The sequence below is a fragment of the Telmatherina bonti genome, assembly GCF_933228915.1.
Source record: "Telmatherina bonti genome assembly, chromosome: 7".
NCBI classification, from domain to species: Eukaryota; Metazoa; Chordata; class Actinopteri; order Atheriniformes; family Telmatherinidae; genus Telmatherina; species Telmatherina bonti.
Genome location: NC_136625.1, coordinates 24,864,282 through 24,936,370, shown reverse-complemented (window position 1 = coordinate 24,936,370; position 72,089 = coordinate 24,864,282). Strand labels below are relative to the sequence as shown.

At 37.9% G+C, this 72,089-nt stretch overlaps 2 protein-coding genes across 2 annotated transcripts; one reads left to right on the top strand and one right to left on the bottom strand.

Moving 5' to 3' along the window:
- Nucleotides 1–31,666: 31,666 nt before the first annotated feature.
- On the top strand, nucleotides 31,667–60,234 carry LOC306758496 (neurocan core protein-like; the record flags this gene model as incomplete). Its single annotated transcript, XM_079243823.1, has 19 exons — nucleotides 31,667–31,745; nucleotides 36,133–36,330; nucleotides 38,021–38,203; nucleotides 38,738–38,912; nucleotides 39,773–39,900; nucleotides 40,333–40,617; nucleotides 41,154–41,297; nucleotides 41,396–41,479; nucleotides 42,543–42,700; nucleotides 42,783–42,945; nucleotides 46,045–47,187; nucleotides 51,022–51,138; nucleotides 53,884–53,997; nucleotides 55,597–55,648; nucleotides 55,852–55,958; nucleotides 56,392–56,474; nucleotides 58,142–58,286; nucleotides 59,274–59,456; nucleotides 60,116–60,234. The coding sequence occupies 19 exons, from the start codon at nucleotides 31,667–31,669 to the stop codon at nucleotides 60,232–60,234; spliced, it is 3,660 nt and encodes a 1,219-aa protein (XP_079099949.1).
- Nucleotides 60,235–65,477: 5,243 nt separating this feature from the next.
- On the bottom strand, nucleotides 65,478–69,254 carry LOC306758278 (transmembrane 6 superfamily member 2-like; the record flags this gene model as incomplete). Its single annotated transcript, XM_079243559.1, has 10 exons — nucleotides 65,478–65,687; nucleotides 65,789–65,908; nucleotides 66,023–66,115; nucleotides 66,227–66,328; nucleotides 66,851–66,975; nucleotides 67,057–67,139; nucleotides 67,225–67,328; nucleotides 67,430–67,527; nucleotides 67,594–67,700; nucleotides 69,163–69,254. The coding sequence occupies 10 exons, from the start codon at nucleotides 69,252–69,254 to the stop codon at nucleotides 65,478–65,480; spliced, it is 1,134 nt and encodes a 377-aa protein (XP_079099685.1).
- Between the last annotated feature and the right edge of the window lie 2,835 nt (nucleotides 69,255–72,089).

Genomic DNA, 72,089 nt, shown 5'->3' with positions numbered 1-72,089 from the left:
GTGTGTGTGTGTGTTGGCTGATTCCCAAAAATGTTTAAGTACCTTGATGTTGCCCACTCTGGCTCAAAATGAATCTTCCTTACCATTAACCCTCAAAATGGATTACTAAAAGGAAAATATATTTTATTCCTGGATGTGTGACTTTGTTCAAAGTTTTTTCAGCAGCTCACTTCAGTTCTTGGTAGTCTATATGTTTTCTGTACGTAGCAGGCGTCAAAGCAGAACCATGTTGTACTTGACAGTGGTGATATTAGATCAATGATTTTGATCTACAGTTTTAAAATCTTGGTCAATTTTTTATTCACCATATTGTAGCTGACTGTAGGTTTTCTTTATTTTTAACACAAAATGTATTTGACCAATTTTTCTTAGGTGAAAAATCTATGAATGAAGATCAAGCACGTAACAATGATTAAACTTTATGTGCAGAAACAGTAAAAATGGTTTATTCAATATAGTTTGAGCTGCTAACTAAACTTTATTTCTCTTCTTATGTGATGAATGTCATACTTTACAGATGTGGAGTAAAACACTTTTATGAGAGTAATTTGTGTCTTCAGTGTGAACTGATCGCTGAGGATAATTCCCAACAATTCCCACATGTATAGCATGTATGTGTGACGTGTCTAGTCAGAGTATAATTGGCTGGCTCAGACCCAGACAACCCTGTCCCACCTTCCCATATTTCTGAATTTGGGCTCCCATATAACAGTGTGTGCTTCGCTGATCCCACGACCCTTGAGGGAATAAATCTTTTAGTCATGATTTCAATTCTCCACCTCTGTCTGTGATGGTGAAGAGAAGACTTTTACATATCAATAAGTCATCCCCTCTCAACCATGTGTCATGTAGTAATATTTTCACACTAGTCCTCCTCTTTCCTTCAAAGACTATAATCCTCTGTTATAATGGTACTAGTAGTGGGAATAGTTGCATAGTGTGTCAGTCTAGTCATAGTTTGTCATGACAGACCTTTACAACAGAATTAGGAAAAAGATTCAGTCATACAACCAGGGTGCAGCATTGCTGTTGTATCCTGTTTACAGGCCTGTATACCTTTCACTGCCCTCCTTTTTACAGATATCTTAAGTTGGTTTTTAAAGGTTGGACAACCTTGTAAAGGCATTTTATGTTGAGCTCTCTGAGGTCCCACTAAAAGAAACATATTGATCAGGGTGGAGGGAAACATCTTATTATGTAATGACAACAAAGAGGGCTGGTCAGGTCATAGGGGAGATGAACCCTTGACCCGCTCCGAGCTGTGGAGTGTGCCGGTGACCACGGGGTTCTTGATGAACTCATAAACCAGTGGACACTGCATTTAGTGACCTTTGATGTCATTTGCTGGACAGCAGAAGGATGTGTCTTTAACTGGGTCAGCACTGATCAGCTGACCTGTGGAGACAGGAACCAGTGAGGGGAGATGATGGTATCTCAAAGGATCATCCCAAGTGAGAGACCCAAACATGCTCTTGAGCACAGAAACCAGAAGATGCCTATTTTTCACTCATGTCAAAAGGTGAAACACATCACAGGAAAAACATGTGTTTCATGGAGGAGAGAAAAACACACTTATACCCAGTTGCATTAATTTGCAGCTACTTCATATTTATTTTTTAAATATATTTCTAATTAAGTAGCTTATTTCTGTACTTTTTTAAATGATTGTACACACTTATTTAAAAGGGTGATTTCAGTAGGTCTTATTTGTGTTATCAGGGTTTGGTTGCTTGAATGTTTAACGAGACAAAATCTGATGTCCAGTAAACTGAAGAAACCCAGTCAGAGTGGTGACAAGCTGTCAGACACAGAACTGGCTCTATAAACAAAGAAATGCATGAACATTATTGTAGAGTTTATACATATTGTTATATCTTATAATCTTCTTCAAACCTTTTACTTTGTTTCACTTTGGCATCTAACATAGTTTGAAGTATTTTATCTTTAGAAAGCTGATCCTCAGTTAAATCCTCTTGCCAGTGTTTGATGGTCGGCATTAAACAGGAATAGGAAAGCTCTGGTGGGCAGACATTTCCAATCCCCAGCCCATCTCATGCACCACACACACACACGCTGCAGGGCAGTCATTTTTCACTCAGCCCTATGGGCCTCTGACAGGTCTGGGAGAGGGTCTGCCTCCACGTAAGGCAGACTGGCAGGACTGACACCTCCGTATAGCAACGTTAATTGTGGGCATCTGTTTGGATGTCCCAGTCTAGGGGCCTTCCAGGGTCCTTGGCTGTTGCCATAGGGACAGTGGAGGACCGTTGGTGGTTTGCGGGCCAGACAGAGACCCTGTTATTCTCCTGAGAGGTGGCCAGCCATGACCCCCCACGATTCACCCTCTTTTGATTTGGGTGGGAAACAGCGAGTAGCCAGCCAGGAGAGAGACAGATGATTTCAGGTTCATGTTGCAATTGTTGGTGCAGATCCTGTAAGACTAAAACAAAAAAAAAAAAGGAAAAAGAGCAAAATAAAAACGTTTGAGAAGGAGTGTGACGGTAGGAGAGAATGGCAACTGATTATTAAATTAGTGTTAGAAATATAAGTGTACGTGTATCATAAATAAAAAATCTAATATACGTTGTGCTTAATTTAGCTAAATTTGGTTCGTAAGCAGTAATTTGCCTGCAAAAAGGTCAATAAGAAATGAGAAATATTACATTTACACATGCAGACAGACACATGCAGACTGCATGAACACCCTTTAGTCCCACTTTGCATATATTAACCAGTGTCTGTGCTCTGAGATGCATTGCTGTGTTTTCCCACTCCTCCCTGCTTGATGTCTCTTTTGTCACTGTGAGTAAAAGCAGACTGATGAATGGGAGGTCGGCTGCAGATCCATGAGGGGGAGGGATCTGCAATGAGGCAGCTACAAAAAACAGCAGGTGACTCCTGCTGGACAAGATGTGAACAACAGTAAAAACAAAATACTCTCGATTATAATTGAATCACTTTTGACCTTATGCTACACACTGCTACTTTCCTGCAGTGGCCGATGTAGAAAGTTTTACATGAGGGAGCAAAAGAGTGGCAAAGGTTTAGTCAAGTCAGCACTGGATGAGCTCAGGACAGTATTTGAAAATCTGCTATATGTAAACAGAAATAAACAGAGATCCACAATACCATAAAAAATAGGTCTTTGACTATCCATTCTGAGAAAGCAACAATTTTTAGGCCTAAATTTAAAATAAGTTTGGAAAAACTTCAGCCAAAGACCAGGATCAGATATCAGCAATCTCTTTTAGAAGAACTAACGAGCAGGAAAACATTTTATAAACATCCAAATCTAATTTTTGGCAGCAATTTCTCATAAGTGAGGATGTAATGGCTCAGATGGTCTAGGTTTGCTTTTAATATTTCCTGCGAGTGAGTAGCAAAGCTCTAAAGCAAAAAGCTCTAATGTAGATCTGCCCCGTCTTTACAGATAAACTGCATGAGTTTTGTGCCAATTATGACAGTTGGGGCAAAAACTGTTTAAGCCATATATTCAGTCAAAAATTATTTAATATTTTTAAGTGCTCAGGTTCAGAGATGATCTTGTTTTTATTCACGATGACCATTTCGCTACATCATAAAGTTTTCTAAACCAATGATTGAAAGACCATGAAGCATTCAAACACCAGACTGAATAGGTGGAGCCAGAGGTTGAAACCAAAATACTTTATTCTAAAATGAAAAAAAAAGGGTAGGAAAGAATCCAAAGACATACAATTATTCACAGTTTTTGAAATGCAGTCAGATGAAAGCCAAGGCAAGATAAAATATGCAGAGAAGGACCTTACACTGTAAAACAAAGTCAGGGAGTGTTTGTAAAGAGGAAGCTTACAGATTATGTTTGCAAATGAGAATTGGTTCCCAAACATTTTACCTGGAAAAACAAAAGAGAAAAAATATGACAAGACAAAAAGAAACAATAAAGAGTCACAGAATAAAACAAGAACAACAAACAAGGAACCCAAACACGTAAAATAATAACAAGTATTCAAAACAATGTTTCTAAATTGTTAATTGTTATGCTCCCACATTTTCTCTTAACCCTTTAAAATCAATTCAGTAGAAACTCCCTACCATCCAGTTTTTTGTCTCCACTTTTCTTTTTAATATCACACTTGTAATAACAGTCATAGTGAATTACCACTTTTAATTAAAGATGAGATTAAGATTACTTGGAAAACATTGCATTTGGTTTTGACTTAGGTATGCTGCCAACTTCTTCTTTAAAAACTTTTTTAGAAACAAGATTGTAAACATGCAGTGTTTAGTATAGCAGTTTTAGTATAGCTTGATATATATTTTTTCAATTAATGTCTGTAATTTAAATAATTTAAAAAGTCCAAATTGGTTTTGCAACATAAAAAAAAAAGCTAAGCAAAAGGCAACTTATTAAACAAAAAAAAAATTGTGATTCTTATATGTGGTCAACCCATTTACATGATGTTTTGGTTCTCTAGTTACCTTAAAAAGTTACATAATGAAGTCCACCATGTAGCATAAGCTGAGAGTTCAACTCAGCTGCTATGGACTTACTTGTATCTGTGCATTGTTCCACTATTAGCTGTATGTTCTGCAGAGCTAGACTTAACAGGACAAAAGGGGCTGACAAAAGCTGCAGTTTATAAGTAAGTCTTTCACAAGAATAAGAAAGGTTTGGGCCATGAGAGCTGCAGAACTGCAAGTATGTTTTCCGGTTTCAATACACCTGACTTAAATAAATGAATCACTGAGGAGAACTCGATCATGTATCGGATCCATATGATTTGAATTGAGAAGAGCTGAGATACCTGCAAAACCTAGAAGACGGTGCCTCTAGAATACCAAACTTCCCTACGTCCCTACCAAAAAGCATGTGAAACATTACCTATATAAACGGAACAAGATTTTTTATTTTTTTTTTATTTTTTTATGTGAGACTAAAACCTAACCCAGAGGCAAACCCAGACATTTCATCACCCCAAGAAGGTTTACGTGAGAATCTGATTTCAGTACAGCAGCATCCAACTGTAAAGATATTAATCGGCACTCACCTTTCTGCCTAGTTAATGTGTTTATCATGTGATATTTCCTATTTATACTATATGTTTTTGTTATACTTGATGTGCTTAGAGAACAAATATGTGCAGGCATAACTAATTTAAATGTGAATACTGAAACATAGATGCAGACATTTTCTAATCGTACCAGCATGAAATTTTCAGTTAATAAACAAGCTGCCACTGAAAAATATCGTAGTAAACAAATGCAAAATTCCTAAGAAATACATGGATTACTATTTTAACGTATGCATACATGTGATTTGTTCGTAATTCCACAGAGGCAGTGCATAATAAACATTTTGTACTGAATGTAGATAAAGACTAATTTTAATCAATAATCTTTTCGCAGCTTTGGTTAGAGTCTTAGGAAATAAAAATGTACACAGATGTAAGACAGAAACTTTCACAGAAATAGATGACAGAACAAAATAAGCCAAAAAAAAAAAACAAACCCTTCAGATAACCTTCAGTTGATTTTCTTTTCTTTTTAGTTTCTATTTTGACCGCATTTCATCTTGTCCTGCTTCCTCTAAAAAGCTACTTATGTTTAGCTTTTGATGCTGCACATTCAACTTCTGTTTTAGGAGCTTTGTAGACAAGGTGTGACGCCACGTACACCCATTAGATGGGGCTAAAGCATCACTGTGTATGCACACTGCACCATCTTGATACCAAGCTCTCTTTTCCCCTTGCTGAACCACTGATTCTGAGGTGAATAATAAAACTATTTAATACAAATTGTTATAGCAACACTCTTTAGACTTGTTAGACATTGTTTTACATATCTGATTCAGAGGAAGGGCCCTAAGGAGAAATTTTGCAAGATTTTACAAAAGTTAACTCATCCTTCTATAGAATTAAACTGAGTCTGAGGTGTAATTTACTGGAACTCCAGGAACAACCAGCAATTTAGTTTGCTTCAAGATAGTTCCTTTCAAATATTTATAAGCAGAAAAGTGACAGGAGGGGGGTAAGAGTGAGAAACAATGATTGCATTGCAGTGATGAGACCATTAGTGTCACTGTGTTGAGAAAGGAAGGAGAAGCAAGGCGAATAGAGGTGACCTGTTAACATTTCAGCTCTTCTAAGGCTGCTAAAATTTCAATTAGACTGTTCTTTTTACTCCAGAGGTTAAAGACCAGCCCTCTGCACTGATCAGTGGGATTGTTAGGTAGTTCTGAAGATGTGTGTGTGTGCATGTGCGCATGCAAGTGTCCAAGCTCTAGACCACAAAAAAACAAAAAAAGCAAAGGGAACAACATACATGTATGTGGTTTAAAATGGTGTATTTTGTCAAGGATGATTCACTGCTTCTGTGATTTGCATGGATCTCTCTGCCACTCAGAGATTTACAGGCCTGGCTGCATAATCCTTACACAGTGTGCCTCTCTCATCCTCAACAAATGCTCAACAACACAACCTACTCAAAGAAGAGTGATGTTCAGAATCTGGTTGACATATAAAGAAAGATGACTAGGTACATTTAATATTTCACACATTAAAAAACTGGTTGATGCTGTTGATTGCACATCAACAATCAATCAATCAATAAACTTTATTGCCATTGCACAAGTTCAACGAAAGTGATGCAGACAGCTCTCATGTTAAAATGATTGAATAAATAATCAAAAACACAGAAATAAATAAGACACATCACAATCCTCACATGAGATTTTACGAAGAACAAAATCCACCTGAGTTTCTAAAGCTCACCGAGCTGACGCAGAGGAATATTTTATTATCATGTGTTTTGTCAGCAAGATCACATAAAAACATTCTGGTTGAATTTGCTGGAAATTTGTGGAAAGGTAGGCATCAGAAAAATTTACTCTGAATGTGGATCACTCTCATAGTTTGTGTGGATATAGAACGCAAAGTTCTGACAGCATCTTCAGCCTGAAAAGCTCAGCGTACATCTTGCAACATGTTCACAGATGTTTCTGAAAAAGAAAGCAGAGAAAATGCAGCTCCAGAGACCAAACACCTGCAGCAGCAATACAAGTTTTTTTAAAATTTTTTTTTAAATGTCTTATAAAGAAACATGACTTTCTGGTGTGACTTTATTTCTTTTAATGCTTTAATTGAGATTTCTTTTAAACGGCACCGCAAAAACTAGCTATTATCATCACATTTAATAACAAGTCTAGTGGTTTGGTAAACTCTCAACATGATGTGTTTTGGCTACGGCATGCATCTGTTCCCAGGATCAGAGCTTATGATGGCTGATTGCATGCCAGCTGCTCAGCACCAAACTGCAGACAGACATTATACTGTAAGTAACTGGTTGGAAAACATTGAGGAGCACACAGCATCCATACAGCCAAATATTTCTTTCACAAAATGGAAAAAAAAAAATGGACCTACTTTTTTATTGCATTAACATTCATAGAGCAATCAGAAACATGCTTCCAAATGACAGCTAGCTTTTTAAAAATATATTTGCTTGACACTATTTGCCTCACAAAATGTACCCATCAGCTGTCAGTAGGAGAGTATATCTCAGTCTTTGTTTTTTTTTAATAACTTACACTATTTCTTCTGCCAAGTTTTGAAAGTAGCCCAAATTAATGTAGAAGCACTCATGGCACTCCTTCAATAAACATTTACCTTCAGAAGTCTTAAAGTCTCCAGTTGAGTTATGTTTTGAGAAAATATGTCAGATTCATGCTGTGTTAATGTTCTGACATGCCAAATGTGTCGTAATTTGGAGAAACCAACAGATGGGCATTTTCATTAGACGTGTTAGCCGTGGGTGTGTGTGAAAGAGAGTGAGAGATTTTCTGTCATCTGAAAAAGTAAGAAAATATTTAATACTCTGAAAACAATGTGTGCAAATTGAGGTAGATTTCTCTGAGCATTTATGGGTAAATGAGTGTTTGCAGTTTTTTTTTTTTTTTAAACATGCATCTTCTTTTACTTTTTTTTTTTTAGCTGTTCTCTTCAGGTGTCTGCAAAGCTTAACATCTATCTGCATCTAATGTGATCCGCTGCATCCTTATGTTTTATGTCCTACATCCATAAATCTCCTCTTAGGTTTTCCTTAACTTGCTTAGTTCCAATCTCAGCATCCTTTTACTGATATATTCAGAAACCCTCCTCTATACATACCCGATCACTCGTAGTCAGGTCTGACTTTGTCTCTAGAATGTAACATGCACTGTCTTCATGATATTCATCATTTTTTATTCTATCCATCCTCATCACTCCCGAAGAGAAGCTCAACATTTTAGTCTCTACTCTCCCGTTTGCCTCTTGTCTTTCTCTCACTAACCCTGTTTCCAAACTCATGGTAAGTCAAACTCAGTTCATGATGTTGGTGTGATATGATCTCCACTTACTTTTGCGAAGGTGCCAAAAGGCATGGTATTAATCTATGATTGTGACTCCTGTTCTGCAAAATTGGGATTTCTTTCTTGACTTTGTTTACTCACCCCTGAATGGTAGAATAATGAGTTATATTTAAATTGTTATGATGACAACCTACTGTACATGGTTAGGAATAGATACAAAATACATGGTAAAAGTGAGAAAAGTATAGTGTTTTTGTCTTATACATTTGAATAATCATGGACTGTAGTTCTCAGAGGCAAACGCTGCCATACGCAAAGTAACAGAATGACTTTTTTTTTTTTTTTTCCAATTCAGACATTTTAACCTTGAATTGTGACACTAATTGTGACAAAGATGCATGCCACACGTTTTCTTTAGAGACTAGCAACTATAAAATTTTCACCACCATGCTTTGCAGCTACTTTCAAGCTCATTTCCTGAAAAATGTGTTTCGCAGCAGAAGTGTTTGTCCACAACACATAATTCCAAAAGTACTTTTTTTTGCCTTCATGGTTAAAGTTTCATTTTCATTCTGACATACAGTATGTCACATGGTTACATTGTCAGTAGATGGTAATACTAGATGTTAGACCATGTAAAGAAACATTGAGAGTTCTTGATGACTTCTTTTTGTGTGAAGCCTCTGCGTTGTCAGTCAAATCATCGCTGCTTGTGAATGATTTTCTTTAGAATGGAAAGTTTTGTTAAATAAAAGTAAGAAAAAACTGTCATGATTGACTAACAGGCACACACATAGTTTTTCTGGATACTTAAAGCTGTGGATGCTTATTTCAACTCCATTTCCTAATTTTTAAAAACAATTTATTGTTTTTCAGGACTTTCATTCATTTATTGTCCAAACAGCTTAGTTTAAACACCTTAGATTAAGGGTCGCAGGGTCGCTGCAGCCTATTGCAGCCGACATTGGGCGAAAGGCAGGGTACATCCTGGACAGGTTGCCAGTCCATCGCAGGGCTGACACAGAGAGACACACGACCACTCACGCTCCTATGGGCAATTTAGAGTAAACAATTAACCTAACATGCATGTCTTTGGACGATGGAAGGAAGCCCGGAGAGAACCCACGCATACATGGAGAGAACATACAAACTCCACAAAGAAAGGCCACTGTTCGAGTCCCCCTCCCCAGCCAAGGATCAAACCAGCAACCTTCTTGCTGTGATGCCACAGTGCTAACTATACTACTGTGCAGACCTCTTCAGGACTTGATATGAAAATATGATAAACCTCATTAACATCTATAGATTAAGATATAGGTGACAGAAATAAGACCTTTAAACAACAGAGTTAAAACTTGGCAAATTTTATCAGTGAGGTGACTCTTAACAGCTAATTTGGCACTAATTTTGCATCTTGCATGTACTCTGAGCGCTTTCGAGCTAGTAGAAGTCGGTCCATTGCTGACTCTTTTTCTACCTTCTGCTTAGTCCCTCTGCCTCCTCTATTGCTCTTGTGTTTTTTTTTTTTTTTAATGTATGTAGTTTTTATAAGTGTGTTCTTATCCTGTTGCTTGCAGGTAAAATGTATACACACACACACACACACACACACACACACACACATCTATATATATATATATATAGATATATATATATACATATATATATATCTATATATCTATATATATGTGTATATATCTATATATATGTGTATATATAGAAATATATATTTACATATGTGACGCTCATGTCACATATATATACACATATATATATATATATATATATATATATATATATATATATATATATATATATATGTATATATATATATATATATATATATATATATATATATATATATATATATATATATATATATATATATATATATATATATATATATATATGTACATTAACGCTGTGAGGGTCATATTTAATGCAAGTTAAAGTTTGTAAGACTGATTGCATCACTATTGTAAAAACACATTATAAGTGCTAGTTAAAGACTTCAGATAAAAATTTAAAAAGAACGGTCTGGCCATTAAAGTCAGACATTAAAGTGTTAATATCCTGTTGACCTGTTTGAATATTCAGAGACATTATGTACTCAGCTTTTCACATTTTCTGGCTCAGTTGTCAAAAATGCAACATGAACCATACAACATGAAACTTTTTGCAAATGACTTCCATTTATCTAAAAACATTTTCTAGAATAGAAGCTACTCAGCCTACCCCCAGAATGTTTACTATGGCAATTTATATAATACCATGATCTCATCTGACCCCTTACATAGAGAACGAATAACGTAAAAAAGTTTCATGTTTGCGGTGAAGTAAGGTCCTTGTTTTCTGTTTCAACAGCCTGCTGAGAGGGAGCTGGTAGAGGCAGACACATGATGAAAGGGTTCCTGTGAGGTGTTTATTCTCTCATGTCCTTGAACATAGTGAAACATGTTCAGATAAAGTGTTGTGAAAATGGAGCTTTCTTTCTTTCTTTTTAAGCAAAAGAGAATGAGAATGAAATAGGAAAAACAGATTTAAGTGAAGAAACATGATTTTAGTGGAGTAATGTGAGATGAATTTACTTGATCATATAAAAGTCAGCGCCAAAGTGAGGCAATACAAATGAAACACACTTAGACCAAGTGGGGCAAGTCTTACCTGCAGTGATGAATAAAACCAAGGCCTGCTTGCTTCATTATTACATTATTCTAAAATTTATTCCAGTATTTGAAGTTACCACTGAATATGGACAAAAGCAGGAGGGAGGAATAATGATGTGTGTAGGCAAGAGAAAGCCAACGTCAGGAGAACAGCAGACTGTACAGCAGAGAAGACCAAAACGAAGTTAAATAGAGTTAGTGGGCAACTCTGCTGATTAAGATCACTTATCTCAATGAGTGAAACCCAGTCTGCATACGGAGACACGTGTTAGTTCCAGAGAGAGCTCAAGTTTTTGGGAAATGATGTCAGAGTGATGCCATGAGAGAAATCTTGGACTGGGACTAACACCGTGAATTTTTAACACACAGCTTGGATTACATGTGGAATTTAAAACACATCCACAGAGACGGTCTAATGACAGACACCCTACAGTTAAATGCATAACTGGTTTTTAGGCCATTATTATTGTCTGTGTGGTATCCAACATAGCTTTTAAGATCTGAAAACGCAGTGATATTTTTACTAAATATTTACCACATAAAAGGAATTACGTGTGGTCTCTTCATCTGGAAGGTTGAAGCAAACTAAAACCCGACTGTACTGTAGGTATTCCATATGTGCAACTATGAGAGAACGAAGGGGGATGAAGGAATTTGTTGAGTGTGATTGGCAGCATTAAGCCCTGTGAGTGGTCTATCAGACAAATAAAATGCAGTCGAACACTTTCTGCTTTCTAACAACCATAGTTTATCCCTGTCATATCAAGCTATGGACTTCACTATCTTCAGTTACAGGCTGTTTTCTGGTATATTCATAAGTAAGGTTGGTGTATCTGCAATTGTGCCATTCCAGTAGACATCCAGAGAGTCACCCAACACACTGTCATTCACTGAAGAATAAACAAATATCGTATAAAATTTTGTAAATACATGTACATGTAATTACCAGTTTTACCTCATCAACAGGACAAGAAATGATATTGATGAATTTATATAGAATATTTCTATATATCGATATGACAATATATATTTTAAAAGTATTGCGATGAAATGTAAAATGAAGTGAAAAAAAGTCAAATCATATTAAAGACAAAGAAAAATGTCTGTACATGTCTGTAGAGGCAAAATATTGCAAGTAAAAAAAATGTGGCATTGTATTGAATAATTCATGCACCAGAGGGTTAAATTTACATACCTCAATACTTGTTTTCTTAAACAATTTAGAGTATTTGGATTATCTGATGATTTGCACTTGTTTTAGGACATATCTTTTTGGTCTTTAAGTTACACCCTTGAATCTTACGGGTAAACATGATTAAAGCTATAAGAATAATTGCCCAAGTGATAGTAATACATAACTTTTCTGAAAAGAAGTATGAAGAATGAAAGCTAATGGCAGAGTTATATGAAAGTGCTGCAGAGAAGAAAGGAGGACAGAAAAGGTAATTGCGTTTGAAACTAAGTCATAGCACAGAAAAGTGACACAGAGCAGAACAGAGCAGAGCTGAACAAGTTGGAGTTGTTACAATAAATTGGAGAAGAGTGGAGCTGCTGAGAGGATTAAAGTTTCATATCGGACTGATCATGTTAGTAATCTATTTGGGGAAATGGAAATATATGAGAAACTATTGGTGTGTGTTTTATCTGTAAGTCTGTTTCCTTTTCCATACATGTGTGATATGCAGAAGCCTTGACAGCTGAGCTTCCGCTTAAAAGTTGTGTTTTTATCTGCTGCTGTGAAGACAGTGACTGCCACAGAAAAGGATGAAAGCAGCGGGAGGAGGATGAAGACTGAGTGTGACACGGACCACAGATGTTGCACAGGAGATCTCATTAGAGAGACACACACACACACACACACATTTCTATCACATCCACACACCCCATTCATGCATGAGAATATGTCACACGCAGGCACACATTCATGAACATCGACACACTTGCACATCCACAGCTGCTCCTCCACAGATGACCCGAATTTTAAGTGCCGAGGTAGATCAGAGTTTAATTTAGCATGTAAAAGCTTTTCCATTCTGCTTTTTTTTTTTTTTTTTTTTTTAAATACATATGTTTCTGTGTGGTTAACTGTGTTGTTGGAGATTAGGGATGTTGGAGGCTTCATCCAGTCAGATTTTTAAAAATCCACAAACTTCCTCCAGACTGTAAAAAAAAGCACAGATTTATGCACCAATGCCTGCACAAGCAATCCAAGTCTAAATCTGAAAAATGAGTTTCAAGGACCAAAAAATACAAAGTAAAGCAGAACCAAAAATAGTATCAGTCATCTCAGAAGCATGAAGCTTAAACATTTGTGTGACTGCTTTTGGTTTGGGAATTTGTGTCTTTTCTTTGCTCCTCAAGCTCTCTGCTGCCTTCTGTGCTTCCAGTCAGTCTGGATGATCTTTTATAATTAAGGAGCTGAAACGTACTTTTTCTTCCACTTCTATCAGTTCCTCTCAACCTTGATGTCTTGAAAAACTTAAAATTTATTTACAATGATATGCTCTAAATAAAAGCATTTATTTAATTAATACTATTTTGTACTGTAGGCTTTGTTTTGAGTTATACAGCTTCCTACTGCTGTCAAAAAAAAAAAAAATCAAGAACCTCTATATTTCTTTTTTGTTTTTTTCTCTGATGAAAATCTCATGTTTTGGATAAACATGATTTTAATCAGTGGTTATATTTGTGAAAAACCTTTGAATAATATGAAATAAAACACCATAATCCGCCACTGGATGTGAATATCTGTCTGCTAACTTAGAACGGTGCTAACATCATGATAACTGAAGCATTTCATCCCCACCTGGACAAACTCCTGTAAACTTAAACTCATGAATATATGATAAGCAAAACTTGACCTGGCATCAAGAATTTAATGGGGAAAGTTAAAAAGATTAGAGAAATATTTTAGTAACCTGACAAGACTGTGACATACATGAGCCTCAGCAATATAAACAACCCCTCGATTGTCACAGAGTGAAGATATGTCTGTCTGACTGTGATGTGGACCAGCACTGCTTTGACCTCATCAGAACCTCTGAAAGTGGACATCAAAGATGTGAAAGTGACTCACATTTAACAGAAAATAAAATAACACCTGACTGATAAACTTAAGGAAACAGAATTAAATTTTAACACCAACATGGACTGAAAAGCTCTGACTGGGTCAAATGAAAGTTAACTGAGCAGAAAACAGGAACAAAATTCTGTAGCTATGCCAGATGCTCTTACAGGCTGCTTTTACCATGGCAATAATTCCACGATGTTGGTGTTGAGCAGTTAAAGTGTTTTCCATGTTTGCCTAATTAAAAAGATAGCAGGCAAGCAGCAGTAAACACAAGCGCCTGCCAAGACTGATGTCAATATCTGTGCTGGAAAACTAGCTGAAAATTTAACATAAACTTCAACAAGTTGCATTAAAGGGGACATGAATGTGTTGCAAATTCCCTTTAAGTGCAAACATTAGAAAGACAGCTCAACATTAATCCCAAATGTCAACCTTTTTATTGCGCTATGGGGTCACAAAGGTTTTTATTATACACAGTTAGAGACAGAAATATTGTAACATGTGTTGAAGAACAGATTAAAAGTTATTATAAAAACATCTGCTTAATTGTTCCAATTACTGTTACTGTTGGCCGTAACCACGGCAGCGGTTGACCAGCAACAGCAAAAACATTCACCCTTGGCTCTCCCTACAGTCTGATGTCAACACCCGCATAAAGATACTTACCAAAACATCTCTTCCTTCTTGCTCTACACATCCCCATCAACTTTTATATTTAACCGTACATGTCTTAACCCATAAGAACCCGGTGTGACATATATAACACATGCAGTTTTTTGAGACACTTGGCATTACTTAATGGTGCAAACTGCTCATAATCCTGTGAAACATGATCAAAATTTTGTCTTCTGCTCCTTAATGGACACCAGAAAGCAGAAGAGCACATCATAAAAATGTTGACATTTTACAGTGTAGTAAATGGTAAATATTCCTAACAATTTTGTTATTTCTTTGTTTTACATGTTGTCAAAGGGACAAATAAAGATTTGGATAATTTTTTATGGATTAACCACACACACATTCAGCATCATAGTTGGTCAGAACTCATAGAACATTTGAACAGATTATAATTTACAAATTTGCTTAGTTTTAAAACAATGCACTGACCACTTGTTGAGATATTCTAAACTAGAGCGAAGTGGTGGCCTGACAGACAGGATAACAGTGACATGATGATACCAGGCAATGGAGTTATGATGATGAAGGAGAAAAAAAGTCATCCTTATTTAACCTTGATTGTCCCTTAAAATGACTTTTGAAGTGAATTTTAAAGTAAAGCAAAGAAAAAGTAACTCTTTGTGTTATATCGTTCCATTCTCTCATCATAGGTCCTGCTTCGACGCTACAGTAAGATAAAAGCAAAATTATTGATTTTTGTATCCGTTCACTTATTTCTCATGACAAATTTTTTCCAGAAACACATCATAAGCTTGAAACCCCATAATGCATAAAGAAAGACGCTGAAGAGATTCCATTAAGTTTAGACACGAGACAGAGAAAATTAGGCCAAAGAAAGTCTAAACTAGGGAGCTGTTTCTGGACATGTGGTTGTATTAGGGCCAGCCACGTCTCTCATACTTCCTCCATTGGCTGCCCTGCTGCCACCCAGATGGGGTTGCTTGGCTGGGAAATGTTTAAACACAGCATGGTGGTTAAACCAAGTCGGCCCCATCAGCAGACTCATAGCAGGAGTTTGTAAAATTGTGTTTATTAGACTTCTCTCCACCAGGAAATATCCTACTTCCACTCTTTTCATGTGGCTTCTTTGATCTCCTAGCATTAAAAGTACACTCGGCAAATAAGTAAACACAGGAGTTAAAATGCAACCTCTCAGCCAGTGAGGATAAACACTCCTGAAAGCCTCATTATGCTCTCTGATTCCTTCAGAGGGCAGCATGTGTTTCTTAAAAGCATCATTTCACTCCTCTTAAGATTCTGTAAAGGCTTCCACAGAAAAATTAGTTATTGTGTCCCTTTATCCACCCTCCATTGTGTGCTGTGTTTTCTGCATCATGTGTGAACAGCTGCATCCTTGCTGGGGAGTGACTGACACAGTTTGTCTATTTGGTGAGGCAGCTGACATTTCTAAAAGTCACAGCTCACATAAAGCCTGAATGAAACCATCTCTTACATCGGTGTGTGATTTTGTGTATGTGCTTATGTCAACTACAGATTGAAACTATGTGTTCTGGTAGCTCATTTTATAAATATTGTGCCTAGACCCAGTTGTTTATTTTCATGCAATGAAATGTACCTTGAAGACACATAATTTAGGGTATTGTGCCCCTAAAGCTCTTCCTGGGCCGCAGTGAAGAAATAACAAACCAAATAAGAAAACAAACATTTTCATCCTGAAATGTTTCATTGTGATGATGATTTTGAGACGTCTCACATGTTTGAAGCTCCCTGGAGCAGCTCCCCCAGGCCTTTGCAAGAAAACTCTTAAAATAGTTTTTCTTTTCTGCTGCATGTCTTTCTGTTTCCTCCTTCTCCTTTTGTTTTTTTGAAGAAATTCAGGATGCAATAAGAGCTCCATGAATCCTCCTCTGCTCCATATGTCTCTTTTTTTTTAACCTCATGGGACTGAAGAGCGACATAAACAAACCTGTCTGTAAATGTGTTGGCGTGTGACATAAAGATGCTGTCTCAGTCAGGAGCACCAATGAAGGACTGCTGCTTGTGTTTTTGTGTGTGAACCCCATACGTTCTCCTTCTATCTCATAAAAGTTTAACAAAAAAAAAAAACCAGTATTGCGTTTGAATGTCATCCAAATGAAACCGAGGACTTACTGTGATGGGATTACTGACAAACCAACGCAGTAAACATGATTGGAAGCAACCTGAACAGAGACATGAAGCAATTTTAGTTAAATTTGTCATTTTTGCAGAAGAAAGAAAGGCTTTGTAAGAAAGCTTTTGGTTTTTTTTTAAAAAATTTATTCTGTTCTGCAATTATGAAACAAAGAAAAGCAGATGACTATCCAGAGAGCATGACGAGGTGTTTAGATGGCTGGATGAATTTGCCTTGAGGGTGTTAAGCTGGCTCAGGATTTTGTTTAACAAGAAACATGTATTGTATAGTGCAGCGTTCTTTCTGTTGTTCATTTATTTAAACAAAAAGACAGTCAGATGCACATTTTTCAACAGAATTTTATCATAGTCACTTCCAGTGCAAGCACACAACAGAAAGGGAAAAATGCCTGTGATATTCACATCATGAGACCACAAACAGTGAGTCTAACTGGTTAAGAGTAATCAATACTTGTTAAGTGAAACTTCAACGCATTACTGGCAGGGAGAAAGATCTGTCCTTGGTTTCAGTTCCAGAGAGTCAATTTCCAGGTGGATTACAACTAGTGTTTCCTTCTCCGATTGACCTTGTTTACTCCCCAGTCATCTCTGGATTTCTCTACAATCCAAATACAATTTGAAACACATGTAAAAACTATCATAAAGTAGGTCTCTACATAGCTCACAGAAGAAATACTGTATCACACTTTAAGTAACTATTTTGAGTATTTCAGCATTTAGTTTTTGACTTGAAGTGACTGATAATAGGTTTATTTCCCTTATGACTAACCTTACTCATATTAATGTCATAGTAGTAAATGTTTTCCCAGTGGGGTTTGCTAATGTGTTTGAAAGGATTCTCAAAAAATGCCATTTGGATTTTTTAATCGTGGCAAGTTTGTTCATGTACTAAATAAGCATAAAAGCAAAAGTCCTTCACATAATCTCAAAGAGAAATACAATTAACACATTTAAATGACAGAATTTTTTTTTTTTTTTTTTTTTTTTTTTTTTTACTATGAAGGATTTTCTTTATGAAAAAAGTGTGAAGATGCAATTTATTGGAAGGAATCATACAGCCTTGACATGTTATAGAAACTTTTTTGTCAGTGTAAAATGCAATATGATACAGGGGGGAAAATGGTACTTTTGAATAAAATGTCTTCAGCTTAGTTGTTTACATTTTCCACTTTAAGATCTAAACTTTAGTTTAACTTGGGAATGATTTCAGTGTAGTCAGTTTGTTTATTAAATCAGTAATTTCTTGAAAGGGTTGGATAGTTGGATGGAACTCATGATGTTATAGGTAACATAACACTCACAGAGAATATGTTGAAGGGGAAGGATATGAATGTTAGACTGAACTGGGCAAAGAATTTATCATTAACTCTTTAAGATCTATGATAATTGGCACTTAAAGTTATTCATCTCAACACAATGTAAACCACAAAATGGCTTATGTTTCAGAGAATGTGACCCAGTTTCCAGTTTATTTATTAGTAATTACTGTTCTGCCGTATCAAATGCTGCATTAAGAATTGATAACTCCAGTTTGACTCTCTGAACCATTATAAAAGGTGAATGTAATGTAAGATCTTTGAGACCCATTTCAGAAGCTGTGAACGAAAGCTGGTGGTGGAGATTTTAAGCATGTGCAAATACAGCACTAATTAAATTTTCTGGTCTGAGCATTGAGAAAATTAGCACCACTACTGGGTCAAAGTTGTAGGAGTGTTTATCCACTTAACATTTATACAAAATGCTTCAATTTTACCAATAAGTTGCAGCTGGACTTTAATTAAATATATCAACATGGCCTCTGAAGTCTCATCAAGCTTTTGCCAGATATTGTGAAAGTTTTTTTTTAAGCTTTTGTGTTTCTTGATCCAAAACCCTGAACTGGACAAACTGGTATAAAAACTGAATGAATGAATAAATGTTTTTTCTTGAACAAATTTGAACTGAAATTGGGATGGCATGGGTTATTAGCCAGAAGGCCAGGTACATACAATGGTTTCCAGTTTCCAGTTCTATTCATACTTTTGAGTCAGTTGCTCCAAAGTGTCCTTTGCATGAGATTTCTATTAACATTAATAATTCTTACCTTTGCTCTTACTGTGAGGAATCCCAAGCTGGAGATGTGCAGTGTGTGCAGTGGCCTTAGTTGGAGTCAATGCTGTGACTTTCTTCTTTACCCCTTAAAGTTGCGCTAATTAAATTGTAGGATGAACAAAAGATAAAAAGATTCTGGGCTCACCTATAAAGCTCCATAAGTTTCCCTTCAAAAACTTTTTTAAAAGGTTTTGAATTTTTTTTTTTTTTTTGGTTTTGAGTCACACAGTTTTTCTCTCTTGTTCACTCCTACATCTCTCATCTGCATCATCTTCAGAGGCAGCAGCCAGAAGCTGCTTTTCTTTCTTTTTTTTTTAAGTGATATAAAGTAAACAGTCCCTCAGCAGCAAGCACACATAAAAGCAACCAATTCATACTTTCTTGTCACATTTTGTAACAGAAAAACCATAAATTGTGGCATATTAAAGAGTTTGCGCACCCTTTTAAGTCAGTGTTGGTAGGCCTGCTTTGACACATATCTCAGCTTATACAGACTTCAGCCGGCTAAATGCTTTTAAAGTATTTTCTTAGCTTTTTCTTTCATCCGTCCAGGCATTTAAGATATCTTTAATGTTCCTTTAAGAATAGCTGTAAAGCTGTTTACAAAATGTTTTACTCTAAGTGTCCACATTAAGTTGATAGTATGTCAGCAATGCATCAGTATGATGTACCCAGAAGTGAAATATTTAAACCAAAGACTGTTTTGTTTTCTTACTGCATGGTAAAATATAATTTTCCTTTCTTTTCTGTGCAAATTTTGACATGATTTCCGACATATGAAATCCTGGGCTCAAATGGCGAGACAGCTAAGTTAAATTTTAACTTTAGCATTGTATAGAAGGAGTATTTCTTGATTTATTTATTTATTTATTTTTTTTTACCAGCTTATGAAATGTCTCATTCATTTGGAATTTTAATAAATGGAAAGAAACTACAGTCAGTTATGGCATGTACAGTTTACACTTACTGAGATAACTGTGTTAGTGGCTCTACTGTGATTCCAAAACCAACTTCTGTCTCAATTACACAGGGGAAGATGCATAATTCAAGCCATCCTAAGCACGAGAGACTGCAGACCCAATGAATAACAAAGAGCAGTCTGCTGCACCTCTTCTCACTTTATTACTGATAGAAATCGGTGTGAGAGCTGAACCTGTGGTCAGACAACCTTGCATTGCAGCAAACTTGTTTGTCTTCACAGTGGAATGAATGATACAGTCTGGTGTGTATTGATGCGGCTGCAGCACTGAGATGTTGACTGCTGGCAGATTTGGAGGTACATCTGTGGCAGCTGTGTTTTCCCTGATGAGTTGTTAGGCCTAAATCTGCTCAGTGTTAACCACATGTTACTCCTACACAGATTAATTGGGTAGGTATGATCTTTAGTTTGTCTGAACTGGAGGCCTGAGGGTTATACATAATCACCCAAGTGGTGACTTTTATAGTATATGGTGCATGTCAGAAAACGAAGAAGAAACAGGTTATTGGAGGAAGTGCCATGAGGATCTATGTTGGGGGTTCAACTGATGGTCATGTAAGCTCATCGGGTAAATTCTGCTTTAATGCAGACACCAGATCAGCGTTTGAGGTTTATGTAGGAATCGGATTATGGTCTCATAAAGTCCACCCCCCGTCTCTCTCTTTTTTCACCCCCACTCCTGCCTCCCATCTCCTTTTTGAATGGGGGCGCTGCGTCTGCCTGTCACCGCTTGCCTCTTTGTTCAAACCTATGTTGGCTCTCTCCCTTGGTGTTGCTGCCGGTGCAGAGGGGGACGCAAGGAGCACCTTGCTGTCTGTGCGTGCACGAGTCTGTCTCTCTCTCTCTCTCTGTTTCTATTCCCATCTGGCAGATATCAGTGTCTGGCGGGATGACCGGCGCATAGACTGCTGTCCAGAGGGGAGAGGGGAAGGGTGAGAAAAGGAGTAAAAACTCCAAAAACCTGGTGCGCTCGTTGACATATTCACTCTGGTTTCCTCTGCCTCTGCAAAGTGCTGTTTCACCCTTGTTCCGCCGTTCCTCTCTGCACCCACTGGGATCTTTGGAAAGCACCTGCTCGGAGGCGCAAAGCTTGATATTCCTGAGGATTGCACCAGTGAAACGCATCTGGATCTGTTAGATACGGTAAGAGCAGAGGCGATAAAATACAGTTTTGAGCTTGCATCCTTTATAAAAATCGGTCATTTGGTCAGTGTGTTATTGCTCAAACCACCGGGTGGCCGGAGAGTCTGACACCGCTCATCTGCCGGCGGACCATTTTAAGTGATCTCTTGTCTTTGCTGCTATTTAACAAAGAAGGTGAGAAAAATGCGCATCTGGAGCAACTTGAACTAAAACAAGATTTCTTAGGGGGTTGCGGAGTATCGTTGCGATATTTTACCATATTGTAATTAATGAATGCAAGTAACCTCTGGACCATGGTCACGGCATCAGCTTCTGAGACGCACATATTACGCAGTCGTTTGTGATTTCTTTAATTATTTACAGGTCAGAGCTTTTTAATAATAGTTTATATTTATGACCAATGTCGGTTCATGCATAAATAATTAACTCAGCAAGTAACCTTGTTGACGTGTCCTTTTCTTGGTTTCATCTTGTGTCTTTGGGTCACAAGAACGCACACTCGTTCACGCAATCTTCTGAGTCTTTTTTTTTTAACAGATTACAAAATAATGAAAAGAAAAAAAAGGTGAGCAGGAACATTTGAACAGGTGTTTGTGAAATCTGTTATGATAATCAGAGCCTTTTGCTGAACAGATATGTGCTGAATAACTGCCAAAATCAGATCTGCTATTGATCCACCTTCAGGGCTGTTATCTGGGCACGACATCAAAGCTGCTCTATTGAAACGAGATTACATGGCTGCTTCAAAATTAAGTACCTCATGGCTGTGCAAACCAACTTTGCCTTAGTCCTGAATTACCCAAAAAGTGGGCAAACGCTGGTTAAAAAGATTGATTCCCTGGTGCTGAGCAGGGGATCTTTCAGAGTTCCATATTGATGTGTGCCAGCTCTGTAAACAAACACTGGCATGTACAAATCACAGTGAGGGAGGACAACAGTTTGGGTCACCTTGACAAATGAGCTGTATTGTCTGAGATTATGAGAGCCCCTGTAGCCCAATAAAGCCCATTGTGCTTCTGTTCACCACTTCAGTCTGGAGAAGTCCAAATCTTTTCTTTGGCGTTGTTAGCACATCCACCACCAGTGTTTCAGTGGCATAAAGGAGGATGAGGTATGGACAAGCCAACATTATGGGGGCTAGAGCTCAGTAAATTTATGCTTGCAAGAGGTGACATAGAAACAGAGAGGTGGTGTGTGAGGATGAGGAGAATAAGGAATAAAGTGAAATTCCCCAGCTAAAAGTTTTCTGAATGCATTTTTCATTCTGTCCGGAAGTGAGCGTGAGTGTGTTCAAGTGTGTGTTTGTGTATGAGTGTGTGTATCTGGGCGTGGGGGGCTGCCATGAGAGCTAGCATGCATACAGTAGTTGCGTGTGTGAGCTTGTAGATGAGTGCACTCATACGAGCAAAGAAATCGAGAGCGGCGTTGTGAGGAAGAAAAAGGTCTGATTCTAAAATAGCGTACAAGCTCAGTTCAGCTGTCTCTCTGTCTGTTGCCACTCATTTTGCACCCATTCAGCCTCTTGTTTATCTTGCCTAGATCTGTGTGCCTGTTGTCACTTTTCATCAGCAGAAGATAAGACAGGGGTTATACCTGATATTTAGAGACAGTTTGAATTCTGTGGAATTGATTTTTGGTTAATCTTTGAGCAAAAATCTCCTTGTTTTTTTTTTTTTTTTTTAACATGTTATGTGATTATAGATGAGCATTTTTGTTTTTTTTTCTCTTCTTTTAAATATATGTTAGACTGGGAAAATAGTTGTTAATTTATTTTCTATATTGTTTTGTCAAATTCTGGGTGACGGGGAAACTGGAGCTTATCCAAGCAATCATTGAGCAAGAGGCTGGGTACACCCTGGACATGGTCACAAGTCCATCACAGTGAAGTTGTTATGTTAACTTCTATTTGATTGTGAAACTGATAAGATGTTAATGACTAAATGACACAGTTCATCCATACAGCTCACAAGTGTGTAGATTTTTCATTGAGTTCAGGTGAGCACATTTAAAGAGCCTGACCCAGGGTGTATTTTCAGAGGAAGCCAACCATAATTCTGAGTTAGGGGATAATATGATTCTCAATGGTAAGAAAGTGCACAGTGTTATATGTCACTTAGGCAATTATAGGTTCTATTCCTCCCCAAATACTGTGTTAATAGCCACCAGAATGGGGCTATATAAATGCAAATGAGTATCAGCACTGAGTTATAGAAGCCAAGTCATGATCAAAATAAGCTTCACCTTTGAGACTAATGCTAGTTACTTTATGAACATAATGTCTTTAAAATGAATGGGTTTTGTTCAGAGGAAATGAGTAGTGTTGTGCAGTGCAGCATTTTTTTTTTTTAAATTGGAGATCTGACCATGAACTAGAGTGTGAAGCTAGAAGGTTTAAAGATCTCTTTTATTTTTGTGACTTGTTTACAGCCAGGTTGGGAATAGTTACTGGACTTACAATGCCTTTGTGGTTACTGGAGTTAAAACTGACCCTGTTTTCAGCACTGGACAGTTCCCAAATCTCATAGTCCAGTGATTCAACTGCAAATAGAGAAAGAGCAGTGAATAGTTTGTGTTTCGAGCAGCTGGATGGGGACTCACTTACTCCATCCTTGCAGTGTAAGCACCCTGCTACCAAAATCCAAATGGCATTGGACACACCAATCCATCAGTCAGCTTCAGTCTTTAGCTGGGGAGGGACTAAAGCAGCCCACCAGGCCAATCATTAGAAGCATAGATGAGACCACAGCTGAACAGCTCACCCACACAAAGAGAGAGGTGCCTCTCTTTGTCTTTGGCCCGGGGCTCTTCTCAAAGGTCTAGTGGAAGAAAAATGCTTGGCTTCACAGTTGGATAAGAAATTCCTTAAGGCTGCACCGCAGTGTTATCAGACTCCTCAACACCTAGATTACTATAATTAGTCACCTTTTCCAGGTCCAGAGGTCACTGAGCTTATGTTAATTTTCTTTTATACCGTTTGAAACATCTCCATTCAGCAATTCTCAGGTGTTATCATCAGGTACTGATGTTAAGTTGGACTGTAAGCTTCTTACCCTCTTGGCTTTTGACACTAGTGTTAAACACTTGAAGGGCGGCACTTTTTTTTCTCTCCTTTCTTCGCCTCATTGACAATCTACAGTGTCAGCACATAATTAAAACAAGAACTTCTTGGATGAAGTCCCACCAGCATATCCATGTGTGTTCTCATTATTCCACTTCATTTCACTGCTGCCAGCTTTTCTGACCACCGCTTTCTCTGGACATAAATGTAGCCTTGCTGTGGAGCGTGTCATTGTTGCAGAGAAAGAGAGAGAATGTGTGTGTTTACCCATAGGTTTAATGTACTCAATATGAGAGCTCTGCCTCATGCACCTGATCCTTTATTGGCTTTGTTTCCCAGAGCTAACCTCAGGACCTTAACCTTTGACCTCTTCTGAAACAGCTGACATAGAAGCCATATAGTCAAGATGCTAACAGCCCGTTGCCGCTATTATCTGACATCTTATCCTTAAGACATGGCTTAAATAAATATTTTCCTACACTTCAGTTAAACCTCATAATTTTAACTTCATTAAAAAACTGTGCTAACATGTTCTGGAAAACAAGAATTCAAATAGCTGCAGGAGGAATGTGAATGCAAATGTGAGGCTTAAGAGCATTTCAGATTCTTTTGTTTTGTTTTATGTCTGCTCTCTTTGTTTTGTTTTCTTAGAGGTGTTCAAAACCAAATGGCAGAAAAAGTTAGAAACTTATACCAGTCATCATTAAAACCACTGAGAAAAGCACCAACACTGATAATTTTATGACAATGCTAGAAATGACAATTTCTAGTTCTGCTAGAAACTTTGGCATTTGCTTGTGTATGAATACAGTTTTGAACTTTAGCCCCTCCATGGTCATGAGTTTCCAGGACACCAATATCTCTGGCAACGAATATTCCCCAAGAGTTCTCCGTTTGATGCAAAAACACTACAAAAACCCACAGTGGAATAACTGTTTAGCATTGTGGGGTTTTGAGGAGTTTGACATCAACAGAGTTGTTCATGAGGCCTTCAAATTCCCCAATAATACATCTAGAAGGGCTCGATATGAATAACAATAAGTGTTTTAATGTTGTAGTGAATCGGAGTAGATATTAAAAGTATTGATATATTCCCTAGAGGGCCGATTATTATTTTTGAATATTAGTGGAAAGCACAACAGCTAAATGGAGAACAACTGGCAAGAAAAGTTTTATCAAATTAACTCTCCTATTTTGAAAAGTAAAAGCATTAATATCCGTCCCCTTTCCTTTTAGCAAATGTTAACTTAATTAGTGAGCTTAAAACACAATTTGAAACTTAAAAAATATCATTGCAAAAAGTACATGAATTTTTAGGACTTTCAAACAATACAATCACAATATCTTAAATCCTGAGGACGATACAAACATTTATAATATTTGCACATTATCATGACAATCACATTATTTAAAAAACAAAATGGTAAATCATTTCTTCACTGTCTAATCTTTTTATTTCTTGGGCTCGCAACAATGTGTCTGTAGCACCAACGCTGACAGGCAAAATAAATAACAGTGACACAAAAATATGATATCTATTTGATGTGGCATTGATTAAAGGAAGCCAACAATAAGACTTACAGATGACAGCATTGCAGTAGCCATAAAGCAAGGGTTAACTTCAACCAAAACTTGAAACAAATTTAACTATCAGAAAAAGGCTGATGGGTTGTAGATTTTTTATGAGAATATGCACAATATATTATATTTGGACACAAAGCTTTAAATCTTACTTCCATCTTAAGTCTGACATTGCCTCCACTCTAACTAATATCTTTGCAGGAGATGAGATTTTCTGTAATCACAAGAAACCAATGAGCCACTTGACAGTGTTGTCATTCCCTCCCATGATGCTGATTGACTAATCGGTAGTCCTGTCAGTACTCTCAGTGAAGTGAAAAACTTCCTCTCATGTAATGATGAATTAGATAGCTGTTTGGAGGGGATAATGTAAATGTCTGGACCCCCAAAATGAATGTTTTGGACTATAAGGAAAAAAAAAATCTTACTCATTAACTAAAACACTCATGATTTGGACAAAGGTTTGTTTTTTTTTCAAATTTACTCTGAGGTCATGAGAAGCATCTTTCCTCTGCAGTAACAGGCTTAGAAACTGTTTGTTGTTGCTGTTATTTGATCTTTTTTGATGTTTTAGAGAAGCTAGCCGTGATTAATTCCACCGAGGCTGCTAGTGGCGTTCACTGGAGGCTATGTGACAACATACTGTTCTCTCAGATTTATGGACATACATTTAATATCGGCACTCCTTAATTTGTTGTAGGATTTTAATAGATTACTACTTTGTCAAACTTACATTTAGCCAGCATACTACATGTCTCACATCACCAAAGTTTTAATTAAAGCTCACATATGGCATTGGCACAAAGAGGCAGAGAATGAAAAGTCAGAGAGAAAAAATAAGCCATCAGAGATCATCTGTTGCAGGTCTGCTAAGTGTTGCTCCATAGCCGCTGAATGCCACTACAGGAAGGCAGGAAACAGATGGCTTTTATAAGAGCTGTCCCTCTACAGGTATCACTGAAACTTGCAAAGAACATCATTTGCCCTTGGATACCTGCTGTAAAGTATAATTTCTAACTGGATTAAAGTTGTTGAACTTACAAATCAAAGTTAATGACCCAGAAATTTTACTCTTCATTGTTGAACTTCTTCATTACCGCCAGGTCACCAGGCGAGCTAGTGTACACCTTACCACCATCCAGTGGTAATGAAAAGGTTAAGCTTAACCTAAATTGCCTATTTTCTCCATATTATTGCAGAAATATAAAAACAGAGGATACCTTGGCTGGCTTAAATCACCCCGTCTCTGTGCCCAGGTATATCAGTGGCATCACTATGGGCGTACAGAGTGTGTAATCTTGAACTGCAGGGACCTGTAGCTTTCCAGACTCCTCTTTCCTCTGAATCCTGGGCCAGAACTGCATGAATCATTAGTTGCTTTGAGTGTGATTAGTCACCACCAGCACAAAGCCTGTTTGTGTGCACAAAGTGAATACCTTATTGAGCTCGGCTCTCCTTCTTTCTCCTGGGTCCATCTCTTGTTTTTAATTTCTTTAGCAATTAATGTTCATGCTCTCTGTTTTTATGATCATTTTATGGCACCTCACCACTGCTTTATCTAACTCTCACTCAGCTTTTTGCCTTTTATCTTTTGGATAAAAAAAAAAATCGCAGCAGACACCAGCAGATTCAAATTTCATCCACACATAAACCCATCATAAAAAATCTGCAGTTTTCCTTTTTATTTTGCGAAAAGCAAATTGAAAGACTTACAGAGTTTCTGCAGCAGCCTCTTTTTAAAGAGCTTTCATCATAGCTGTGTGTTATTGTCAAAATGTTGATAAGATGACCTTCCTTTCAGGCCTCTTCCTTCATCTTCCTCCACTCACTACTTTGTCTGTCACTTATCTAGAGCTGTTATTCTGCTGTTCTCGCTGCTGCTCTCTGGGGGTAATAGTTTTGTGAGATATGATTAAAGAGGAAAGAAAGGAGAGGAATTACCTTTTCCTGTCAGGTCCCAAGATGAGGGGAAAAAGAAAAGACAGGCTGAGTTTTTCTTGTAAGAGTGGACCTTTTGCCAGTTTTAGAAATTCCTTGACAGTCATTGACATTAATTCTGCTTCTTCTTTTTGTCATCACGCAGTTTGAAATTTCTTTTGGAAAACACTATATCAGTGCTAAGATTCAATTTATATCAACACTAAAGGGCATCAGGAGGTCAAGTATTTCATGGCCCTTGTATCTGAAAACTGAGAACCTCCAATTTACATTTTTCTGTTTCCTTATGTGAGCATCATGTGACTCAGCATTTAGCCTCGTGTCACATGCCTACACCTGGATCTTGACATAGTTGCTTCTTTGAATTGGCACCAGGGCTAATTCAATTAGTAATAAAAAAAAATACAGGGGGTATTGTAAGAGAGAGCAATGAAAAGAAAGAGAGAAAGTAACAGAGCAAGCAGTAACACAAGACTTAAAATCAGACTGACTTTTACTGGCTGGGAAAAGCTTAGAGAAGAGACAGGGTGCAGGTTAGAGATTGATTTAATCTTTATTAGGGGGCACAAAAGAAATTTCCCAAAATTTAATAGTGTTTTACAGAGATTCATAAGAGATGAAAAGTGAAGTAAAACTGAAATAAAAGAAAAATGATTGTATTTTTAAAACTTTATTTTAGTTTGATGTTTTTTGTTTTTTTTATAGGTTTAAAGGATTAATAGGAAGAAAGCTAATTGGATCTGGTCCATTTTTGGGAAACATACATTTCAAGAGGCAACCACAACAAGGGCTGCAACCAAACCAATCAGACACTTGTCCAAATTCATGGTCCTCCGAGTTCCACTACAATGTTTTCATGTATACTGATGCAGGTCGATACAGTTGCTTCATCTTATGGCAGTGCCCCTAACCCATCTGCAGGACCTTTGATGGTTAATTTCTTTGCTAGTAAGAATGGTATACGTCAACATAGTGATGTAATAGGTGACTGTTTCAGGGTGTTTTCATCCATTTGTGGCAAAGAAGAACTTTATATGGGGATGTAGTTGCCCCAGAATTGCAGCAAATATGTGTTAGCGTGTCTCATGACTGTGGGATATGACATGGCCTTGTTATGCAAAGCCTTCGCTCGTCAGAGATCACGTTCATATATGTGTATATGTGTATGTTATGTTGCGCTCACAGCACTAATTTGTCTTTGTCCAGATCAATGGCTGACAGGATGTGTATGTTTTATCTTCAAACCCTTTCCCACCAGCTGCAGACCTGAAGGAAATCTGGGTCGAGGGGCCCATCTTGCCTCCGTCATGATGATCATGAGGCCACTTGGTCTCGTTTTAACAAAGTGACAGCATAGTGCTGAGCCATAATGTAGGTCTGCCAGCCTCGTCTGTTAGCTCTCTTTACATCTCTGTCACTTTGCCCGCCAGCTCTAACAATGAGCCAAGAATGCATCCTATTCAGACAACATCGTGAAAATGTTTCAGATGGACATCCACATTGAAGTTCACTGAAGCATTTTACAGACTTCTGGCTCCTTTCTCCTCAAAACACAACTGTGCCCTAAAGAGTGGAGAGGGGCCAATTGAAAGGAGGCGTTCAAAACATCTGATGTCTCGTCCTTAACAAAAGATGGTACTGGTTAGTATGCTGCTGGTGTGATTGTATGACTAGTGCACTACGTGTCGTAAATCCCCTCTGGTAAAACTTTGAATGGCTGCTGTCAATTTCCATGTGGTGTTGTATATTGTATAGCATCCATAGTAAAGTCCTTAGGCTAATCTCTGTACTATAGGTGTGGCTATTGGCTGCTGGGTCTTAGTCCCAGGCCCTCAAATATAGCACCCTAAAGCTCTCTGTTGGCAAAATCTCTGGTGTCCTGACCCTCTCCAAGGCTTTAGAATTCTCTTGTAAGCACCCAACCAGCTCAACTAATGATGCAGGTCTTCAACATGCAAAGAGTCCAACGGTTTTACCCCAATCTGTCACGGTCCATCACAAGGTCCTAACCCACATTAAGAAATGGGATGCCTCAAAGTGTGTGACACAGCGGTGTCCTACTCACACCAGACTTCCCTTTTCAAGACTCTAAAACTCAGATGTCAGCGCAGCATTAAAACTTACAAAACAAATTGTTGTTTAATGATTGTATAGTTTGGTAAATGAATGCTTTTCTTTGACTCACACCCTTCAGGTTTATGCAGTTTTATTCAAAGATTTTACTAAGCTTTCACATGGTCAGGAAAGAGAGCTTCAGCATTATACTGCTAATTTATAAAGGGTTGAGCTGCTGTTGCATAATCTTCTTTCTAAGCATCCGAGCTGCTATTGGCATGGGCTGCAGTTACCTTGGTGAATGCAAAAAAGGCCTTTCTGGGATGAATTATTTAGTTTATGTAACTTGAATTGAGACAGACATGATCTAGACAACATATTTCTGCTCTACTTACTTTCAGGATCTTTGATGAATCCTTTGGATCTCCTTTCTTACTGCTTGTGTCATCAAGAAGTTATACATTTGTCTACAGCTAAATTAATAAGGCTTGCGTGTTTTTTCCCAACTCTCCAGTAAAATAAGCATGATAAAACAGACTTTTCCCCCTCAAACTGCATACTCTCTTCTTCATCTCCATTGCATACAGGATCTGTTTCAGGCATCTCTCCACTGAACTGTGAAGCTTTGGGCCCCAAGCCAAATCCTCTGGCAAAGTCAGCAACTCATTTTTGATGTGTGGTTGGATTTTCTCAATGTTGTGCAGTAAGAATGCAGCAGAGTAACTATTTGCTGCAGTTAAGTAAAACGAAACTCTATCTTTTAGGTACTTTCAGAGTGATAATGTTGCCATAAGATACAGTCCAGTTTTCTCCATTAGTTTTATTGTTCACTGTGTGTGATGCAAATCTTGTTAGGTTTTAGAGTCTGGTGAGGACATGTCTTGCATAGCAATATTGGTCTATAGTGATGCTGATTTTTTTCAGGTAAAAGAGATTACCTCCACAGTTGTGTTTCTTGGCTAGAAAGATTCCTGTGGAGAAAGGTGCTTCTGCACATGATCTATCCATGAGTGCATCCTCCCATTTTAGAAGAGTCAGAAGTCACCTTGTCTCATTGAGTGCCAACAGTTTACAGACACACACACACACAGACACACACACACACACACACACACACACACACACACACACACACAACAATACGTGTTATATATCTTTCTGCTTGGAAAGCATTGAAGCTGTGTATGACACAGTGTCTTCAAACCAATAAATGAACTCTCTACATTTACACTGACACTGACTTTTTACTGATTCAGTGCCGACGGTTATTTCAGGTCCTATTACTATTTTATTACAGGTGCTCGTAGTTGTAAAGCTAGCAGTAAAAGGAAGACTGCAGAAATAAAAAATATACTCATGAAGACGATTGTCTGTTTTTGTACAGGAACAACCCCAAGCTTCAAATATAAAAGTCGTTTGACAGATTCTGGTTTTCTAAACTTGTCATTTCTCAGCAAGCAGGCTCACATCAGTGTCAGTGTGTGACAACATGATATTTTCTGAAAACACATGTTTTCATGCCATGTATTGTACCAATAAGAGGAAGGTTACAATGTCTGCTAAGCACAATTTTTTCATACTGTTGTGTTAATTTGCAGACATGGATCTTGTTAATTGTTTAGGTAATAGAGGATGGGATACATACTGTTATTTTCTTGCATAAATGTGGTAGATAATTTGTTTCTGTGATGTAAGTAAAGATATCATAACCTTTTTAATCTTGGTAAAGAAGCTGAAACATGAAGTGATTTTTCAGCACATGAAAAATAATCTTGATTGTATATAAGTGGGTTTTTAAACGCACAAAGCACCTAACCACATCGTCATAGATGCTTACACATGTAAATATGTTTAGTCTTTAGTTACCACTGTTTCAGACTATCTTCTTAGCTGTGCTTCATTATTCTTTTTTCTGCTTTCTCTCCACTCCCCTGGCAGGTCGAGGATGGTGCTCACTCGGTGTGCAGCTGGGCGCCAGACCTTTTTCGCTCTTATCCTGCTGCTTCTTCTCTCCCCAGGCTTGAGTGAGTTTGTTGTTTCCTCCCCAAATTTTTTTTTATTACATTTACCTGCTTCATCACCAGGAATAGAAGAAATTTATCACCAGGTTTATGTGTGAAGGAACAACAGTCGATAGTAAAATAGGCTGTCTTTGTAAGTTTACAGCATTAGAGGTAGGGGGAGATAATCTGTGGTTACAGCTAGTTTAGAATACATAACAACCACTTTTCACATACATTTTTTCCACAGATAAAAAATAAGTGAGATGGATTCATACTAATCTGACCATTGTGTCAACTGACACATTGAAGATGTTTGTATTAATGCTCATAGGGACTAAGCTGGAAACTATCCAAAGCCTTTTATGCAAGATTAGTTCATCTGTTTCTTTACTGTATAAAAATTCATAATTACTGAACAAAAGGTAAAAAATCTTAGAACAGCAGAATGAAGTTGGATTTTCTAAGGGTTGAGGTACTCTATGCAGCCTGCTGACTGCCTACAGTGTCGATAAGTTCCTCTATTTAATTAATGGTTTCTACTATTCCCATGCATGATGATGGGCAGAACAAAGTTTTATTAAACCTGAACTACATTGCTCAAATTCATAATTGAAATAATTTTCTTACCAGATAAAAGTCTGTCTTCACATTCAATTATGCTTTGTCGTTTTTTAAGGACAAAAATTGAAGGACCAGACAACCTTTTACTCAGTCTTCTCAAATGCACACAACCAAATACAACATATCAATCCCTGAAAAAATAAGTATTCAGTATGAACTGATGACAATGTAACAGAATACAGACACAAAATTATATGAAATAAAGTATATATTATAAATTAAAACACTGTGAAAATAATTTCTAGCAAAGTATTTTATAACACAAGATGAATTTTGTTGGGGTTTAATGCTTGTTTCTGAGTCTAACAATAAGTCTTAAAGCAAGGAGATATGCAGAAATAAATTGCTGGATTTATTTGGGAGGTATACGTAGTCGAGTTTCCCAGAAATGATTGTTTTTCCACACTTTGAATTACAAATCTCAGAAACTTTTAAATTTCAGACTTTACTGTAAATTAATTGTATTAATGTAAAGTAGCGATGCACCGATACAAGCATCGGTATCTGTTCAATACCAAGCGTGTGTACTCGTACTTGGTATTAATAAAAGTGTACCGATACCACACTAGTCAAGCTAGCACAGATGTGTCTAATGACGTGCTTCGGACATGTTTTAAAAGAAATAAATGCCTTGAATATTACAATGTGACATTTTTGTTACATTAAAAGCTAGATCTTTGTTTCACAACCACACATTTATAGTTGTATTTAGGTAAAATGTGCCAAATCAAAATGAAACTTGTTGAAATTGTTAGATCTGTAACGTTATTATATTTGTATTGGTGGGGTAACTTCAGAAAGGATGAATAATTTATTACAATCTAATGTAATCTTACACGGTTATAACAGCAATAATAACCATAGTCACAATAATGTTCACATAAACAGATTTGGTATTGGCAAATATTGGTATCGGCAGATATTCAAATTTCAGGTATTGGATCGGAATTCCCAAAAAAGTTTATCGGTACATCCCTAATGTAAGGTATAAAGTACTGTCACCCTGTTAAAATAATGTCCTTTGTCATTTTTCAACTTCTTTTTAAAACAAAAACGACTGATATATTGTAGATAACTGGTCCTATCTTTTATGTTTTTAGAAAGATTTGAAAAATGTTACTTAGTCCATTACTTTTAACATGGTAACATGTTTTTTGTTTTTTCAAATTATTTGTTTTCTAAATGTAAAAGAGCCCTTAACTCCAAAACAATTGTCCCTCTGGGGAGAATTATATGTATCATGTTGTATCGCATCAAATCACATCACATTATCTTGTATCATACTGCATTGCTTCATATCATATTGTATCTGTCACCCATATTGATGTCTACGTCTGACCCCTCTACTTCCAACATGACCTCTAGCTTCTCTGACAACCCTTTTAAACCACTAAGGCTGTTTCCCAACTGCTTTTATACCGAGCAGTTCATTAGTAAATAGTGTTTTAAGCTTTGACCTGTATCTTAATTTTGACAGTTGACAAATTTAGCTTCTGAGTTAAAAGTGATAAGTATGCTTAAATTAGCAAAAAAAATAAAATAAATAAAAATAAAAAAATAAAAAAATGGGTGCAGCTTTTGACAAAAACTGCAAGATTTTTGGGTATGCAAACCATGAATTGAGTTCGAGGTTTCGACAGCAAAGTCCTGTTTTTAAGAAATGTGTGCTGTCAATTCATGGCAGTGACCTGTGTTTTATCAATCCAGAAAAACTGCAGTATCGCATAATCATGGATGTCAATTAAATATTTTCAGAACAGGTTAAACATGATATGATTTATTTTGACTCATCATTTTTAGTTCCTGAAGCTGAAACCTGATCTTTATAGAGCCAACATTTCAAATTAAGCACTTTAGACTTAAGGCGCGGTGAACTCTTAAACAGAATTTACAGGAATAAGAGTTGGATCTGAGAATGACAAAGATTATCTTTCTACTGTATATCACCTCCAACTCCAGCTTTTTTTTTTTTTTTAATCTTTTTTAGGCTGTTTTGTCCTGGATGTAATAGTTATGCTATATGATGGGATATCTGTCATCCAGTAGGATTCAATTTTCACAGTCTACTTGGTCAGATTAGCTCTTTCCTCCTTCCATTTCTGTGTCCAGTTCCTTGGTTTGCTCCCATGTATGCAATTGAAGGGAGGCAGCGAGGGCATTTTTAGTTTATAGAGTTGCTCTCAAAGGGTTCAGCTTGAGTAAGCTGTCCAATCTAAATGCAGATGGAAATGTCTTTATAGGACTTAAATTAGAGACTTAGATTTCACCCTATGTAATGTTTAAAATAAGAGAAAGTACTGTTGGTGAAACATCCTGTTTTGTTTTGTTTTTGTGGGCCTTTTTGGTGCTATGCCAGTTCAAACAAATTTTTGCTAGATTATATTAATCTGACCTGAGAAAATGAAAAGGTCTGAATATTGACTATGCTTAAAATCGCTTAAATCTCTACATGCAACTTTACATTTAAAAAACAAAACAAAAACAAAAAGCAAATGGATTAAAAATAACTAAATAAAAGTAACTAAAATAACATATAACAAAATATAAAAAAATTTGTCTAGTGATGCTCTGCTCTTGTGAATATTTCGTTTAGCAATTGTTTTAATTGCCTCTTTTTAATCTAAAGAATTAAGTGGAAATGTACATTTTTTGCCAAGAAGAGCAAAAGATTATTAACTAAATATTTTGCTCTCTGAAATGGTTATAACATTGTATATATTGTGGTGACACAATAGCTCCGTAGATATATTTCAATGGGGAAAATGTTACAGTTTGAACAAGGTTTTGAAAAATAAAATTTGAAATTTATCCCCCTTATAGAATGAACAAACTGCGTCAAATACAATGCAACAACCTCTAGAACAGTGATGTCAAGCTCCAGTCCTCGAGGGCCACAATCATGCTGGTTTTCCATGTATCTTTGCTTCAAAACACCGAACGTAAATAAATCAGTCATTGTGCAGAAATCCATTGGCTGTTAGATCCATTTAACAGAAGCCAGGTGTGTTGAAACGGGGATACATTAAAAACCTGTGGGACGGCGACCCTTGAAGACCAACTTTGGACACTCCGCTCTAGAATATTAAATGAAAATTGTCTGGTAGGATAAAAGAACCGAAGCCTACTATGTTGTAGTAATTTGCTTGATTAGGCAGTTTGTACCAAGTGATGATGTTGTCATGGTTAAATTATGACAATCCAGTGGAGTGACTTGCTAATGTACATGTGCAGAAACATGACTGTTTTGTGGAATTGCAACGTTAATTGGTTTGAAGCAGGACATTCATTTGAATTAATTAGTTGAAGTGCTTGATCCACTCATTTTTGTCAACTGTAAAACTCAGGGGAAACTAATAAAATCTGTAATGATTGAATTGGATCCTGTGAGCCACTAGGGTCTCTTGAAGTGTATCTCAAGTCTTAGTATGAGTGTCTCAGTGAGGGTGAACCCACACTCTTATATAGACACTTATAGAGAGGCTGAATTGATAACACAAGTTTCTTGTTCCTGTCTCAGATTTCTTAATGGTACCTTTGTTAGAAACAACAACAAATCCCACACTTCCGATGCTGTGGGATACTTTTCCCTGTTTTCTGCAGGATTTAACATTATTGTAAACATTACTGTTGAGTTTCTCATGTCTCTTAAAACAATAATACACTATACTCTTGTTCCAGGCACAAATATGCAATAATAATTGCAAGTTTGGTTTATTTCCTTGTTTATAAAATGTACTGATGAATGTTTTAAGTCTTAATCAATTGTTCTTCTTTACTCTAGGTGCAGCCTCCACCGCTGTGAACATGCGTAGGATCACTCATCCTGCAGTACAACAAATGCTTGCAGACAAAGCTGTCCTCCCCTGTGTCTTCACCCTTCAGGCCAGCTCCTCGAACCAGCCTCTACACATCCAGTGGACTCGCACAATACCACCAACAGGAGGACAAGGTGCTCCTCTGGAGCAGATTGTGCTTTCTGTTAAAGGTATAAAGCTAAATTTATTAGTTGTGGATTTAAATTTCCCTGTCAGTGCTGTCAATCTTTAACTGATAAAAGGAGCACATATATCTGACAGACGTTATTCCACAGAAATTATTACCTGAATCTGCTGCTGGTTTTACAGCGTTGTCCTAAATGTCTAATTCACCCGAAAGGAATAGTTAAAATCAGAGCACCTAAAGCGTTTGGAGTCATTTTATCCTAAAACTTTATGGGTTTAGGTTCAGTCTTGCAGCGTTCACAGTCAATTTCGCATTTGTCAGGAACCTTGATATTTTCAATTTAAAAAATCTATAAAAATCCCACAAGTGGGAAATTTGGTTAGCAAGACAAATAATAAATTGTCCACTCTCAGCTTGTTGTTCTATAATTGCTTTCTATGTAAGCAGTGCTATTTTCTCTGCAGTCAAACTCTAATAAGCATATTGGGGGCAATAGAAGGGTTCAGTGTCTTGCTCACAATCACTTCTTTCAGTTTGAGGAAAACCACAGCAGTCAAAATAACCACTAGAAAACAAATTTGTTTGATGAATCATCCATCCATCCATCCATCCATCCATCCATCTTCTACACATTGAAGGCTGTTCAGAAATTAACCAATAAAAATAAAAAACAGACTTGATATTGGTTTTACATTTGTTAAATGAACCAAAATTATTTACAATATTTTTAAGCAAAACAAAAAGTATGACAAAAGTCCTGACAATAGTATGTGACATGAAGGGACAGCCAACTAAAGCATTAAATACAAAGACAACAATGCAAAAGTTTTCAAGGAAAATAAGTAAAATTGTTCTGACCTTGGACAATTTTGTGTTATTGACCCTCAATATTCTTAAGGGGGTCAGTAATGACAGTGGGTCAGTAATGGTGTGGGGTGGCATTTCTTTGGAGGGCCGCACAGCCCTCCATGTGCTCATCAGAGGTAGCCTGACTGCCATTAGGTACCAAGATGAGATCCTCAGACCCCTTGTGGGACCATATGCTGGTGCAGTTGGCCCTGGGTTCCTCCTAATGCAAGACAATGCTAGACCTCATGTGGCTGGAGTGTGTCAGCAGTTTCTGCAACACGAAGGCATTGATGTTATGGACTGGCCCGCCCGTTTCTCAGACCTGAATCCAATTGAGCACATCTGGGACATCATGTCTCGCTCCATCCACCAACGCCAAGTTGCACCACAGACTGTCCAGGAGTTGGCGGATGCTTTAGTCCAGGTCTGGGAGGAGATCCTTCAGGAAAACATCCGCCGCCACATCAGAAGTATGCCCAGGTGTTGTAGGGAGGTCATACAGGCACATGGAGGCCACACACACTATTGAGCCTCATTTTGACTTGTTTAAAGGACATTACATCAAAGTTGGATGAGCCTGTCGTGTGTTTTTCCACTTTCATTTTGAGCATAACTCCAAATACAGACCTCCATCGGTTGATACATTTGATTTTCATTGATCATTTTTGTGTGATTTTGTTGTCAGCACATTCAACTATGGAAAGAACAAAGTATTTAATAAAAATATTTCATTCATTCAGATCTACAGCGTGTTACTTTAGTGTTCCCTTTATTTTTTTAAGCAGTGTATATCTAGATAATCTTTTAAAGTTCATGTTCTGCCACCAAGCCCTGCATGATGCCAGAAAACATTTGTAATGAAGAAAACTGTGTCTGTGCCAAAGGTGATGTAATCAAGGTGAATAAGGCTTTCAGCGGACGTGTCATGCTGCCAGGATTCGTTGCCAATCCTCTGAATGCTAGCATGCAGATCTCCAGTCTCCGTACCAACGACTCAGGCACCTACCACTGTCAGGTTGTCATGGGCAACGACTATGAGAGAGACACTGTGGCCCTTGTGGTCTTGGGTAAGTGCTGCAACCACTTTAAGAGTTTCTTTTATGGGAAAAGTTTAGTGCCACAGTTCCACAAAAAAACAGCATTTAATAAAGCTGAAATGGTGCGTACAGCTTGAGCTGAGAAACACAAGAGGTTGTAAAATTGTTTTTTCTTATTTGATTTGTTTTTCCTGTCAGACTCAGTGTATCAGCAAAAAATGTCTGAATTTAATACAGGAGTACAGCTAACAGCTTTATGACTGTTATTTAGTGAAATACTGTTATATAAACATCACAATGAGTGGCTTAATTAGTGCAGCTAATGCTATCATTGCATGTGCTGTTGATGTTATTTTGTTTACCTTCTGAATAATTCTGTCATTCTTTTGAATAAAGTGCTTGGACCAATTTAAATTATCATATTTCTGCGTGCTGATCTGTGACACTTACGCTGAAACTTTCTTTTTGGCCAAGATAACATGTTGACAGATCTAACCTGACAGTGTTGATAAATCTATCCAATAAAGAGAATTAAAGCAGTTTACCACCTCTGTCTGTTTTTAGGTGTGGTGTTCCACTACCAGGCTCTTAATACCCGTTATGCTCTCTCATTCATCGATGCACAGCAAGCCTGCCAAGTAAACTCAGCTCAGATCGCCACACCAGCTCAGCTGTGGGCTGCATACCATGGTGGCTTTGGTAGCTGTTCAGCTGGCTGGTTAGATGATCAGACAGTTCGGTGAGAATGCAATACTTGTTTTCTTCTTTAACAAGTTCATTGTTCATAGTTAGAATGATCACAAATGATAGCAAATGATTGCGGAATTGTTAATAGTTAATTTGGATACATTATTTGATCAAATGATTTGTAGTAATTGTGATTCACCTTTAAGATTCATATTAAAATGAATCTTAAAACATTGTTCTCTGAGGGGAATTACTGGTTTACTTGTCGCTAATTCACTAATTCATTTTTTCTAAACAACAGAGGATTAAATAAAATGTTTCCTCACACTTTGCCACAGCTTTTGATCCAAGCTAAACTAAAATGAGCTAATCTAATGGTTAATAATCTAATCTTAAAAGTGACTTGTCACTAATCTAAAATAATCTAATCTAATCTAATGTTCTCATTGACACCCAACAACTTTCTCAAAACCAATTTTTCATGTAACCTGTCAACTATAAAACCTGTTACAAACTAATTTTACTTATTCAAAAATCAGTTTTTGAGCTTGATACATAAAAAATGTACATATAAAAGGCCACAACTTTTCTACTTAGTGGACAATCTATACTTGTGTGTCCCAGTTTCTTACTTCCATTCTTATTGCTTTTTATTAATTTTGTTCCATCTGACACAATCATAATTGTGATCTTTTTATCACTGCTCTTTATTTGCTACATTTGTTTGATTTATTCTAATCTTGTGATATTGAAAGTGAATACAAATGAGAATTTATTATTACCTGGCAGGTGGAGACATAATATTCATCTAATAAAATGTTCACAGAACCTTTATGCTATTCCTTTTCCATTTCTATGTTTTAGATTGCAAGGTTACCTCCATTTTTAACTCCCACATGTTTTTATCCACAGTTATTCTGTCCAGTCACCAGAGCTTGGTTGCTATGGACACAAGGAGTATTCTGCTGGAGTGAGGAATTATGGGAAAAGAGATCCGAAAGAGCTGTTTGATGTGTACTGCTTTGCTAAAGAACTGGATGGTACTAACAGACACACACACACACACACACACACACACACACACACACACACACATGCAGATATAAAAACATCAAAACCTGTCACAGCTTTTGGCTTTCATACTGATGTTTGCATCATATTCTGCTGCAATACTAAAGGACTAGTCTGTAGATTTTTTTTTAAAAAAAAATCTTTTTATTTCTCTCAGTAAATCCAATTATAGGACACAGACCAGTAGTGATATATGCTCACATATTTTGCCAAAAGGTGATAACCATCAAATTTGCAGAGCTGCTTTTCAAAAACATGGATGTGACAAAATAAAATAGGATTGTATCATCATTATGGAAAATATAGCTTACTTATTTTAGATTCAATAAGAGCATTTATAAAAACAAAGAGTATCTACTTAAAATTGATTACATATCCAGTCTGGTGTCTTCCTTCCCCAGGTGAAGTGTTTCACTCCTCAGTCCCAGGCAGACTATCGCTGTCTTCAGCCTCAGATCGATGTGTGTCCCTTGGGGGCCAACTTGCCACGGTAGGACAGCTTTATCTGGCCTGGAGGGCTGGCCTGCACAGTTGCGCCCCAGGCTGGCTGTCAGATGGCAGCATCCGCTACCCAGTTAGCTGGACACGCCCAGAGTGTGGAGGAAGCCAACCAGGAGTCCACACCATCACACCCAATACCACTGTTGACAACGCTACAGGACTGTATGACACTTACTGCTACAGAGGTATCATCCATATACTACATTTATACATTAATGCCATTTTAATCATATTTATTCAGCTTAAACATTACAGATAGTTTAAAAAGTCCAAAAGACATATTATCCAATTTGCAGCTTGGTAATGATGAGTGCAAGACATGTTTCATTTTAGCAAAACCAATTCAAACATTTAGATCAAACATGAATGTAAAAATGAGTGAATACACAGTTCAAATTACCATCTCACTCACAACTAAAGCTTTGCTATTAATGCAGTAAAAATGACGATAAAAGTCATTGCTGCTGTTGTATCCATGGCAACATGCTGATTTCTGAGCCCGCCACCATGTATCTGAGAAGCTGGTGGATTGACAGACACTGTGGGAGAGAGAGAAAGAGGACAGGAAATGTTAAATATCAAGGTGCTGAGCTGTCAGATTAGGATTCAGTGTTGACTAACCTTAAACTTTCAGCTAATTTTAAATACATCAAGCATTTAGACACTTCTGTGACTCATTAAAGCAAAAAAAAAAAAAAATCTCTTGAACTTGTTCACTTAGGTAGAGTGAAGAATACCGACTCCATCTCTCAGATCTACACCTCCTTGTGGAAGCCCTGGAGCTATCTCACAGACTCAAGCAATGCTGACCCTGCAGGGACAGAAGCTTCCAAACTGACAACACAACAAACTACCACGCTCAGAGGTTTTATGTTCATGTATAATAGCCACAAAACTTGTGTAATAAAATAACTTACTGATTAGTGAATCAACAATCCAATTAATAATTGCACAATCTTGCAGTGTCTTCAAATGATGACGATGCTTCAACTTCCAACTGGACAGGATTGGTTGACCTTGACAAAGAGACCTCACCTCACAGTGACAGTAAGGCCCCTTAAATGTTTTAATTTATTTTACTCATTCTTGTATTGATTTCTACGGAGCCCCCTAAGGGACACATGGAAAAACTTTTCTTTTCTGGTCCTTCGTAATAAGTTTTGTATTATTTTCATTACTTTTTACCCTTCAAAAAGGGATCATCTAACAGACGCTGGTAACATGGCTGCAGGAATGTCCACAGCCTATTAAAGCCATTTTGCTCAATTTCTTTAGATGTTTCTGGTTTGTATCTCTCCCTCTCAATATCAAGTCAACACAACACGCATGTACACCTGGCATTACATCCACATTAGTAAAGGAAGCATGTTGTTGTGCATTAAAGGATTAAGTGCAGACAAAGAGGTTTTTTGTGATCCAACAATTAATTTGCTTTACTATTGTGGCTGCTTGTTTTCAGACTGTGGAGGTCAATTGATATGATTTATTGATGGTGTACTAAATAAATTCTGATTGTAATTCATTTCTATGACTGGTGCATCTGTTGAGTCCATTGGATTGGCCATACCAGGGAATAACAGCTGAAGAATGACAAGTCACAGCAGTCAGATGACACTTCTGATGAAGAGTGCAAACAAAATACTGACTGCTGTAACTTGACATTGATCAGCTGTTATTCTGAGGCATGGCCAGCCAGATGAACCTAACAGCTCTGCCAGGTTTGCTTTGCCACCTGACAGTCATTGTGTGAGAGAAGAAAAGCTTCCTCATCCGTTTTGGTAGTGTTCTTGACACCTTTTCTGATTTCTAGTCTGATTTCCTCCTTAATTCATCTTTAGTGTTGGTCAATCTCTTCTCCTATTACCTATGTATTCGGCTAGCAAGGGTTACAGACCAGAAATATTTAAAGGAACTGAGCAAAATGACTTTGACAGGCTGTGTGCACTGTGGTAGCCATATTTATCAGTGTCTGCTAAATGATCCCTTATTGCGAGGTAACACAAAAGTATTGCATGATAACAGAAAAGAAAAAAAATCCCCCCGTGTTCCTTGGGGTGCTCCGTAGATTTCCAAAGACAATGTGAATAATTATTTACTTAACTGTCTGAAGCCGTAGATCCCTGGTCCTCAGAGTCTTCAGGGTCATTTATGACACTTCAGTTGATCCCAGAACTGAGCTCCTTTGACTGGGGAGAGCCACTGGAGTCTGGTCCCAACTCTGAAGAGTTTCACCAACCTCCAGTTGACCCGACTCCTGCTGAAGAAAAGGTTGGTTTTGTGTATCTTTAATGACACTTTTTAATACTGGAAGAGCACTGCTTAAAAGTTGTCTGTTCACTTGTTATATTAGGCGATCTCAAAGATTGTCAAGTCTATCTGGAAGCCTTGGGACTACCTGGTGGGCAATGAAGATGAAGAAGGAACCCAAGTACCAAAAGGAAATGAGGGGGAAGAAGAGATGGCAACAAAAACAGCAGATGCAGGGTCAAATCCCACCAGTGCAGCATCATCAGGTAAATTAATTAATAAATTTTTTTAAACCTGTGAACTGGTTTAACCCATTAACCTTTACTACTTCCTCGTGCATTTTTTTTCATTAAATAAATCTAGTTTTAACTATTTAATTTTCACATGCACTGTAGAACTATCCAAGATCAGACCTGATTTCTAAAGCATAGTTGGCTTCTCTTTCAGCATCTGTGTGTATGTAACACTCACAGTAACGTGGAAACAAAGGCACACGAGGCACATCTCAGTAGCAAAATGTGTGTCTCCTCGTGCTGTCAATTTCCTGGTGGTATTCTGAAAATTGATCTCAGGAAAGATTTTGATGTAGTCCTGTCAGGACAGCTGATCTACATGATTACTCTAGTTAATAGTATTCGCTATAACAATGCTGGTCCAATATCAATACAGAACTTGAAAGAAATAAATACCTATCAGAATAATTGATTTTTGTTCAGTTTTAGTGGCAACTTGATTTACAATTGAAATATGATTTAAATAAGTTGAAAAAAAAACTATACAAGAATTAAATTCTATTAAGATTTGATTTATCAGGCAAGATCAAACCACGAGTGTACCATATAAATAATATTAATATTTATCTCTTTCAATATCACTATTATTATGGTAGATGTGTCAGAGATTATTTCACTTAGTAAATTAAATGAAAAGTTTATTTATTTACAGGCATGGAAACCTTTAATGCTCATCTGACAGGATTGATAAAATGCAGCAGAGACTCATGAGAAGAAAGGGTTACACATCGCAAATGGGAAACACATCATATTTAATAAATGACAGCTCTGAAGCAAGTTTTGTTAAATGCCCGTTACCTCAACTCCTTCCTTCATCCATCTTCCTCACCTCCTCCTCAAACATCCCCAGGTGGGAGGGACTAAAATATGAGGAGAGAAATCAAAGAGGTACCGACTGGGATGGAGAATAAATGATTTGCTTAGTGGCAGTGTTTGTATTGATATTGTTATTAAATACTTATTTGAATCAGACTAAAACCTTATTATCCCCAAAGACAAATGTTAATGTTTCCACACAAATCAATGAGAAAAATAAATAAACAACAAAACAGTGAAAACATTCATTCATTCATTATCCTGACCGCTTAGTCTGATGAAGGGCCGCGGGGGAGCTGGAGCCTATCCCAGCAGTATTTGGGTGAAAAGCAGGGTACATCCTGGATAGCTCACCAGTCTATCGCAGGGCCAACAGTGAAAACAATTAAACTTGAATAAAACCAGATGACTTCATGTGTAGAAAGTTGTAGTAGAGAGAAAGAAGTAATTATCCCAGAAACGGATGCACTGAGTTTCTGTTTGTTTGCTGAGAATAATGAATCTAATATGTGCCATAGGCAGGTTAAACAGGTGGTCCACATTGATGAAAACTTGTAGCCAACAGTTAATAAAATCCCCACCAATGTCCTTCAGGTTTTAAATGTTTACCTGCTGAAAATGAACAGAGGTGTGTTCTTCTGTAAGATAAGCTTGAAATCTGGAAACAAACTGGAATAAAAGGACCTTTTTCTGCAGCTTCGCCTGCCTCTCTTATCAGGCTGCTTTATAAGCAGGTGTGACACCTTACTAGTCCCGGCTGCATTCATCTGTTCTCATGATAAAAAATGTACTGTGTGGTTTTTTAACAGTTTGCTGCACCCACATTTTACAGATTTTTTTGTGTCAAATACAAGTCACTTTTAAAAAATAAATAGTTGAATATCATTAAATATTACATATATTTCTACAAAGCAATGTTAAAGAAGACTCTGCCAGACTAAGCCCTGACCAACTAAATTTAAACACGTTCGTATGATAAAATTAGAGAAAGTTATAAGCAAAGAAGACAAAAGGTACCGAAACTCATTCCTCAATTTAATTTTCCTTCCCTTGAATCAAGTCTTTTACAGTGAAAGTTTACTGAAAAATGCTTTTGGGGATTGTATGTTTTCTTATTTAATAAATATTTTGACAGGGTGGATCATGTTTACTTCTTCAGATCTTGGTGGGTTGAGCTGTCCTGCTGTCACGCTGCATTCTGAGCTGTATCCGGTGAATGGAGCAACCCAACAGGATTGGGAATTTGTTCCTAGAAAATCAAGTTCCTTTTTTTTGTTTTGTTTTGTTTTCAAAAAACAGGTTGAGTGTTTGTTGGAACAGAGTCACAAAGCTGCTGATTTAATTCTGAGGCAATTTGTGAGACCGTGGTGCTTTTTAACTCCTCATTCTGACTGTAAGTGTGAAAATGTTTGTGCCAATGTGCACTAAAAGGTTTTTAATTTGACCTAGTTCCTAAAGTTTATTAGTTAATGGTCTGTCTGCTTTCACCTGACATTGTAATAGATTTAAAATTTTCTTTTAACTATAGAGGAAAATTGTCGCTTAAAAGCTGTCTGTAGCTATTTCTGGGGTTTCTGAAGCTGCAGTCAGATTACATGAAATTGATGGTAGAGATGTTTTGAAATAAAAAGCCTTCACATCATCTAAGCAGCTTGCAAGATTACAAAGTAGGTTCTCATGGTTGACAAGAAAGCTTTATGTGTTTGTAACGTAACCATTTCTTTTTTAGATTGGGAGGTCTCTCCCAAAATGTTAATATTTTGCTAAAAGAAAAGGTCTTGGATCATTTATTGCTGTTATGACTTAAATGTTACCTTTACAAGTCAGAAAGCAGTGATTTATGGTGTAACATTTTAAAAGTTCACTGAATCTTAGCTGTTTAATTATCTTTGCAGACATATTTTTCCTTATGTCATCCATCCTCCATCTGCAGTAATTTGTGTTCATATTTATTCCAGTGACAGTTTTCCAGTATATTTGGAGGGAAATGATCTTCATCATTAAAACCTTATATATAAATATTTTCTTCAAAGTCCACAGAGCTTTGCTTAACCACTGCTGATAAAATCTATGTGTAAACAGTGATCCTGTGGCGTAAAACAGCAGACAAAATTTCAAAGAGTTTACATGTTTTTGTTTTGTGGCTCTTGGCAAAGTGGAGGGAATCCAGAGGAGGGTTTTCACTTTGTAGCTATCTGCCTTGTCTCTGCCGCTTGTCTCTGTCTGCAGTAATTGCTTGCTTTGTGCCCTGCATAGGTCTTTTTTCTTGGGGGAGCTCATGGTTCAGCAGTCCCTCTGGGGAGAGCACAGCAGCCAGTGAAGATTCAACCACTCCTCTGGCTTATACTTTGGCTTCTTCCAGCAAAGCTATGACTACAGAGAGCTACAAGAGCTTGGGGAGCTCAGAGACGCTCACATTCACCACCTCCAGCCATGAACCTCAAATCACTTTTACAGGCAGAGAAAGCTGGATCCATGTTGAAGTTGAAACCACAACCCAGCAGGCTGAAAAGAGAGAGGAAACCCAGACCTCCAGAGCCAGTGGCAGAGGAGGAAGAGGAAGGGGGAAGAAGAACAGAGGAGAGGACAGGCACAGAGGGGAAGGAAAGGGGAGAGGAGAAGAGAAAGGAAAAGCTGAGGAAGAAGGGAGTGGAGAAATTACTGGAGCAGAAGCAAAAGGGGAGATTCAAGTCTCTCGTCGACCAGTTGGAACAAGTAAACCAAGAGAAAGATCCAGAGAAAGATCCAGAGAGAGGGGCCACAGGAGAGGACAGTCTACCACCACTACAACCACTACCAGTACCACCAGCAGTCCTCTGGAGACCACAGCGATGAGCACAACAGAGACAGATAGTGACTTATCCTTCAAACATCAGTCCAGTTTATCTGCAGAGAACTCTTCCCTGTCAACTTCACTAGAACCACATCAAACTTTTCCATCTTTATCACTGTCAAACTCATCATCAATCTCCTCTTCTCAGTCATCCCAGTCAGAGTTCCTTTCAGAATCCCAATCTTTCCATCCATCCTCATCCCTTCCTTCTTCTCCACACAATTCCTCACCTCCATCCAATACCCAGACCCCATCCCTCTCTTCCTCATCGCCACCGCCCCCTTCCAACACCCCGCTGCAGACTCAAACCACTGGATTGGCTCCATCTCCTTATGCAGACACCCAAGACAGCTCCGCTGAGTCCCTGACATCACTTCACTGGGTTCCAGTGGAGAAAATGGCCATAAACAGCTCTCTGGATTATCCACTGTCACAGCCTGGACAACCAGAAGATGTAGAGCCAACTTGGTCTCATGTCGGTTCAGGGACCCTTTCACCAGGTAATGTGGAGGAAGAAGGCAACAAAGAACAAGTCAACATCAGTACCACAACTCTCAGCCCTACAGGTAATCATCATAAATCTGTCAACAATGGTTTTGGCAGTGTTTAACGGGGTGCTATTATGGTATTTCAAGTTTTCTGAGCTTTCTACAGTGTTACAGTGTTGAATCCTCATCAGACATGTGAACGGCACTGTTTTTTATCACCTAAACGCATGTTTGAGTTTGAGTTTGAGTTCCAGGACTCTCTCCGTTTGGTTTCCAAGGCGATGAAAAATGCGTCGTTTTAGAGAGTTTTTTTCTACTTGGAAATCCTTGTGACGTCCCGGGGGATAAGGTTCGGTGATTGGTTACCTTCTACTGGTTAACAAGGGCATGTACAGATACATCAGGCGGGTGGAAAACGTTGGATAAAGTTATTTGGAACGATGGCTGGTGAGTTTACCAAAGAGAGACATCCTGCTGCATTCGTTGCTGTGGGTTGCTGTTTTCCACTTCGTTTTCAGGGTCTGATTCAGGTTCCAGCATGTAGGGCTGTATGCTATGTGTTGACATTGTATTTTATTTTTTTTATTGAGTTCATATTAGCCTAATCCTTCTGTTTATGAGACGTTACAATGACGGCGAAAGCATTTGCGGTGCGCGCTCCTGATATAGTGCAGTGGCAGCTGACCAATCAGTGGCAACTTATATCTGGCGGGAGGCGGGGCTTAATGCGGAAGAGTCTCAATCACTCGTTTTGCCCACAGGCTGATCTGACAGCCTACGGCAGGGGTGTCCAAAGTCGGTCCTCGAGGGCCGCTGTCCTGCAGGTTTCCCATGTATTCCTGTTCCAACACATCTAGCTTCCACTAAATGGATCAAACAGCCAAAGACGTGCACAACTGATTAAGCTCTACTACTAATTAATTTGAATCAGGTGTGTCTGAGCAGGGATACATAGAAAACCTGCAGGATTCTGGCCCTCGAGGACCGGAGCTGGACACCTCTGGCCTACGGAGAGGGTCGGACTGAAGTAAATAAAGCGATTTGTGGCAATAACGCGACCAATCCCAGCCCTTCTGGTCTCAGAAATAAAAGTAAATTAGCCTGAAATGCACATAATAGTTCCACTTTAATGTTTGACCATCTGTTTGATGAAATCAAGTAACTTGTGTTTCTTGTTGGATCAATGCTGGTAAAGTATCATTATCTTCTGATTTGATCTCGGAGCAATTCATAATTCAGTTCTGAAAAACAACATTTGACTAATTTTGTTTTGGGACATAACCTTTCCTTTCCATTTTTTAATACTGTTTTGTAAAAGAAAAAAGAAAGACATGGACATATTAATTTTTAAGTCATGCTGTGTGCAAAAAAGACAGGATTTGTGTTTATCTGCATGAAAAAAAAAATGTTTGGAGCCTAATGACAGTTCACAATGTGACTGGGTTGAAGAAAAAAGGGTGAAACATCCTTTAAGGCTGGCTGTTAATTTCCCCTGACCATGCCACTGCTGAATTTAGTCCAACAATTCAGTGTTTTTCCCCCAGTAGATATCTCTTATGCCCACCACAAGCAGAGATCACATCCCTGCCACAGTCTGATGATTAAGTTTGCAGCACAACACATATAAGCAAAGCTCCTGGCTGACCACCTGGCTTACTACCCATTTCTTGCTTGATAATGAGACCATGTACACGAAGCATCCTATCGCTGAGCGTTTAAAAGCCCCTGGGGCATCATGCTATCACACATTTCTATGCTAATATATTTTTGTTGCCTTTAAAAGCAGCTGAAGTTTAGGCCTTGCGAGCCACCTGCTATGGTACGAGAAGTCTGTGGATGGAAAACAGCTGTAAACTGTATTGACAAGAAGCCGAGGGCAACCATCTGGGCTGCAGGCGCTCAGTATGAGGGTTGATTGATTGACTGAGAGACCCTGGAGTCATGCGGGAAGAGTGCCATAAACACACAAACACACACTGATATCTTTGCTTCACAAACAGCAGAGGTGGATAGATGCACTTGGAGGAGATTGGACTTGAATAATGGCTTTCAGCTTCCTCCTCTTTTTCATGAACTCACTCCTGCTTTAGTCCAGTCCCTTGTGTTTGGAGTTTCATGGCGGTGGGAGTCAGTATTTGCTCTCCCGACTGGATCACAAAGCACTTCATCACTCACTTCAATCAATGGGAATTAAGATAAAATGGAAGCATAAGGTTGGGTTCAAAGAACTTCATTAGCAAAGCAGCTTGTTCTCACTTGTGGAATTGAACATTTCTTTCCACATCAAATTGTTTTAGACTGTTTCTTTTGGTGACATCTAAATTATGGTCAGTTTCTTGGTTTCTACTCTGTGGTTTCTTGACATCAAGAAAACACAACACAGAACATTTTTTGCTTTAAGTGTAATTCAAGTGTAAATTTAAGTGGGAATCATATTTCACACTTTACCAGAATTGTCTCTTCCTTGGCTGTAATTAGTCAAAATAACAGTATTGTGTAGATTGATAGGTAACATCTTAGTTACATTTTGCTGCTAACAGCTTATTGTCACAGTTGTTTGTGTCGGTGGTGTGCAGACCAGAGGGCAGTTCTCTGTGTCAGCTCCTTATAGAAACTATTGATTTTTCTGAACCACTTGCTTTAATGAACAACCAATCGTGCAAGGTTTATCTAGCACACACACTCACATGTGTTTGTAAATCTTGTTGTCATAACAGTTGATATTTGTCAAGACGCACCATGACCTTGACTGATGCGACGGGTGCGAGTGCACGTTGGTCTAGGTTGACGTACATTAAATGAAATGCATGGCTGGTTTTAGCACCTGACTTCAGCAGAATTCAAAGCAGTGAGCGTTACCATGCAACATTTATCATAGAGCTCAAGCTGTTGAGGGATCTTTCTCTGTGCTGAGTTCAATGTGATTGAAAACATTTAATTTTCTCCTTTTTATTGTTCCTGAATCTTTGTTTTGAATCATGCAGCAGCTTGATTATAAAGCAGAGGATGTGAGCTTGATATTTCTGTTCCTTGTTAATTATTGAAGAACCTTAGCCTTGGGGCTAATGATAGGCAAGGTATTGATTTTCAATCATCATACCATGAAAACACAAACACACAAACCTGTGCACGCAGACACCACCCCCTCCTAAGCAGCCTTCAGTGTCAAAGCCAGAACTAGCAGAACAAAGCCTCCCACAGCTGAGGTTTTGCTGCCAGACTGAACGAGTGGTGGTTTTCAAAACCCTTAAGTTGCTGTAATGAGCAGGTCATGGTGGGTGGGGGAGTGAGGACACGTGGTAGTGCGTCCATTGATATGGAAATGGTTGTTTGTGGAAGGAGACCACACACAAGCAGACATTTAGGGGGGTATGAAGCGCTCAGCGGGAGGTCTGTTCATTTCTGTTGAGGATGGCTAATGTCTAAAGTTCTCACACTGCCCATTATGCTGATGGAGTGAGCCGAGGCTTGCTTTCCATATGGTAACCATGACAACTGCGGCTGTGAGTGGATGGTGGGGTTGAGGCTCTATGGCTTTGGATACTTTTTAAAAGGGACAAAGGTGAAATGGATATTGCATGTGTTGTAGCTGCTGGTTTTGGCCGAACTTCACAGATGGAAATTCAGGATGCAACTCCTTCGTATTTTCTTCCTTAGTCATGCAATGATTTGATTTTTTTAACTAAATCTGAGCTGTTGTGAGAAAACTAAGTTTTAGTCACCTGTCTTTGGAAGGTTACATTGGAAATGAGTATCCCAGGTTCAGATATGAGGATTTATAAAACAAATTAATAGATTCACAAATTGTCTCCCATATTTTTCCCAAATATACCCCCTCCCCCTTCCCTCTCTGCCACCCACCCATACATGCCACCCCCACCCTCCATCCCGATGCTCCTCTGTCTCTCTTAGTTGAGTTGGAGCCCTGCGTGACAAACCCGTGTCTGCATGGAGGAAAGTGTCTTCCTCAGGGAACGGGATACAGCTGCTACTGTCCACAAGGATACGCTGGAGAGAACTGTGAGATTGGTGGGTGATGCCTACCCCCACCCCACCCCTCTCCCCGACACACACACACACATACACACGATGACATACAGACACTGTCACAACTTAATGTCAGCCTGAACAGAATGAAGCAAAGCTCTCTAACGGTCAATTGGCAGGTCAAAGGCCAAGCTGCCCCTCACAGCGTGAGAGGAGGTTGCATGGAAGATGGGTCAAAGTTTATGTTTAGACTGTCAGAAAAGAACCATAAAGTCCCTCAAATGTCAAACTGTGCTGCTTTTCACTTACATGTTTTTTTTTTAAATTTCATTTTATTTTAATTTTTTTCTTTTTTTTGCACAAACAAAAGAACACTGAAGTCATGCTACAGAGAAAAAGGAATTTCAGGGATATGTGACCTAAATGACTGTGCAACACAGAAATTTGTTTCAGCCTGATGATTTTTGCTTTTTTAACTTTTCATTAACAGCTAATAAACTTTAGCACACCTTCGTAAATACTTAAGGTCTCTTGCAAGCTTGCGTACATGTTGTAGAGTTAGGTCAGGGCCTCTTTTGTTTTTTATTTTATGCAGCAGTAGAACTTTGAGATTTAAATTTGCACCAAATACTGCACTAATCTTTCATTCCCATGCCCCAAACTTTCTGGAAAACCATCAATGGGAAATTATATTATGATGGAGAGAGACAAAAACAAAAGCATGAAAATCTCTGTGTAGAGGTGTAAATATTTCAGAAATGAAACTTGATATTTTACACACATTAGACATGTTTTCTTCAACAAGAGCAAAGTCAGGATTGCAAAGAACAACTGAAAGATAAAAATGGACATATGTGATGTGATTTTTATGGATACAGACCCCTTTACATTGGTTGTATCACTATCTGACACACAAGTATAAAACCTGTCTAACTTGTTCACCACAGTTACATGTTTAGGTCATTAAACCATTATTACATAAGGAAGTAAACACCTTATGAATAAATTAACCACATTTAGTGACATATTTGCTTCACGGTTTCAATAAAAAAAAGAGCGGGCGTACGTATATACCATGAAACTGACAGCTTATGGCCCATGTGTAGGTATACAAGGTTGCTTTGTAGAGTATTTTTAGCATTTGCAGTAAAATCTCTATGAGGAGCAATTTCCCTTCTGCATAATGGATTGGATGGACACTGGGATCAGATTTTAAATTTTGAGTAACAAAGAGCTGCGATGATTTTACAAGAAAAGAAAGTTGATGGTGTGTGTTCACCTGTGACTTTATCTGTCTTAAGTTCAATGAAGATTACAACACTGGAGTCTGTCATCTTTTATTTCTATTTATCTGGATGTCACAAAACAAGTTATGAACATACATTCATGATTGCTTTTAAATATACATTATTAGCGGTCAGGTTTTCAAACTAACATAAAAAAAATCAGCTAAAATGAAACATTGTCTCATCAGATATGTGTTTGGTGGTTTTCATTCAGAAATGTAAAATCTGAAATTGTTAAAGTTATATTTTATGCTTATTTGATTTTTCACTATTTAGCCTGTTGGAAGAGTGATAAACGTTATATGTAAATTATTTGCTTAAATCTCTGTTTTCAGTCTTGACATCTGTACTCAGCAAACAGCCTTGCTTTCATTTATTGATCTTTTAAGAGCTGCAAACAGATAAACAACCTCCACTACACAATTAAAGTCAGACATTGAAGATTTTGCTGCCTCATCGAAGAGTATAACAGAAAAACTGGATTTTCAAAACAGACTTTTCAAAGTGCCTTATACTTATTGCCTCACACTGACACATCGACACTCACTTTTGTGGTCAACCAAGCGCTAGTCCAGATTAATATTTAATTGTTTTGCAGCCAGAACTCAGTCAGTCTAATAATGAAATGTGAAAGTCTTAGATAAGGGTAAAGGTCACTTAGTTTGATCTGTCAGACACATTTAGCTCCCCGCAGCCGCTGACCTTCATCCCTGCTAAGCTTTTTTTCCCTGGAACTAAGCCACCATTTAGATTTGGGGAAATAGTGTGAAGTTAGTTTGAACTTGTGATTAGCTTTCTTGTTTCACTCTTGCTGTGAGTTTTAATAGATTCCCGCAGTCCTGAGGTGCATCTGTTATTATGGGTTCCAAAAACCCCCACTGCGGTGAAGATTGCATGCACTCCATTTACCATGATAAATTGATACTTATTGATCCCGGTAGAGGAATGTCGCTTTTCCCTCATTTTCTTACCCAGAGCAGTTGGAGAGCATGGACTGCTGTGGAGCAACAACCCTGAAGCTTGTTGGGTTTCTGTCGTTGCTGAAAGCCTCCTCAGCAGGGAGGAAGTCTGCTAAATATGGGATTGATCCTATGCCCTGTGGTCAATTTCAGAATGCTGCTGAATCATCCAAGTCTGCAGTGTAACTGCATGCATATAAAGGCAATGCAATGTGGAGGTGACACCTTGTCCTCGTTGCAGCCTTTTCATAAATAGAGACAATGGATGGAAACAAAAGCAAGGATTAGACATACATGGAGACAACAATACTGAAAGGTCTTTTAATTTCTTCCTTTTTAGAAAAAACAAGAAAAGTAAAAGTCATCACACTGTGTGTGTTCTCCTCAGTGTTTTTCAGCTGTAACTATTTTCAAACATTTCAGCATTTAAAGAATGACTAGTTCAGTTCAGTTTTCATGAGTGTCACTATAGCAGAATGCATGTTTTTATTTAAAACTTGATCTGTGACTGCTTTGTTCTCACTGCCTTATCTTCCCCGCAGACATTGACGACTGCGAGTCTGAGCCTTGTGAAAATGGAGGGACTTGCATTGATAAAATTGATTCATTCCTCTGTCTTTGCCTGCCAAGTTATGGAGGAGACACTTGTGAGAAAGGTGAGAAGGAGAGCATTGAATTGTTACATTGCTAACATGTTTGTGTAATTTTTTTTTTTTTTTTTTTAATGACTGACTTGTGTAACTCTGTTTAAAAGGATTTTTTTCTCACTGTGCTGGTGGAAATAAGCCGATCAGTGTGCAGCGTCTATTATTTTGGCATGTCATAACACAATATCACAAGACACATCTCTCTTCAGCTATCAGGAAATGCCAAAGGGCTGCAGGGTGACAAATGCTGAATGGATTTTAAGATACGTGAAACATTTTCTAAGCATCAGCTTCCATTTACACATTTTTTTACACTAAGAAAAATGCATGCTATTTGCCATTTCCTGCCTCTTGGCTGAGAACAGTAGATCTGACCTTCAGCTCTAAGCTGTAATGGAAATTTTTTGTCACAAATTGCATTAAACAGCCTGAGTGTAAACAAAGTCAATTCTTTAACACATCAAACTGACAAAAAATGACCAGCAGATTTATTTTCAAATACTTATCTTTCTCCAACTACTCCTAACTGCAGTTCAACCACAGATGTTTGGTAGTAATACTTCTTTTAAGCAGTGTTTTCACTGGTCATATGTTGTATGACCAGTGAACACGTAAACACGTAAAATTTTATTTTTAAGTTCATTACCATCAGAAAAATGATCAATAAAAGTTTCAGAGAGGCACTGTAAAAATACGCAGAACTACATAAATGAAATATTAAAGCAAATAAATGTCTTAATAATTGTTGAAAAAGGAAAATAATTGTTCTGCAGAGAAACAACTAAGGGAGAGCAAAGATGTTTAAATCTTTCTTCTAACTACTAAAAAGCCAGCTCTGTATTTTAACAGAAATACTTTTGATACAGTCATACTAGTACGGAAAAGAAAATATGGGATCCCTTTTAAGTAACCAAAGGGGCGTCTGTCAGCAATGAGCCCACAGAACTGGGTTGGCAGTCCATGTTACAACAACAACCAAAGCAAAAGGACTAAAAATAGGAGGAAATCTGGTCTCTTGAGCTTGTTCGGTGTGAATAATGAATGCAAACAAAGAGGAAAGATTGATGTGAGCATTTACATGGTACATGTATTATGTCAAATGCAAACATTCGCAACTGCTGATTCACCATCTCACCAGTGACAGTCATCTCCAGCTTCAAATCTCAGCTCTGTTTGTGTGAGAGTGAGTGTGTGTGTGTGTGTGTGTGTGTGTGTGTGTGTGTGTGTGTGTGTGTGTGTGTGTGTGTGTGTGTGTGTGTGTGTGTGTGTGTGTGTGCGTTGTGTGCTAGCAGTAAGGAGGATTAATGAAAACCTTTGCAGTTATAAATGAATGCACAGACTTCGGCATTATTAATGAATGCCAATAGTGCAGAAAGAGGGCCACATGTGCCGTGAATGGAAAATATGTGCATATAATTACAGTTCATTTATTTAGCTGCTCAAAATGACACCATCATATATTTTAGTCTTTATTTGCCAAATGAGACGGAACATTTCTGCTTCCTCGAATCTTTTACTGACTTTTTACCTAATCGTTATAGCTTTCTGCATTTAATTATAATATATGGGAGAAATCATTTGAGAGTTCTTTTATTTTTTCCTGCACAGATGTTGAAGGTTGTGAGCATGGATGGAGGAAGTTTCATGGCCACTGCTACAGGTATGATCCAAAATGCTTACAGTATTAGAACAAATGGAGTTACAATCTATCTGCCTCCAACCGCAGGTGCCTCATCCATCTGTGTTGCTTTTTTCTGCCCTTGACTTTTCCGTGATGCCCTCAGAGTACCACTCTGAACCATTTAAACCTATTTGGCTGCATAATGTATGAAATGTGTATTTTCATTTGCATTTGTTCCATAGGTACTTCACCCACAGACACACCTGGGAGGATGCAGAGAAAGACTGCAGAGAGCACAGTGCCCACCTCACTAGTGTCCTCTCCAACTCTGAACAGGAGTTTATCAATGGTATGAGTGACTGACTGTGTTTAATTTTGCCGTAATCTGTTCAAAAACATCAAACTTTTCTCAACAAAAGCAAAAGACTAACAAATCACTTACATTTATTTCAGCACAAGCTCAACTGTTCAGTCAAATGAAAACATGAAAAATAAAAAATAAAAATAAAATTGTAAAAATAAATAGTAAACATTGTTATTAAAAATAAATTGTAAACATCCTGTAGCAAAGTCAAGGTGCTTTAATGTGAAGAAGGACACAAAGAACCTACATTTAGAATATGATGCAGGGAAATAAGTGTCAGACAAAGTAGGATAACAGGACATGAAGTTGTATAAGAGGGGAAAAAAATGACAGAAGAATAGATACACAAAAACAAGCAGATCTATCCATTGCCATGTTAGTGTTAAAAGCATGTTTGGTATATTGTTCTTTGTTTCAGGTCTTGGTCATGACAATGCCTGGATTGGTCTCAATGATCGCACAGTGGAGGAAGACTTCCAGTGGACTGATGGCAATGATCTGGTCTGTCAATAGTTTTCAGTTCATGAGAATCTTTTTTTATATATATATATATACCAAGTCTTTAAAAACCTCCAGTTCATTCAAGAATATTTATGACCATAAACAAATCCAAGATAAAGTGATGAAACATGTAGAGTAATTGATTAAAACTTAATGGCTGAATAAGAGGTTGATTATTCTCTAGACCAAGTAGTTTTAGTATGCGGCAACATTTTCCACAAGATCAGCATCTACAGATGTTTTCACAGACGCTCAACAAATCAAGTCAACAGACAAACCTGCACAGTTACAACAAGCCTGTAAGCAGGATAACCCCTAAAGAAGCAATACGGCATCTCATGCTAACGCAAGCCCTTTCATCTTGTCTTCAAACCCACTTTAAGTGTGTAGTGGTGTGTGTTTCTGCAAACAGATGACACTTTACTTTTACTGTAGCAATCACAGTTTCATCCGTCTGCTCTCTAAGTGTGCATGTCCAACATACACACACTATGGCTCGCAATCCCTCTCTTGGCCATAACCCTTCTTTTGCAATGGTAAATTACACCTTTTCTTTTAGAAATCCTTGTGTTCCAAAGGTGCTTTACAAAAACGGATAGGGTGACTTAGGTCAGATGGATGCTCCCAGGGTAACATCTGCAGGTCAGCGTGTCTGACGGGCATCTGGGCCAAACCCATTTAAGACTTTAAAAGCAAGTAGGATTTTTAAATCAATCTAAAACCTAACAGGAGGTCGGCATAGGGAGCCAAGCTGAGGGGTGATGTGCTTGTGTCTTTTTGTCCCAGTAATGAGTGTAGCTGCAGCATGTTGAATCAACTGGAGATGATGGACAGAGCTCTGACTGCTATCTGATTGCAGCAATTTACAGTAGGCATGGTGAAAATAGGGCAACAAAGCCTTCCAAATCCCCCAAAGCATTGGTTAAAGGTCTAGATTACCACAAACTCTTTGATCCCTAAAAAAAAAGAGGGATCTTACCAAGGAGAGGAACAGACATTTAACCTTATACTGAAAAAAAAAAAACTTATACAGTCCAACTTGGTAGAATGAGTTTTTCAGGAAAATTCTAATGATGCATCACCTGCCAACAAGGTTATTATCAAATGTGTGAGGATTTTGACTTTTTGTAAGACTTTGTGATGTAACCATGATTGCAGAATTGTTGAAAAAGGTTTAATTTCTCTGATTTGTCTGTTGCTGGATGTCTTTTGAACACTGTTCCTGCTCCTACTTACTCTTCAAAGTTGAACAAGAGCGGTTTGGTCAAGCTTGAACGTATGTTTGCAAACAGACACTGAAAACTGCATCTCTGTCTGCCTTGAACTGACATTTATCACCAGGCCTGTGTGGATGTGATTTAATAAGCAGCCAAGCAGTGGAGTTTTTATGACTGCATTTGGAACAGTGCATTTGAGCAACGATACAGTAAAAACAGAAATCCAGAAATGCTGTGTAAACTATTTTGGCAAAGAGTTTTTCATTTTCTATTACAACATTTTCCTGATATATATGCCAAGTCACACACAGTCCTCCACGTTTCATTTATGAGAAAGTACCATTTTAATCTTTTCTTTTACAAGTGAAATGAAAAAACAGATAATTTCCAGTTTCACAGTACCATCATGACAACAAATGTAGCTGACTTCTTAGTCTTGCTAATATGCAGGTATATGAGAATTGGAGGGAGAGCCAGCCAGACAACTTCTTTGCAGGCGGTGAGGACTGTGTGGTGACCATCGCCCATGAGGATGGCAAGTGGAATGACGTGCCCTGCAACTATAACTTGCCCTACATCTGCAGGAAAGGCACAGGTACTTTGTTTGTCTATGCATTGACAGAATGTTCTTTCTTTTTTCTGTTTAATGAATGATAATGTTTTCTCAACATGTAGAAGGTTTAATAATCATTTCATAAGCAGGGACAGTGTGCATGCTTCTGTGCGACCAGCTGGCCACCTGTTAGTCATCAGTGCTCATCATCACCTCTCATTCTTTGTATGTGGAAAAACACTTTTTGTCCACAAATCATCCCGTGGTTATCCAAACTTAAACATCACTTGCTCTTTTCCTTCAGCAAAGTCAACACAGCACATACTTCAAAAATTAATGACAAACACAAACTTAAGTGAAGATTGTGATTCAGTTTAAAACACGTATTGATTTCTTAGAGCAATCTCAATCTCAATCTTCCTCTTATTGGCGTCTCTGGCTCCACTTACACTCAAGCAAATTACAACTCTGAACTTGGAGTAATAGCCAGGCTCACAAACACCATCTCAAATTCCTGAATTGTGATTTGCCAGGTTGTCTTAGTGCTTACCCCCACACCTTTGCTCAAGGATTTAACCAACCTCAATAGGAATGTAGTTAGCTTGTAGGATGCAAAGGAAGCACAGTGAAGGCATAAAGCTAGGTCAGGAGGCTTAGGAGGGGGAAAGTGAAGGGTACAAGAGGGACAGGGAAAGAGGGATTAAGCAGTTTAAGAGCGTTTGTTTGTCTGGCTCTGTGATCTGGCTTTAGTCCCTGTCTTCTGAAAAGATAAATTGCCTCCCTCTGGCTTCACCACAGCCTCCTCACCATCGGTTGCAAGAACAAGTCTGCCATCTAGAGGCAACACACCCAAAGCGTTGCCCCTTGAATTATAATTTTTCACACATGTTCATTATGCATTATTGCTTTTTTCTAACAAGTTCCCAATATTTGACAAAACACAGACAGCTATAATTATTACATCACCCTCTTTTTGACAAGAGTTTAATCTGGATGAGTAATATAATTCAATTTTATTTTATTTGGCAGTGTTATGTGGGACCCCACCAGCAGTGGAGAATGCCCATTTGGTAGGTCGGCGGAGATCACATTATGACATCCATTCAGTGGTGCGCTACCAGTGCTCTGAAGGCTTCTGTCAGCGTCACATTCCCACGGCACGCTGCCGGGCCGATGGGAGCTGGGAGCGACCCAGGATCATCTGCACAAAGTGTGAGTGTGAAGTTTAAATCTTTTTTATGTCAGGCAATTTAATTTGGAGGAAATATTTGCATGCCTGTGTATCGTCATTTGTGTAGGGGGTTGCTTTTTCTCTGTACTCTTTGGTCAACACAATCACAAATACTATCGCTTCATATAATAATTTGTGTCATGTTGCTTTCAGCACTTTAATATGACCTGAATGTTGATCATAAGGTTGCTGATGTTCAGAACAAGGCTTGTAGTAAACAGGATTCTTGTATTTTGATCACTGAAACTACAATAAAACTGCAGACTGGTGGCTTCAGGGTCTGGGCACTAACAATGAACTGCAGCCAGTCCAAGAACTAAGACAGTAGACAATTTTTTAATGTCCTCCCTAATCTAATTTAATCTAAGCCTTGTGCTTTCAAGTGTAAAAGAATAAGCATAAAAAAATCATTTTTATTCCACAGCATGTCTTCTTTGGGCATCATACAAAGTACTTTGGGTGCCTTGAAAGTGCTATATGAATTTATTATTATTTTAATGCACAATTAAATGGATAATTATGCATGTTTAATTTACCAGAGTTCAGGGATCTTACACATGCATCTTTGTTCCTTTTGTTTTATTTCTACAATACACATTTAACACTGACCAGGAAAAACACCTTTCTTCTCTCCCTGCAGCTCGGTGCTCACACCGATACCGACGCCACCACCACAATCCACACCATGAACACCGCAAAAACCGGAGACATGGAGGGGAGGGCCATAAAACCAGAGAGGATACACACAGCTACTACTGAACCAAATAATACATCTGCAAATGCCTAGGTGCTAACCATGGCCCATAAAGACAGACAGTAGTTCACATGACTCCCATCTAGTTTCCTGCTTCTTACCACGCTCCCTGCTTAGCTTCATTCTTCTTCATATATAAAATCATCTTATTCTAAGATAAAGCTTATCCCATAATCCCATTCTTGAGTTTGGTTATTTTGATGCTTTCTTTAACTGAGGTCCATGTGAACACTTACAGCTAAACTTACTCTTAATACCCTCCTTAATATCTCGGTAGAGTAACTTCTCCACCTGTCTAACAAACTAAAACCCTCTCTTTGCCTGTCAGATTTACAGCAGTGTGTGAGTGTGTCTGAGTGTATGCATGTAAGACAGAAACTTAGAGAAGTACCACTTTTTTTTTGTGAAGTTTGCTGTTTTGACATGAAAAATAACTTAGTATTCTGTTTGCACAGACAGCAGTGATACGAGATAGTGTTTCAGCCCTGGCAACCCTGAGCTGTTTGTAGTGTACTGTAGTTACTTTTTCCATAGCGCACCTGAATAACTAGTCAGTTTTATTCTACTGATATGCTTTTTTCTAATATTTGCTGTTTGTGTAATGTTACTATTTATTATGAATCATTTGTTAGTGGAATATGCTTACTTTTCTACTTATACTCCAGAGAGCAGGTGTAACGACATTTTTTCTATACCAGTATGTAAGTCCAACAGTCACTCAGTAACAAAAGGTATTATTTCATTGCCTCTAATTGCTGTATTGTACATATTGTGTTGTGTGTTCCTGGCTGATGCCTGATCAATAGTTGGACCTTGTCTAATATAACAGACTTACCCAAATCCATAAGAACTCACAAACACAAATGTCCCATTCATTTAGATTCTGTGAGTGGGATAGTAAAAGACCTTCTTGAGATGAACATTTGATTGTATCAGATTTGGTAAACACCTTCAATCTTTGCACGGCTGTATTTACACAATGCGTAGAATGTCACTATTTTTGTCTTTGGTCCCTTTGATATTTGATCGGTCATCCACTTTTATGTTGTTCTTATGACTTTTTGTCCTGCTGTTGTATTCCATTCTTAATAAAGTAAATAAAATGAACATTTCTGATTTTTTCATTTTTAAAAATTTATTTAAGCTACATTTTTATTTAATTCCTCTTTTGCCAGCATAACAAGATCTGTACTTGTTAGAAGTTGACCAAGTAAGATTAGCTGATTTCCAAATAGAATTTGATGAGAAATTCCTTCAATGTGTGAGGCATGTATGCTTCTAAACTTGGGAATTAAAAGGACAAAGATTTGATTAGATGTGTTAGTTTTTTTAACCAGACAAAGTTATAAGAACTGGTGTTCTTATAATGAATTAGACTTGATTGTATTTATAACTGGACTGTATCTAATTTAACTTATACTGAACTTGTTTATCCACAAAACAACAGAATTACTAATGTTAGAAATTGGCACAGCAACAAAAAACTGAAATGTCAGTCTTATAGTGTCAAAACAGCAAAGAGCTCAGAGCAAACATTCCTCTATGTGGTTGTAAAGACAACTATCACAACACTCATAACAGACAAAAATCTCATCTCCTTGGGGGTTATTTTCAGTGGCAAAAGACCTCTGGTTCTGTGAGAATCAGACATAGCCCATGTGCTACGTTCTTCTGAGTTCCAAACTGTATAAATATATTTAGGTTAGGGGACTTTGACAGCTTTTGGAAAAGAGAAAACCTTCTTTGTACCACAAGCTGAAACACAAGCCAAAAGTATAAGTGATTCATTTTTCACAGATGGAGAGCTTTTCTGTTAGAGTTTATGCTCATTTCCATAATAGTGGTCAAAAGGCCATGTTTTAAACTACATTTACATAATATTTATTACAAAAACAAAACCGAAACAATAATAATAATAAAAAATAATACCAGTAACAATAATAATAATAATCTGAAAGTCATCTCAAGGTTCAGCTGAAATTCAATTAAAATCTATATAATTTGTATAAAATATACCATGTAATTTAAAAAATAGCCTAGTTACCAACTTTGGAAAAACCAGCAGAAAACATTGAATATTAAGTTTTATTTAATCTTGATCTGAAAAAGAAATGGTCCTCTTGCAAAGACTGACTCAGAGAGGGCTGCCATCTGATGCTCTGATCTGATTACTCTTCAGAAATAAATACACAAACTTGTTCAGTGGTTCATTTGCAAAAATTTAAAAAAAAATTGTAAACTGAATTTTCATGATGAGGTACTTTCCCTTGCTACAATCAGTTGTAGAATCCACGGGTGTATCACTTCAGACACTTGGGATCTGCAGAATATGATGCATAAAACTTCTGTGCCAAGGTTTGATCTTTGCATTTTAAAGGTTTCTGGAGCTGACTAACTTGGGGAATACTCTGGTATTCTTTCACAGATGTACATTTAACAAAATCTTTTCCAAGTTTACTTCTGAAATTAAGACACTTTAAGTAAAAATACGCATGTCAGCAACTGTGTTGGATAAAGTGCTTTATCCATCTAAATAAACACAGAAACCAACAGGCTTTATATGGCCATATTGCTTACAGGTAAAAAGATAGCAGGATCACTCTGAAAGACCATAGACCTCCGGAAACTCCCTACTCTATTGCCAGCTAAAGATTGTTTTTTAAGGAAGCATCTGGGCTGACAGCTGTGCTCCCCATACAGCAAATCTGTCAAATCATTATCTTTACGATCTGAACAGCAGCACATTTCTTTTCATCTTAGAAGCTGAAACATTTCCAATCCAAATACTTAATAGAAAATTTTGCACAGATTCTTTCATGAAAACAAGCTGGAATGTAGATAAATATTTTGTAAATTACCAGGTTGGTAAACAAGTTATCCCAAGGAAGATAATACAGTTAAGTTCGCTGCCAGTTAGGAGACAGTATAACTGTGTTTGCATTGTCTTAGTCAGCCTTTACTAACAGTCTACACAGCTGAGTCGGCATAGTCAAACAGCTAGACTGTGATCATTTCAAGGTATACTACAACACTTTGCCCTTCTTAATTCATTACAAACAGATTACAATGGATTTTATGTGGATATCAGCAGCTAAATCCCCGGTTAGCAAAATCCTATGTCTTCTCAGATGGAAATCGATCACAGTGGAGGGATTTTCATTTGTCAGACTTAAACTGGAAATGGAGTGTGACAAGATTACAGTCTGGTGTCTTGTTAAAGCATGCTAAAGAAAGAAAAATGGCCACAGATTAATAAGTATTTTATTCAATTCCCTTTAAAACACTGAAGGTTAGATTGAATACCTAAAAAGGAAAAAATACTGAATATTTTTGCTCTCATTAGAAAACACTATAAATTTTATTCAGCATGTGAATATTTCATGTTGTTACCCAGGGTAGGCAGGGTCTACCCAAAACAGAAAGGAATAAATTGAATTATTCCATTTTAATAATTTCTTATGTTTTGACTTTTTTATCATTATTTTCTTTATATATGTAATCTTTCAAATTATAATTTCATATAGTCTGTATACCTATTGATTTTAAAGTGATGGTATTTGGTGCTTTTCATGGGACATAAAAACAACAACAGCACCTCCTGCTGGCCAGCCAGAGAAGCTGCACAAGTAACTCACTCCTCCGGCCAATCCCACAACTACTATCGGTGCTGCTCTTGTTCGCGCATGCGCAGTCAGTTTCCCCATATAAAACTCATTTACGCAAAAAAGCAGGAAACTACAATGTTTTTCCTTTTTATATCGCTATAATATGCCAATGGTCTGCATACATTCATACATTGATTCACAGAGAATTACTGAATTGATGCTTCCCTCTCAAGCTATCTGACAGACGAACCCGGCAAGCCCCCCTCAGAAACACTTTTAAATGCACTCAAAAGGGGGGGGGGGGGGGGGGGGGGGGGGGGGGGAAGGAATATATATATATATATAAAAAAAAAAAAAGCTCGTCTTTATAGAAAAAAAACGTGAACTGGTTGCCATGATGCCAATGAGTTAATTGGAAGAATCTAGAGACTGCTATCGAATTTTAAATGATGTCTTAAGCAGACACTTTCCTGTCTACACATACATGTTTGGCGTTTTCGTCGCAATTTGAGACTACCTGCCTACACAACCCTGGAGGGCACGTGCCTGACAATAGCAACTATCTGTGTAATAGACTCGTGACAAATGTGACATGATTATTTGTGCGTGACCGTTCACCTACATCCAGAGTTCACATCTTATCAGTTTGACTGCAGCAGAGTTGAGTTGCAGTGTTGGATGACATCACAGCTGGGGACAGTATTGACCACAGGGGTCATAGTGCAGTGAAACCACTAAACCAGTTTGAGAAAAAAAATGTATTTGTTTAAGTTTAGAGGCACAGAAACGCATCAGATAAAAAGCTCACAGACTGAGTGTACCTTCAACAAGATCAATGCAAATGTAATTCAATCAAAAAGTTACACTGATAATAAGAACAGTTACAATAATAACAAGAAAAAGAAGAGTTGCAAACTAAACTGCTTAGTTACAGACTTCTTACCCACATGGACAAACACACACACACACACACCCCTCATTTTGGTTGTAGAAATAGTGACGAATGGCTAAAATTATTTAGGGTATTTTGACATTTGTAATTTTGAGTTAATCAACCCTCATGCTTTGTTTTTATCAAACTGTCAACGGGGTCATGTGAAGCCTGAGTTTGTTATTTTGCTTGTCAGCAGCTCCACTTATCCAGAGCATCCTCTCCACAAGTGTTATATTCAGTTCATGCAAGATGAGAGCAGTAATGGTAATCACTGATCCTGGCGATTATATATGAGGTAAATTTACTAAAATCTGTGGAGTTTTAGTATGGAATCATATAGGTTCTCTATGCTTCTTATTTCTATATATAGAAATAAGAAGCATAGAGTAATGCTGTGCATTGTGACATTTAGGATCCAAGTTAATAGTCTATGCTTGAGGAGATATCGGCCAGGTGTCTGAATGAATCACCTGAAAGCTGTATGATCTGGCTGCAGTCCTCACCTCCATCAACAGCTCTCTTATCAGGGCTCAACAGTCCATGCAGGGAGTGTTGTGTGAAGGGGCTGATTTTGAACAGTTGAGTCAGAGAGCGTTTCTGGATTTCCTTTGACTTTCAGGGTGGAGAATGAAGATTAAAAAAGTCCCCCAAAAACACTTTCTTGTCATGGCATGAAGCATTCCTCAGCATTGGGCAGCTGGTGTGCTCTCTACTTTTTCTTCTTCTCATTCTTGGTTTGTCCCTTAGGAACAGGTGTCATAAAATGAGCAGGGTTTGTATGGCAGCGCAGGGCTAGGAGAGCTGGGGCAACTCCAAGCAGCACATTGAGGGCGATGACAGGCCATCGTTTGTCCGCTGGGGCTCGGTAGGTGAAGGGAGTGCGGGAGTGAAGAGATGCTCCAATATGACACCACTGGGTCTGGACAGAATGGCGGCGGGAGAAGGGGAAGGTCAGCATAAAGCCCTGAATTCTGTCATTTCAAGGAACATCATGAACGTCAAAGACACGGGTCTATTTACCTGAACCATAGCTCCAGCAAAGAAGATGGTCCAGTCCAACATCCAGCGGCAGCCGGGTGTCTTTAGGCCGTAGATGAGGACAGTGAGCAGGGGCACCGCATAGAACAAATACACCAGCATCTAAAATAAGTGGAACCACTAAAATCAGTTGTTTTAAACAAGAATAAAAAATACACTGATTTGATCACATTGTGATGCTTTTTTATCAAAGTAATGTTTTTCCTCTTGACTGACCATAATCCTGGGAAACCCAACTGGGTCTTTGAGGTATGGCTCATACTGATAGATGTAGGTAAAACAGATGTCAAGAGGACAGTCCAGCACTACCTGAAGTGAAACAAAAAGATATGTTCAAACATGTGCCCCTATGTCTGGATGAGTGCAATCAGATACTTGAGCCGCAAACAAAAACAGTGAGACTCGCGTAGCTTTACTTACCAAACCTCTGAAAACAATGAAGGCCATGGCACCCAGTGACAGGAGTGACAGAAGCAGATCCACAGGTCGAGACAGCAGACTCTTCTTCTGCTCCGCAGCAATCTAGTCAACACACACATTCATAGGTAATTCTACTATGTGTTTACTAACATAAAATTAAAAAGATGGATTACTGATTACCTGATATTGACATTACAGATAGAAACCAGGGTAGGCTACTGAAGATGTTTGCAAAAGAAAAACTTCCTTTGAACATTTTATGGTTCAATTTTGTACTTATTAAAGCTTAAAATTCAAGTTAAGTTCTAAGTTTTCTGTCATCTTTGGTTTAAAGAGGCAAAACAGCTAAATTTGTTATTCATATTCTTTTCATTCTCTCATTTAAAACCGGTTTCAACATCTTGCCAGAATTAAGAGAAACAATTATTGCAAAACATATTTGGGATCATCCAGAGACTAATCTTGTTCAATGTTACAGTTAGTTTGGATTTTAAAAAACCAACTAAACACCAAACATGTCAAAATAGATGACCTGCAATACATCTGCAAACATTTAAGATGAACACCTCACTCTGTTCTGTAGATATATTTGTTTAAATTAAACAAATAACTACTGAGAGTTACCTTGTCTGCTGTGATGATTGGCATCTCCCTCGGTCTGCTAAAGAGCACAGATGCTGCCCAGAAAGGCAGCAAAAAGAAGGGAACGTTCCTCCAAAAGGCTGGTCGAATGTTAGACCCATACTTACCTGAACACATGAACGCATTATAGTTACGAACAAAACTGCAGTTCTGAAAAGACAAAGTTTTAAAATGTAGGCATCTCTCACCAATGACCACGCCTGGGATGAAAACGATTTGATGGGCGATGGAAGAGCCAGCCCACAGCAAGCCCAGACTTCTGTAGGACTTCCTACATGGACACAAAATCAAGAGGATTCATTAAAAGTCTGAACACACATTGGATAGGTCATGACAGTCAGGATGCTACGGTTTACCCTGCAAACATGCGGTGGATAATCACGAGAAGAAGGGTGAAGTGCACAACACCCTCCCAATAAGACATCATCACAGCATAGGCAGTACTGAGGTGAGGCTCGCCCTGACAAGAAAAAGCAACAGTTAAAATAAAAACCTTGCAATGCAACTTTTAACATCTTTGCCAAAGAAACAAGAGTACAAGTTCAGCCTTGCCCATCTTACCATCTTAATGTAGAAGTCCATGAAGCCAGAAATGAACCCATCTTGCTCTAGAGCATTGGTCAAGCCCACCATGCAGGTAAAGCAAAACTCTGCAAATACTTCACACATACACACATAAGCACAATTAAATAAGAACACTTTGTTTCACACAAATGTGTTCGTACCATAAAATAAAGGGTCCACTTTTGTCTTCTGCTGCACTGTGAGGAGGAGGAGGAGGAGTAGAACAGATCCAAGGATAACCATTCCCATTCCCAGGATAGGAAGAGGTCTGTAGACACAGAGAATCTATTTTTCTGTATTTTCTGTAAAATCTGCAGCCTTCAAGTATTTGATTGTAAGCTAAAGCACTGAGTCCACTGGTGGACTGGATCATTTAATGAAATAAAGAATAAAAACAACAATATTTAGAATAGTAGGAAAGAATTTAGCATTTTTTTAAGTTGTGATTTTGGCAAAAACTCCTAGAACTGACTGGGTCAAGCTGAGCAATTGGTCAAAACAAGCTATTTGGATACTCCATTCACAATATGCCAACTTTCTGACAAGTTGCATAAAGAGTACATAAAAAAATATATCCAGCTGAAGTGCAGATTTTGCACATATAATCAACAGATTAATGTCCAAATCCTAAAATAGGACTTCAATTGTTTTGTTTGTTCTGGACAACCCCTGCCAAGCTTAAAATCTCACCTGGACCCCATGAGAGACCAAAAAAGAGGGAAAAAAAGACAATATCCAGCGTAAACTGACCTTTGCCAAGGGAAACCTCAGATAGCAAAGACTAAATAAAATTGTACTTCCACATACTGTATATAGCAACAATACTATCTTCTTGATCAGAATGCAGTCTGCATAAAGCAATGTCTCACCAGTTGCCTTGATAACTGTATATACAGACTTTTCCACATTTTATGACAAACTGGTGGTCATAAAACCAACAGATGTAACAACTTAGCAATGCTAAACAGTCAATAATGTCATAAAAAAATCACTTATAAAACTTGTGAGTTGGCTCAAAGTAAGTTTTTCATCATGATCAATGGGTTTGTGCAGCAGTGATTAGAGCCCCAATACAGTTTCAACCTAAGTAAATATTGCTGATAACCATGATCTTTTACTAATTATGCTTTACTTTTACATTAAACAGCCAATTTAGTTAATAATCAGGCCTCATTTTCACAAATCCATGGTCATTGGGAAACCGCAGTCCTGCAGGATTAATGTTTCCCTACTCCAACACACCTGATTCACATCGAATCAACTTAATTCAACAATTTATTAAGATCTGCACAGTTCCTCAATAATTTGGAAAATGTCTGAAACTTGAAGGCCAGCAGTCCTCAAGGACCAGGGTTCCACACACCGATTTAAAGAGTGTATATTAGCTTCATTAGCTAAATGGTTTGTTAGTACACAAAATGCGTGATATTATCATCCTAATTCATGATTAACGTAGTCTTCTTGTTAAAAAAAATAAATAAATAAATAAAATAAATAATAAAATTAGAAATTGGAGCACCTACACAGATCTATAAACAGACAGCACCAATTTGCTTTGGATCTATTTTGGACTACCATTTAAATTTTACTCATTACTCCTTTTGTTTTTTTGTTTCCATTTGTCACAGATCACTTATTTTTCTCAAGCTTGTGAGGATCCTGATCCTTTCAGCAGTAAAACCAGCGTGCCCCGCCTCCATTCATGCAGCAACCTGCGGCCGCAAACTTACTCCTGAAACGCAGAGATGTTGTTCATCGTGAACAAAACTCCAGGAGCCAACAGAGAGATCAGAAATACGCTGACTTCAGCTGGCGGCCTCATTCTTGCAAACGTGTTCCTTTAAAAATCCCGGATGACTTCTTAAATAGCTCAGAAAGAAATATTCCCAGTTAAACGCGTTTATTGGCCCGGAAACGAGGCATGTCAACTCGCAGCTTTCAGTCCGTCGCAGCCGAATGAAGGAGAAGATTTAAAGGAGTGTCACTGGTGGCCTTTTGATCTGTGATGAAGCAACAATGGTGCTCCAACACGTCTGATATAAAGCAGCATGTTTCAAAGTTCACCTGAGGGCTCCTCTTCGTCCTCCTATGCATAACTGAGAGCCTCTATGGCAGCACGTTACTGCCCTCTACAGGCTGGTTGAGTTGACGGTTGGTACTTTTATTTCCAAAGGTTACAGCGTGTCAGGCGAACATTAAAGGTGTATTTTCTCTTCTGCAATGCTGTACTAGGCTCCGTCTTCATTTGTGTCCATCTCTCAGAGTTACAGTCCATATTTCAGCCTCAGTTACAACACTTTTGCATGCAGTGCGTCAGTGTTTTCACACGTTCGTGGCCCTGAGGTATGGAAGAGTAAAAGTGCCACAATGTCTTAATTAAATACATAATCAATTAATTAAATAAATGTGTCATTAATTTGTTAAAACATTAAACATAAAATTAATGAATTAATTAAATGTGTCATTAATTATTTGAAATTGGAAATAAATGCACAAATGTATATTTAATATCAGTAATTCATTAAATAATTTTATTACATACATACGTATATATATATATATATATATATATATATATATATATATATATATATATATATAGATAGATAGATAGATAGATAGATAGATAGATAGATATATGCACTCAATAAAATTATTTCACTATAACATGCAATGAATTATATTGCATTTTATAGTGCAATACTGGTTTGGGGTAAATAAAAAGGCAGTGAGCAGAGATTTGTTTGTAGTTGATGTTTAAACATCAGTCATGAATAAGACCTGGAGGAAGATGTTCCAGTGTGATGCGCTGCATCCAGCACAGGAGACAAGTCTGGATCCTGGAACAATAAAAAAAAAAAAAAAAAAAAAACTGCTGACAGTCTTATGGAAGAGAACAATCAGGAGTGACCTGACAAGGATTTTGTAAATAATCCTTTAGGTAGGTAAATTATATCAATGTCCATGAATGTCAGTCAGGATTCTGGCTGCAGAAATATCTCAACCTGGTTGTTGTTTATTAAAGTATGATCAGTAAATTTATACTAGGTTTTTTTTGTTTTTGTTTTGTTTTGTTTTTTACTTTTTAAAGACTAAGCTTGAATTTGCGCCTCTGCTTTCAAATAATATGCTGTCAAAGGATTGTATTTGCACAGAATGAGCCTGAAATGACAGCGGTCATGATGCACATGTTTTCCAGGGGAGTGTTATCTCTGGTGTTCCCTGCAGTTCATTTAAGGAGCCATCTGTCCTATTTGGTGCAAGATTAAGAAATCCCGCATCTGATGTTCTCAGACTTGATTAAATTCTGGATTATATGTGATGGAGAACATAAAGTTCAGAACAAAGATTATTTTTTTTCTGTCAGCCTGTAATTTTAAATGTGTCATTGTAGTCACCTTACTTTCATGTCTTGCACACAGTATGTTGATTTCTACCACTTTTTGTCAGAGTATATGAAAAGTGATGAGTCCAAACGCTGTTGTGCAAGTGTCTTATGGATGAATAATGGTTATGAAGTAGGCCTACATCTAATGCAACTTTATCTTCTGTAACAAAGCTGCTGAAGAGGATTATGCTTCTGTTGCCACAGAAACTTGGTGACCAGTGGAGAGAGAGAAGAGAGAGGGGTGGGGAGTTCATGAAGAGTAGCAGCAGTCGGAGAGGTGGTTATATATACGCAACCCTTTGCCCATACAGCAGACACGCTTTTTTCATTTGAGGTGACACAAATTCTTTCACCCAGTCTGCCACCATGATTAACCCTTTGATCATCGGCATTATGACGGTAAACACTTCTCTAACCGTCGTCTACTGGGCCTTCCTTCTGGGCGATGCCTACTTAAAATGGTTGGTGGAGCCAGAAGACAAACCCAAGAAGGTTGTCACTCCAGCCTGAAGGAGTCGATATGGATCTGCCTGACTGAGTGACTGGGTGTTAGTTTGCTTACGAATATTTCAGCTTGTAGTGCTTCCTGTGGAGTCTAATTTGCTACGTATCTGCTGCTTTTCTTTCTTTTTTTTTTTTTTATTTACCTGGAGAAGACTGGGAAACCCTTAATAGTTTTAAAAGTACCAAACCCTGGGAGTAACTGCTCAAGAAGTCGTCCTTAAAGGTAATCTTTGCTGAACTTTTTATGTTTTATCTTTTGTAAGTGATCCTCTTATGGTTGCTGTGTCTGCTGACTCAGTGAAAAGCTGGTGACAGTAGCATGTGTCAACCAAATCCTGTCAAGGATTACTTAAGAACACCTTGATAGTGACACAGACGGTGTTACTCTTCTGGTGGCCTCATCCCGAGACACATTCATTTCATCCCAACTTTGGTCTGCTTCTCCATCAACCTCGTCAGTACCACTCTGCTACATGGCTCCTGTTTTCTACTGCGGTCTGCACCCAGTCTCTTGGTTCATCCTCTTTTCGAATGTAGCCATCACCATCATTGAATGGCAGTTTCTCAGTCGTGAGTTTAACAGAATTATGGCAGCAAAAGAAGAAGAAACCAAATCCTAGAAGAAACGTCTTTCATCCCGATGCTGCACCGAGAAGAACTGTGAGGATAAAAGAGAGAAAAAGCATTTTGATCTGCGTACTCACCTGTTTGTGTAGTGATCATAGTGATGGTTTGAAGAATTAGTGCTGCCACCACAGTGACCCC